Genomic DNA, 72,089 nt, shown 5'->3' with positions numbered 1-72,089 from the left:
AACGACCACAGCACAGACGAACACATACAAACTAAGAATATCAAGCAGCACGAGAATTCCGTGGAAGTAATTTAGTCATGAAGAAAAAATAGTAACAGCACAGGCGAATACAGTGGGTTTACAATGGCGAGACATTTTCAATAATAACAGTAAATGCAGACAGACAACAAAACCTGGACAGCGCAGCAAATATACAAACACATCGAAAGCCAATGGCAGGCGAGCCTACATATAGTGTCACTTGGCTGCTTCCTATGAACAGGGGCTTGAGAGCAGTACGTACCTAAGTCTCGACTGCTACGACCGAATTTCGAAATGCTTTGACTCATGTTTGACGATAAACTGATCGAAACCTCGTCTGTACCTGCCCTTATATAGAGGTCAGTCTTCGACTATAACTAGGAATACGTGTTCGTCTTTCCAACACAAGGGGCACATGTCTTTGAATTCCTGGAATGTCATGTCGGTGTTTACGTGATCGTCATAAGCGTGACGTAAATTAAGTTCGTCCATGCGAAAAAGTACTATGACATTTGCGTTGTCTCGTAGGAGATGTTTTGGAATACGACTGTACGTCTGACACAGGTAAACGCAGTCTACAGTCAGTCTCTGGCTGCGGCGATGAACGGACCGGATAGTCAGACTTGATTAACATAATAGACCAGTATCTAGCTATTCTTGAGAACTCGATGGCATTTTAACCACTATCAACACCGACCTGGATCGAAGGTCTACCTTCATCAGTGCAGAGCCCGATGACAACGTCGTCTACAGCTACACCTACTCTCTCAGCACAGCAGGAGATTTCGACGCATGCAACATCTTCCGCAGAGCAGACCTCAAAGGCTTCTGAAGTTAACATTTCAGCAGTGTTACAATGGTTTTCAACAGTTCCAGTGGCATTGATGAAGGAAGGAGCATCCAACGGTGTTCCATCACCCAACTGTACGTACTGTGAGAAGATCAAAAACTTGAAATTACGGGATTATGTAATACACAATTGTAATAATAACTCTGAACGCATTAAATATTAGTGAAACAGGTGTTTAAGCAAGTTTATACACTGTGGAAGATTAAAACGACACCTCAGGAATTGTGATAGACTGGCTGTACATGCATCAGAATCAAGCTGTATATTTTGTAACAAAACATTAGCAAATATTCAAAGTGCAAAACTACATGAAATATATCACTGTCCTTTTAATGAAATCGATAATTTGTGTTTGTGTGAAAATTGTGGTGTACCAATGTGTCGACCTGATAAACTGAATAGACATTTACAGTCATGTAAAGGACTTACTTCGTACAATAAGAAGACTGTTTGAATCGAGAAATGCTCAAGACTTTAGTAATTTGTCTGTGTTTTTTGAAGTTATACTTATTTAGGCGCGTTATGCAAAAATTATGAGAGTGAAATTTTAAGATGCGCGCGCATCACTGTAACACAAAATTAACAGGTTGAAGCTGCCCGCTAAACCACTCATTAAGTCTAAAAAAAAAGCTACCAACAAAATAGAAATAGAACCTCTATCAGTCGCGCATGTTGGCACGCTCGTCGCCTCTGATTACTGTTTTCATATTTATAATATTTATCCACATGTTTTTAGTTTCTTCATTCACAACACGTGTTTTAGATTCATAAAAGTGCGAATTATATATGTGCTTGTAAATTATATTCAGTAGTGATTTAAATTGAATATTTTGATTAATATTATTTACTATTCGTGACTATTAGTAAAAAAAATTTGCTTATATACTTTTTCAAGTGCTCCAATATAATTGAGGTTAACTATCCGTATGTATTATTTATTGATATAAATTAAAATATTATTATTTAATATAATTACTAGTAAATACTATTAAATTATTAATGTTAATTATTTATTATTAACTAGCCGAACCCGCCCGCTTCGCTGGACGTGAAATAAGGTAACTGCATTGAAGGCAAATAATTAAGTAATGACTGTTATACGCAAGAACCCATTAAAATTAGTATAGTAGTTGTGTAGAACACCGCGTATAAACAGACAGACGGACAGAAAAAGAACTACTGTTTTATTATAGTAAGATAGATAGATTATTCTTACATGTTCGCATCCATGCAGTATATGAAAAAACAGCATGCATAGCCCTATACCTATAACTATACGTAGCTGCTGCCCACGACTTTTTCCACATGGAATTTTGTATTATCTTGCACCATTTAGAAATTTGAACATTATAACATAACAGTTGATACAGTTGTAGTAGTTTTCTTATGTTCACAAATAATAATTTATCTCACCTCCATTTCAGTCTTTGCAATAAAAATATGTTACTACCTAAATTTTGGGTAAATATGTTTCTACTTTCAAATGTAATGTCGGGAAGACACTTCATAAAATTTCTTTGTAAACCACATTTACTGTTTTCCCGTCTTGAGCTAGAATGTAAAGATTGTCTGCATTACTGACCCGCGAGCTAGCCACATACATCTGGCCGTGGGAAAAACAATCAGACCTTAAGTCGACACCAGCTGCCTTAAGGCTCTGACCCTGAGACTTATTTACTGTCATCGCGAAACAAACTGCTATTGGAAACTGTGTGCGCTTGAACCCGAACGGGAAGTTATTCGGGATGATCGGTATGCGTGATATGAAAACAGTTTCACCTGAGCCACATCCAGTGTCGGGTTCCATTGCACAATTTTGGGAGAGTAAGGTTCCTCAGAAGCATTATTGTAACACCGATTTTGAGAACAATTTTGTGAACAGGAAGACCACTTTCAGTGAGAGAACTCAAATACTCAATTGGATAATTAGTGGCGTCGTCCTGATTAAGGACGCTGTTAAACGATGTGTAAACCACTTCAGCCCCATTCAATTCGTTTAAAAATTTTTCATTGATTGCAGCAGCTTGGTCATTTATTGAAGTGAGTATGGCACGTTCACATAACCACGTATGTTCCTAATGTTGTATGTTTGACAGATCCCCGAATACCGAACACATGAGTTCGTCTTCCGAATATACGACTCTGCCAAGTATTTCTGGAAGCGTCACCTGACCGTGTTGCTCAGGGAGGGCACCTTCTCCAACTTTTAATAGAACACCGGAAAATTCTTCCGCATGAGAATTACCACCCAGCTGTGCTCTCATGTTGTTAGTTGCAGTTTTTTTTATTTGATGCCAGAGGTAAGAATTCTTCAGTGAAGCTTTGATTTCATCGGCTCTAGTCCCTCGACTTGCAACTGGTAGAGTTTGCCGAAAATCTCCAGAAAAGAGTAGTGTGACATTCCCCATGGGCCTTTCATTGCGCCTAATGTCCCGTAGTGTCCTGTCCACAGCTTCAACTGCTTTTTTATTCGCCATCGTGCATTCATCCCAAACTATTAGAGAGCAATCTTGTAGCACTTTTGCCATATCACAATTTCTTGTTATCGAACATGTTGGTGATTCATTAGTGTCTTTATGATAGCAGATTTTCATGAAATAAATCATTCAACGATAAAAGCTGTTTATTTAATTTAATTAAGTGGATGGGTTCGCCCCAAGGAGAAAATTGACGTGGCGAGACCTCGTGGACATAGAGAAATGACACCCACTCACTATTTATGTGTCTATGAAACATGATTTTTTTTTCTGCAATTTAAATTGTAATATACAAAAAGGGTATTGAAAATTGAAACATATATGGCGACACTACAAACTGTCAGGGTCTGTATTTTTGTCTTACTCTCTACTTAGTTCCTTACAATAGCAAAACTTAATGGCTTCTTATAATGATTGTATTGTATGTCATAAAATAAGGATTTCTTTTCTTTCCTTGAGCCGATTTTGATGAAATAAAGCTTATATTTCTTTCCCTGCTACTCTCAAGTAAATTTGAAAACCCCATTAAAATTCGTATAGTAGTTTTGTAGAACACCGCGTACAAACAGACAGAAAAAAAACTACTGTTTTATTATAGTATAGATTATTTAATACTTACAAAATAAATAAATAAATTTAATAAAACATTTAATAAAAAAATTATGATAAAAATTAAAATCGAACATCAAATTAAAATATTGATTTTTAATATTTATTATTAAATTGAATAAATGATAATAAGTATTTATAAAAATAAATGAACAAATTTAATGAAAACTTTTTGATAAAAATGAAAAGTGAATATTAAATTATGAAAATAATAAATATTTTAAAAATGAATAAACTTAAATTAAATTTTTGAATTTATATTAAATGTATTTTATATTAAAATATTAAATAATCAATAATAAATACTTAAAAATTAAGAATATTATAATGTTTAGTAAAAATTATGTCATATATATTTATTATTCTCTAAATTGTTTTAATTAATTTTTTAAAATTTAAACAGAACTTTATTGACTGTGTTGACTATCTTTTTCCAGCCCTTTTATTATTTTATTGTAATTAATTATTTGCATGCAATTAAAAACTATTTTTTAATGATGTCAAAGAAGTATAACTTCTCACACGCGTACATAAGTACACGCACCCATTTTTTTTGTGCTTGTAGTAGCATAGAATTTATGTAATACAATTTTTTTTTAAAAGAACTTGTGGTGTTTTTATTTTCTCAAACCCTCACTTTTGTGGTATTTTTTTAAATTAAAGTTGTTTTGTATCGCCCAGGGATCGAACCAAGAATCTATTCAATATGTAAATTAATGAGTGATTTTTTTTCGGTGTATAATGGAATTTTCCCCGAATTTCTAGGTCAATAAATAAAAAATTTCAAGATGGTGGACATAACAGCTTACTGGAGGCTGGTAATAGAGAATTTTAATCCTCTTCAAGAATTTTGAACATGATTTATTGAAATTATTATATTTACATAAAATTACAATTTTTTGCATCGTCCAGGTATCGAACCAAGGACAGGAATCGATCGAATCAATCAGTATATTGAATACAAATTTATTTAATGAATTTTGGAATCTTTCCCGAATCTCTAGCATTCAAATTACGGATTTTCAAAATGGCGGACATGATGTCATGCTAACTGACGATATTTATGCTATGAACAAAGTGGTGGGGGGTCAGTCTGCCGGTAGCCACCATGAGAGAGTATCGGTCACCATTTTTTTTTACCCTCACCGGGTTCGAACCGAGGACTCCGAGCTCCATGTTGTAACTGTATGTTTTTTAAAATATTTTTTTTAAATTGTATTAATTAATTTTTTATTAATTTTTAATTATTTTTCATTAAAATCGAATAATAAATAAAGATTTTAAAGATGGCGGCCGAAATGGAAATTGCAACGGTGACGTCATAGTTCAAAATTTGGGAAAACAAAATGCTGGAATGTTCGAGAAAACAAAATGTCGTCATCCAAGATGGCGGATCCCAGATGGCGGATCCAAAATGGCCGCCGGGGTCAAGGTCAAGGTAAAAGGTCACCCAAAATGGCAGCCGTGACGTCACAATCCAAGATGGCCACCGTGACGTCAGAGGTCGGTCTATTGACCCCGGCTCCAGCTCCTCGCGCCTGCGCCTGTGCCCGGAGCCCCTTTTACATACTACTTCAAACAATATCATGGGGGTGCTTAAGAAGTCCCACATCTTTGATGAAAAATTTCAGTTTTCTAATCGAAGCAGTGCTTGGGTAAGAAGATGGAAGGAAGATTTGAAAAGTTAACCCAAAAAAAAAACTCATAGAATAAAGTCCTTTTTCTGCGCTGTGGCGAGTGCAGGAATAGTTTGCTGGTATCCGGGGATGGGGAAAGGGGTAAAATTTGAAATAATAAATAATAATACACACTCCTTTTTTTTTTGCGTCTGCAACTGTTGATGCACACCTGGACCTATGCACACAATTATTTTAGCTGCCCTGATGTTTCGTAATTCTAGGAGACACTAAATGTTTACGAATTGCTTGATTTTACCTTAACAGACTATTTAACTAAACACTGAAAAAAATCGAATCGTCAGTAATGCGTGTAATTATTTCGATTGGATGGTTTATTTAAAAAAAAAGTTAAAATGGAAAAACAATGTCTACAAAAATTCAAAAATATTTATTTGATCATAACTCATTTGTAGAGACCTGCAAAATTTGCGGTTTCGATGGCCTTCAGGATAGATTGCACATACCCCTGTACACTCGGGCAAATAACGCAAGTTCATTGGCTGCCGACTTGTAAGTCGTCTCAGCTGGTTTGTCCGTGATTCGATCCTTCTTTGGTTGAGGGTTTATAACTGGTTGAGATTCGTCCAGATGAACAGTAAGCCAATAGCAAAATTATTTAAGAGGTATATGTGTTTAAATTCTAGCCTATCACCGAATGAATCCGCGAATTTTGCAGGTCTCTACTCATTTGTAATGAAGAAATCAGTTTTGTATTCATTTAATGAATCAAGCACACCTTTCTAATCATTTAAAACCATTCGGTTTGTATTATAAGTACATATATTAATTTCAACCACTCCTGCTTAATCGAATTTAAAATTAATCACCTTAATTTCAAGTGTTAAAAAATATTTGGAAGTATTTTTAATATTTTACGTTATTAACTCGTGCGTTAACTGATGTCGAATAGTTTCATAATCTGAGATTAAACTTAATAATTGCTCGAAAATGTGAATTTATATCACTTTTTTCGCGCGAACACTACCTATGGGCTGCACAATACAAATTTAAGTAACAATAGCTCATTCACCAGCACTGTTAAATTCACAATCACTATATTTAAAACACAGAACTCTCTTCCCAGACGATAGAAGATACAATACTGACGCAAAAAGAAATATCTTAGTGGAACATCGATTTTTAAACAATGGCAATGACTTCCGGTGTTTAATTTACGCTCATTTTTTTTGCAAACAACTGTATACATATATAAATTATTAATTTTTGTTACATTTGTAAGTTTTAAATTTTAACCCACACCGTTAGAACTAAAATATTGTTCGATAAAACAAAACTAGTCTACAGACGAAGATAGTTACTTCAGAAAAACAATTTACCTTCCAGATTAAAATTCCAACAATTTGTTTTTATAGTCGCTCTGCATCTTTTAATGTCCTGTAGGCAGACTGCGGTAGTTCGACCATTATTATCCTTCGGCTGCAGGTTTAAAATAAAAATGTAAGTCGAAAACATATATGCTATACATATATATTAGATATTACTTATGGACTTAGAGACCTGCGAAATTCGCGGATTTATTTCGTGATATGCTACAATTCAAATAATTATACCTTAGCGCTGCTTCTACCACTGGTTCACTGTTAATCTGGAGGACTGAGGGCCAATTAGAGACCCTCACTCATAGAAGTGTCGAATCACAGACACTCAGTCGAGACGACTCACAAGTCAGCAGCCAATGAACAGGTGGTATTTGCCCGAGTGTGTAGAGTGTAGTAGAGTTTATCCTGGAGGTCACTGAACCCGCGACTTTTTCCGGTCTCTACGATGGTCTAAAGTGCTTACCATGGTTGATTTATCCCTTGAAGTCGAAACTAAAATACCGTCTAATTGTAAATAATAGATGAAGAACATATTTAATATAGAACAATAATCGTCTGGATAATGGTTAGTTAAACAAAGCTTTACAACCATCACGAAACATGTCGCTATCGTAAATGATTTCATTGAAATAATTAGGGTTAGCAAATTTATTTTCTATGTATTTTTGCGGCGTGTTGCGATACCGACACGGGGCAAGATGTGACAGCAGTCACTAAACGGAAGACACCATCTCTACGAAAGAGTCAACTCTATGGGTTGGGATGGGACGAGCTGGCATGACCACAGCCGAATAGTTTCCCAGAGCTCCCACCGAGATAAAGGGGAAAGCGTCTCTGTGTTTTATGAAGTCTTAGTTATACGTATCCGTGGACGGCGCTAATCTGGTCACTGTGTTTGCTCGCCGTCACAAAGCCAGATAAAGCTGTTCCCAGCGCGCTATTTGCGTTGCAGGTGATTCACCGCGCAGCGAAGACACAAGTCACACGTTTTACGTGACTGCGGCAACGTGCCACTTCTGCGTTGCTAGCTGCGCAGAAAAAGCACTGCTGGCTTCGACATTCAACCATAGAATAATGATTACATAGATTGTGTAAAACAACATTGCTATCACAACATTCAACCATAGATTAATGATTACATAGACTGCGCAGAAACAAAACTTCTGGCCACAACATTCGACCATAGATTAATGATTTCATAGACTGCGCAGAAACAAAACTTCTGGCCACAACATTAAACCATAGATTAATGATTACATAGACTGCGCAGAAACAAAACTTCTGGCCACAACATTAAACCATAGATTAATGATTACATAGACTGCGCAGAAACAAAACTTCTGCCCACAACATTCAACCATAGACTAAAAATGATATAGACTAAACATTTAAAAAACAATACTAGGGAAAACATTCAACAATAGAATAATGATTACACAGATTGTACAAAACAGCATTACCATAGACATGTAATTTCATGGACTGCGTAGAAACAACAGTTCTGACCACAAAATTCAACTATAGACGAATGATTTTACGGACTGGGCAGTGATAAATTGTTGGCCAAACTATGAACGGCTTATTAGCCAATAGAACTTTCAAAAACATGCGTTGTGGTAGAAGCTGCTGGCCTATTTTTTAGACTATAAAATTTTGTCGAGTTTATGTGCAGCGAGTGTATGATATTTTGTTATGTTCACATTTAAATAGATGATAAGTCATATAACGATATTTAATAATTTTAACTATATCGCGTGTGTCCTAAACTGCAGGAGTAAGGGAAAATATCGATCATTATTAATATCAGCTGATTCGGCAAACAAATGATGATGGCTCAGGAACAAAAGTCAAGATTGGGTCTCCATCACCACAGATTTTTGTGTTGTCCTCCAGATTAACAGTGAACCATTGGCAGAAGCAGCACTAAGGTATAATTATTTGAACCTTAGCATAACACGAAATGAACCCGCGAATTTTTCAGGTCTCTACCTATTATGTACCTATCTCGTGAATGGTACTAGCCTGGAAAGCTAGAAGAGGTTTGGATAGAACCAGGGCCGCAACTAGGGGGCCCGCAAGCGGGGCATACGCCCCGGGCGCAAAGCTGTGGGGGCGCCGAAATCGCTTGAATTGTAATTCCTACTACAACTGGTAACTGGTAAAAAGTTTTTTATCTTGTATGCCAGGAATGTCTAATCTGATTTACAATATAACGTCTCAACATATTTAATGAACTAGTCTAGTGATTATACGGACTACTTTATGGACATAGTGGGTTCATGCATGGAAAGTACAGTAGCACAGAAACTGTTACATGTAGGTATGGAAAATGCTTAAATAGCACCATTTTTCCGTGGGAGGGCCCCCGAACCCCCCGCTTTATTGGTGTGGTATGTGCAAAAAGAAATGGGGGAGGGGGGGCGCATGAATCCATTCATGCCCCGGGTGCCAGAAACTCTAGTTGCGGCCCTGGATAGAACCTCCAACGGACCACGGGTTCACTGGGTGATTGAAGGGTCCCAGTGAGATGTGGGAGAACGGGGTAGGCGCCAGCAGTGCTGAGTTCGTCTAAGAGCTTAGGACGCAGCCACTTGTCTGGTCAGCTGAGTGAGGCAGGGGGTGAAGCTGGTGTCTAAGCTGGGATGGGTAGCATCAGTCTCTGGACATAGCCGGCTCTAACACTTCTTCTGTTTCGTGTATACGGCGTATCCGTATCCACGCCCGTGGGGGCCCCAGGCCGACAGGGCCTAACGGCTAAGAGGGCTGGGTTACCAAAACAAAAGGGGGAGCAATCCCTTAAACAGTTTACTTTCTGTGTATCTCGTGAATGGTACATTACACAATGTACTGCGTCAGCTTATATTTCTGCATTACACGAGAGGCTAGGGTACTGTGTCGCGCGGCTTTGCTTAGAGACTTATGAGGCCACTCCAGTGGTTTTATACTAATCTTTACTAATATGCATAAGTGTATTGTCTAGGTTTGAACCATAATTTATGCCCGTTTTTGAATAAAGGGGCTTTGATAAGAGCATCGTTGTCTTACATATCAAGCAAGCATCATTTCGATATCTATAATAGTTAATTAGTTATAAGCAAAATGAAAATAGCATTGAATCTTATGAGGTTAACGCGGGTTGCGTAGTGCCCCTGAAACATTGGAGTGGCCTCTTAAGGCGGTGGCACTATGAGCCGACTCGGCAAGCAAATATGGTAATGCCCTAGCGAGGATTGGGCTCGAAGCCGCAACCCTCGCAACATGAGCGCGACATAGTCCAGATGCGCCATAAGAACTCGTGATTAGACATGCCTAGTGTGCCGATGGTCAACATTTTAAAATTATTCGTGTTATTTTAGTGTTGCTAATTTATGTAACTTATGAGCCTATTTTAATTTATGAGATTTATTTCATCTCAATTGTTATTATATATATAATATAAATATATTTTTATCTGGCTGGTGTCGGTGGTCTGCAGCTGAATGTGCGCCTGCGACTGCTAGCCGTGGGGTCGTTGGTTTGAGTCCCGCCTAAAGCGTAGGTGTTTGTAGCAATAAGAAGCGAGTGAGTCTTCTCTCATAAAACCTGCTGTTATAAGGCCGTGTGTCGTTAATATGCCCCTGTCTCTGCAAGCAGTGGTTTCTTAAAGGAAACGCGAAGTGAGAGTAGGCAGTGGAGAATTATTGCATCGTCTAAAAAGTTTCAACTGGTTCCAGGCGCCCCTAGAAGTGAACTATCAACGCCAACTCAAAGTAGTTGGAGTTGCCCACTCCTAGGAATTGCACTGTTACTAAAATAATTCTGTACCTCCAATGTAGAGAACACTATGTCAATTTTTTTTTATTAAATATAGTAATCACCATGTCCATGATGTACATTTTATGCTTTATTTATTGCTATAGAGCACTCACATAGTTAAATCAGAATTGTAATTTTTTGTATACAAAAACCTACAAAATGTTTCCCAATTTTTTTTAAATGAAAACATTAAGCTATTATCTTAAAAATATTATTATGTTGCCTTGAAAAAGAGCCCGAAAATAATGTTTGAAAGTTTCATAAATCAACGTTATAACAGCACAGAGACCTGAAATATAAATAAGGTTGAAACAATTTGAAAACTTGCTCTCCCAGAAAGTTACAATTTTGTGACATGGTTGGTACAGAATGCTACTTTCCTTTAATTTTAGCAAAATTGCGGTATTTTACCATCTAGGTTGCTGCGGAACTTAAGACGAGTGATTTGATTCGAAGCCTTGTTTTAGCTGAAAATATAGAGAATACGTCTCGCGAACTGGGCTAGCTGACCACTAGGGTCTCTATTCGAGTCCTGGTAGCAGGTCCTTAGGAGAGGGGTTAGAGGCGAGTGGTTGGGTTTCGAGATATTTTTTTTAATGTTTGTTTTTACCCTGAGAGTAGGACGGAAATTACACCTCATAGGAAACCTTACAAGTCATGCGAAAATAATAGATCACGTTTAAAGTTATGGCCGGAGTAACTTTTGCAGTCTTTAGACAATTTTTTTTAGATGTGGGATTGTTATGACGGTACAGTAAGCAATGGGGAGGGGGCAGGTCCAGACACTCTACTAGCGGTGGCCAGTTTCTGTTCACTGACATCAACATTTCACAGGTATACCTGCGACTGGTTTCTACAGGTAGCAGTGAAATTCTGTGAAATCGGCTACCTTCAGTGATATCACCAAACAGTGAAAAAAAAATCACGGTTTACCGATTGAAAGCCCCAGCAGAATATCGCGGAAGAAGATTAATTCACTGGTAAGGACATCCACTGCGATCTAGCGGCCGAAAGCTGAAGCTCTTCCGTGTAGGTAGTTCCTTTTACAGCCACCAGGCTACCGCTTCTGCTTGCCAACAGCAATGTTTGTTTGCATCGTGAGATTCCCGCCACTTCTTTAGGCCCCCCACAAGGGTTGGTCCAGGGCCTAGCCACCCGTTTATTTTTAAATGTTTAACTATTATAATTTTTTACAAACTAAAAAAAAAGTGAATATTTTTTCATCCATTGAAATTATAGATTTTACACACATACAGCTAATTTTATTTTTCTGTAACTGTTTTCATTTTTTATCTTAGTGTGTGAAATAAATATATATATACTTGCTGTAGTTATTTTAAAGTAAAATAATTTTATAAAGCAAGCTTATAGTTTGGACTTATAAAATAGTAACCATAATTGTACCCAATATTTTCAGGTTAAATAACATTCTAAAAAGAGTGTAAGTCAGAAATAACCATGCAATTATAATGTAGCGAGTAACTGTAACTATTGTAGGGGGGGGGGGGGGGGAGGTTCCTCCGATCCTGGTTCCAGGGCCCATAATCGAATTGGGGGCCATTCTGCTGAGGTAAAGTCTAGTCGGCAGTGATTTCACCGGACCCCTTCATTTCATCATTCAACGGTGCGAGAAAGCAGTTACGAGCACTAATAGATAGTGATTTCACCGTTCACTATATTTCACCGGAACCTATATTCCACTGGGACCAAGTTCACTGATACTCAAAAGCAACAGGTAAGCCCACAACTTATCTCTACTGATCTCGCTATTGACCAGGTGTGAAGTGCACACAAGAGGAAGAACAAAAACGTTTCCCGCGTACGAAGATTCGCACTGCTAATTAAAATGTTCAACATAAGTACACTGTTAAAAATGTTCACCTTAATTTTACTAAGAAGAATGATTACCAATTATCTAGTGATCTTCGTTAATTTACGGTTATCTTCGTAAATTTACCGACAATGATTTCACTTGCATTGAGGACGAATACACAAGATGTGATGTACTACAAAAACATTCAAAAAAATTGTTAAGTCAACAGCAAGAACGCCCTTCTTCCGTACATTTGCCTGTTTACCCTGTTTACAGCTGAATGTGGAATACGGTGTATTTTTTACGAAGATTCAGCTATCTGAAATTACGAAAGACTCTTTGTTTATTTATGGTGATTTCTTCGCTAAAAAGTCCGTACATTTGCTATATTTTCTAACAGTATAGCTACTCCGGATATATTAACAGCTATAAAACCAGAAAGACAAAATATGAAAAACTTAACAAAAATATTATTAGCAAGTGCTAGAACAAAGAAATAGTTAAATCTGTATTATGTTTTGTGACGTAATTTGTTATTAGTTAACTACCTTGTCCTACTAGAAATTTGTTGTGAAGAAGAATTGAATATTTCAATATTTCAATTCTTACGTAAAACACATTAAGATAATTTAGGCTCCAGAATAAAAAATTCAATTCCAACGGGTAAAAATATGATGATGGATTAACAGTGCAGTACATGTAGAAAAACTTTTAATTATATTTTGTTACAGTGAATCTCGCAAATATCCTGGACACCTGAGCTCAGCGGAGAAGTGTATTTTTAAAAAAAAAAATTTCGTGTAGAACGTTCAGAACGTAAATCAAAATAAAACTGCCAATGTATTGCACGTGAATACACTGCAGTTTTTGTAGAAAATTTTCATATTCACGACTTGCAGCGTATTTTGAGAAGTCAGTAGTTCTTGAAACGTTCTGAACGTGAAAGTAGTTCGCGCCGACGTAGCGCAGAGCTCTTGGAGCCCGGGCTCCCGCAGGGGTTATGTCATAACTTAGAAACACACAAGATAGAATTTTATAAGTCATGCCAGTTCTAAGTTATGACTTTCTTAGTTATGATGATTCTTAGTACTGTTTTTCGGCGTTGTGTTTTTCAAAGTTACGATCGTTCTAACTTAAGAAAGTAGTACGTTATGGCAGTTCAAAGTTGTGTGTTTCTACGTTATGATAGTTCAAAGTTACGACTTTCTATGTTATGATGTTTCCAAGTTATATGTTTCTAAGTTATGATCGTTCTAACTTAAGAAAGTAGTAAGTTATGGCAGTTCAAAGTTGTGTGTTTCTATGCTACGATAGTTCTAAGTTAAGACCTTCTACGTTATTATGTTTCTAAGTTGAGTGTATTATATAAGTTATATGTTTGTAAGTAATGATCGTATTAACTTAAGAAAGTAGTAAGTTATGACAGTTCAAATTTGTATGTTTCTATGTTATGACAGTTATAAGTTACGACAGTATACGTTATGATGTTTCTAAGTTGTGTGTTTCTAAGTTATGATCGTTCTAACTTAAGAAAGTAATAGGTACCTATAGGAGCTTGAAGCAAAATTTTTGTAGAGCTTCCATATTTTTCATTGTGTAAGAGTGGTGAGTATAGTTCACCTTCGTAACCTCATTTTCATACTCCACATCAACATACCACACACCTGAATACCTAATAATGTTGCTTAATTTTTTCAGCATACTTAAAAAAATACACTTGACTTAATGACATTGAAAATCTGTAAAAAAAATCTCAATACATACTAAATATTCATTTCTTAATTTTCAATTAAGTTTAGACACCATCACAGACAGAGACAGCTCTCAACTATGATACTGCATAAAATAGTCCTTTGAAGTAATTACAGAAAGCAAGCACAACATGAATTTGAATTCTATTTGTATCAAATTTTTTTTATCATGTATTTATGTATGACATTTTAATAAAACCAAAATCAAAGGTGAAAAAGGTTGTTTTGTGTTTTTAATGTATCCAAATACTTGTTTTTAAACACTCGAAAAGTATATTTTATTTAATTATATCAGTTATTGTTGATGTTACTGAAATAAATAAGTAGTGATAAAGTGTATGATTAACAACGTGAATATCATGACGATCCTGAAAGAATAATAATTTGATTTAATTCTCCAATTTTGGGAAAGTCCTGTTTTATTATTTGTGTAAATAAAGTAATACACTTGTGAAACCTTTATCATAAAACTGTTAATAAGAAATAAAAGAAACCATAGAAAATTTATGAGACAACATAATCAACACTTTAAAGATTATTTGAAAATAATGTTTTATTTACAAACTTAGCGCTGATATTTTTACATCTGTTAAGCATTAAATCTTTCATCGTGGCCCAGCTCCAATCTGTCAGAGCATCCACAATATCACTGCTCTCCACACACGCCTAGGGCTCTGCAGAACCGGCAATTGTCTCAACTATTGTGTTGCGAGCTAACATGGCTGAGCGCAGGCAGTATTAGTTCCCAGTGGCAGTTGGGGAGGGGGTATGGAAGGGATAAGAGGGCTATATCTTCCCCAAGTTATTAAAAAAATCAGTGGAGACAATATGTTACTGTGTGACAAGCATACAGATTCTTTTCACATATATTTCTGCTTTGGCCTCAGCTGCTAAGTGCTAAGTGCTAAGTTGCATTACTGCTCCGACTGCATTTTTAGTTAGCTTAGAGTTTATCATTAATGTGGATTTAATTTCATAAAATCATTTGTAGTTTCTAGCTTCTTAAATTTCATGTTTCCATAATGATTTTTGAAGAACGGTCCTCTGTATTTTTCCTTTCTACGGAGCATCTTATAACAACTTGTTTTATTTATATTGTACTGTATATTAATTTTTGTTTTGTATTCCAGTTACACGGTGTCCAACAAACTAGAGTTTTTAAATTCTTGGCTTTTTTCTGGTTCATCCTGCATAATTTTTAAATTTTACAGACTACATATTTCCAAGACGATGGTTAGGCCTGATATATACGAGCATAAAAGATGTGGTGGGCGACATGCAACTGGTGATCCACCGAGACATAAAAAAAAAATAGATGGACAAGATACTACGGTGTAAACTTGACGTGCAGAATGCTGTATAAACAACACGGGCCAGTTAGGAAAGGTTGCTTTATGAAAAAATACTTTCACAATGATACATTGTGCATTTAAACCAACCACCATATTACGAGGGGGTTACGCCACTATCAGTAGCCGAGGTGCAAACCACCTGCAGAGAGTCTGTCGCAATGATAATTGCAAACGCCGCACTGTGTCACAAGAGCAGCCGGCGACAGTTCTCAATCCAGGGCAGGGCTCTACAAAACTGCAAGACACTGCAAACGGTGCATTCTACTAGAAGTTTTAAAATAAGCATAACCAGGTCAAGACAGGTGCTTCCTCCTTGGTTGTCGCCTGTCCCCATCGCCCTGAGGTGTGACGTCGAGCCTCGTCACCGCGTATTGGGTCACCGAGCGCAGTCGCTGAACAAGATGGCTTTGCCAGGCATCGAATCCTAGACTGTGACGTGTCGTTCGCAGTTCGTTCGGACATCTCAGCTGCGCTGGCAGGTCTTTACAACGGTGCATGTCGGACAAAAACTCCAACAAGGTTAATACTTAGTAACTCACTGCAGCTCCCTTACCATAACTTGTACAATATATTGTATACTGTCAATCTGTTGTACAATGATATAATAATAATGATAAGTATACCTCATAATTATAAAATAACTACAACATCCATGTTTGGCTCACTCATAACACATCATAAGTAATAAGTATAAACATAAGTAATATGTCTAAATTAAATGAAAACATAACAACCACTACAAGTAATGAAGTGCATAGTTAGTAAATACAATGGCAATTTTTATGAAGCTAACTAGGGATGTACCGATATTGAAAAACCGGTTAGCGATTACGATTAACGATTCACTAAAAAATTCAAATTCAGCCGATGTTCCAAACCGATTAAGAATACCGATTATATTTGCCCGATTATTACATACATTAATTTAAAAAGAAAGCAAAGAGAACATTGTGATTAAAATTGATGTAATGGAGGCATGGACCATAAGTGTACATACATATGTATAGAATGCAGACAAAATCATTTTATTTACATAAATATTTAAGGTTTTGATAAGCTAGCTAAGGCATTGCACATAACATTAATAGCTATAGTTAATAGCTTTTAGATTTTTGTGAAGAAATACAAGCTGATTGACTTTGTGTGACTCCACATATTACTTGTAGTGAAAGACGGTTTGTTTCCATGTACGCCACCACGCGATATTTTTTGAGAACAATATCGTCCGGCCCGGATCCTTAAAAAAAATATTTCCACACAGCACTGCGCTATGCGTACCCATGATTATTATACAACATTAAATAGTGAATGCAATGTATAACAGCTCTTAACAAATATTTATTTTGGTAAATGCCAACAAATAGAAAACTTAGCAAAATATACTCTAATATTTGATCAAAGAATTCGTCACTCCATTTACGTAACGTATGGACGTGCATTTAGTGACTAGAAAACAATAAAACAATCTACAGTCGCCGAGTCGTCTTCACTAACACAGACATTACCAATATTCGAAAAATTAATTTCGGTCGCAAACAGAAATATTCCTACAACCGACCACCAACTATCTCAATCGTGAACTTTTATTCCTGGTTAAATATTTGTTGTTAATATATGGTAAAAATAAAAAGTAAAGAAGACTTTCCCGTTATTAAAGCGACTTCAATCATAATAAAAAAATAATAATAGAAAAAGGTTCACGTATAAAACGGAAATTCCGGTGAAGTGAGATAAGTTGGCCAAATTGTTTTTTTCATCACATGACGTGCGTATAGGGATGCAACATCGCTCTTAAAAACATCGATATCACGAACATCGATGTTCAAACGAAAAAAGCATCGATGTCAAAAAACATCGTTCTGACAACCGATACATCGATGTTTTAACCGATGTTTTTAAATATCAGGAAAAACATGCCAAAATGAATGAAACTATAGTATGTAGCCAAAAACCATACCTACTACAGATTCCTGACCACAATATCCACAACCTAATTACAATCGAGTCTCGTGCAGAACAAAAACATGTATTAAAAGCAAATTCTGCTACCAAAAACTTAAAAATCCGCATGAACTACTTGACCAGCTCTCAGTAAACTTCAAAGAGTTGTGGACAAATTTAAATGACTACAACTTCACAACATTAGCAGAAGTGAAGGTAAACATTAAAGGGCATGTCCATAATGTAAATGTATGTAAAGCTGGCCGTCTGTTCGGGGTTTATGTGTGTCAGCGAGGCGGGTTGATAAGCGCGACGCTCGCTGGTGCTTCCAGCGCGGTGTCTCCTCTGGACTGGCGCGCAGTCTTCTCGTCGTCACATGAGCGGTGACCGTAACATTGTATGGCCGATAAATGAAGATAAAGGTGTACTGCACTGCCCTTAAGTGGTTTCAAGATTCTGTATCGGTTGTTTTATCCCTAATAATTACTCCGAAAACACGCCTTTTAGCCATTTTCACTCTACTAAAAACACATTTTAAAAACTTAATCCGAATTCAAAAGTACCTTTCGGCATTCAGCGAACACTTAAATGCTTTTTGTAAACAGACCCCACTCCGATATCTTGAGTAGTTTTCAAATCACGTTTGTTTTCCTGAAGCTCTGCTCACCATGTGTGCTCCCGGGCAGACTGCAGCCTTAAGACACAGGCTTACTTAAAATAAAATTACCCTAGTTTTTTATGTTTTTAGTTATCATTTCATGAATATATTGTAAATAGTACACATCATGAGAGATCTATTTATCCAAAAACCATTGCAATACGACATTTAGTTTTCAAGAAACTTTTTCTTTAATTTTCGATACTTATAAAACTTACATTTTTAAGTATAAATAAATGTAGGTAAATGCTAAACCATTTTTGTTGGTATCCATATCATTTTTTCCCAGTATTTTAAGAAGTCCAAAATCATTTAAAAAATAACTGTTTTTTTTCACAATATATTTTTAATTAAAAAAATAGGGAAAAAGCATGTAGTGTATGTGCAGGTTTAAAATATAACATTAATTTAATCGATAGAGCTAGCGAGACCGTATCAGTACCAGTGGCGTAGCCAGGATTTGTGTATGGGGGGTGTTAGAAGCATGGCCTCCCCCCCCCCCCGTATTAAAGCGGGTGGTCCGGGGGTCCTCCCCCGGGAAAATTAGGATTTTAAGGTGTAAAATAGTGCTATTTTAGCAGTTTTCGGTTCTTAAATTTAAATATTGTAATGGTAAAATTTTTATTAATTTTAATATGAAATTTGTTTGAGTGATGAATAAGAAATTAATTAAAGATTTGGTGCTAAGGGATGGGGGGGGGGGGGGCGGGTTGAACCCCTACCTCCCCCCCTGGCTACGCCCCTGATGAGTACCAATCAATAGCTTGTATTTACAACAAGCTATGAAATTGTCCATAAAGTCTCGCTGCTTTTTCCCTATATTTTTCAAAATTTTAAAGAAAATTCTTATGTAAATAAATTTTTTTAACGGTATTCATTTTTTCCAAATGATTTTACACATCTTAAAGTACTGGGAAAAATTTATACTGAAATCAACTAAATAGTTCAGTATTTACAACATTTATGATACCTACCTACTTAAAAATGTATAGAAAGTATAGACAGTTAAAAAAATTGTATCTTAAAAACTAAATGTCGTATCGTAATGTTTTTTTTATATATTCAATAAATATTCATGAAATTATAGCCAAAATATTATAAAAAACTAAGGCAATTTTAATGATGAACGATGTTGATGTTTTTGGACTTTTTCGTCGATGCATCGGCGATGTATCGCTCTTCAAAACATCGATGCTAACATCGATGTTTCATGAACGATACATCGATGTTTTCAAAACATCGATGTATCGTTTGCATCCCTACGTGCGTAACCTAAACGTAAAATGGAGATCTTGTGATGATGCTGTTCAAATATTATTATCGTGTTTTATACTGTTTTGTGTGTTGTATTTTATTACAAGCGGCACTCAAACCAGTTGGAGCTAACAATAATGGAAATACTAGCCATACATGCTAGAAAAAAATCGTCAATAGAATAAAATATGAGTTCTATATTTAATTTATTAGACAACGAAGTTTCTGAAACTTTCAGCGCGTGTGTCTTAACGGTGTTTCATGAATTAAACTTAAAAGAGTTTACTATTTACCGTTAAACGAATGTATTAGCATCATTGTCATGTTTTTCTTATAATGCTAAGAGATAACTATGATAAATATATAATGAGAAAATGTTAACAATTTTGTCTAAATAATCGGTTGAAATATCGCCGATTAAGATTAATTACCGATTCTCTATTACCGGGCGATTACAGTTAATCGGGATTCGAATCGGTACATCCCTAAAGCTAACACATCCAATGATTGCTTGGAACATATACGTAGTTATTAATGGTTTACATTAGATTTTTGTAAAAATTCATTTCTTAGCTTGTGTTACTCTAATTTTTTAAATATTCTATTGCGGTTTATTTTAAAGATTAAATAAATTAGGACACAATTAAACAGCACAATGATTATTTATTTGAATTCATATGACCCCTTAAACTATGAAATAATCCTGAATGACACTCATGCCTATAGCATATTTAACAGTGCATATAACTTGTATGCGGCGGGTAAACCGCTAGTGTATTTTTGCTAAAGGTTTCTATACACACATGTTCAACATGGCCTGCCACGTTCCACCCGACTGACAACACCATCATCACACGTGCAGGTAAAGCACTCAATTTACTTTGGCAGTCTCCAACTGCATAACATGGGTCCAGCATGGAACCCGCCGTGTGTCGCTCGCCATGTTTAATGCTTGTCCATTAGCGGGCTTAGTCCCCTCGTGGCATATGCAAAGTTGAGACTTATCAGGTCACCAAACAAAAACAAAAAAATATTCTTAGTTTGTTTACCTAATTTAAATAATTGCATAGCTCTTTATTCTTTAAGAAACTACACCGCCATCATCGCTGGTGATGTGTCACATTACTGGTTCCACGCAATTGTCACAGTGGCCAAGTACAGCCTTGCTTCTCAAAGGGTCAACATGTGTGCAAGGAAAGAGAAAAGTTGTCATCGTGCAGGCTGATGCTATGTTTTATACATTAACACATTTATATTCTTTTAATACAAAATGTTTAGAAATCCTCAAATGAAATCGTGAAATGAAATCCCCAAATACCACCAAATCTTTAGTATTTGAAGAATTCAATATTAGAGGAAAAAGGTTTTGAAGAAAAATATTACAAAAAATAAAGTAAATTAACAAATTCAACATTGATAACATCTGAATTTTTTAAGGTAAACTGTTTTCTTCATACCAATTTTGTTACTATTACTATTCCCCCAAGATATTTTACTTTAAACATGTAATTTTATAAATAAAATTACAGAATGTATTGATTCTGGAAACTTAGTTTGTGAAACAAACATTTAATGGGTTGAATTTTACACACCATAGTTACTATTTTTAATTTCTTGTACATTATTTTTTGACGCATCTTACATGCAATAGCAGTAAGTGATGATTACACTGTAGGTACTATATTGTGTACATGTTGTGTTTTCACACAAGCCAAGGAGGGTTGTTTTGTCCACCACTTGCTATGACCATGGAAAAAAAGAGCTGCTCCCATCAGGTGGAAACTTAAGACAGCTCAGGGAAACTTGAGGTGCACGTTGCACAAAACAACTAAATCTGATAAACAACTAAATCTGATAAACAACTCATGTAAACATTACCGTATGTCAAGCTACAATTAATTGAAGAAAAAAAAAATGCATTTTCTTTCATGAAGCCACACATAAAATCCATTCCATGTGTAAAACTTTATGAAAGGCAAAATTATTCAACATGGTCTGATAAACACAACAAAACTAAACATTTTACTTGTGTGCAAATATGTACAATTATCTGGATCTATGAAAACATAAAAAAATGTAAATGTGCATTAGGTGTAACCCAAGTGATACTATTAATTTTAAATCAACATAGTCACTCGAGCTAGGATTTATGTTGCGAGGTTTGAAAAGATAGAGAGTTGTTATGTCAATCATGGATGAGCCACAAGCAACATTGGTAGCCTTGATAATGATTTTTGAATTGATATACCGTATTTACCTAAATGCAAGACGACTATTTTTTCTCCCGGCAACGGTAAAAAATTTCACATTCGTCTTGCATTTGAAAATCTTTATTTTTGATGGTAGTTTGTCCCACATTTTTAGGCTAATACAATGTGAAATTACTTTTATGGGTACAGGCAATAAATAACTATTAACATTATAATCATTTAATGAAAAATACAGTACAATTTAAAGCTAATTTGTACGCAAAAAGATTATAAAAAACATCTACGGTACTAGTCGCCATGCTTTGTTTATTTGCGCTCACGCCATAGATAAAGTATGCACGAAATAAGACGTGAAACCTAGACTTGGGAGTTGGTAAACCAGGTCATTTCTCATGCTGAATTTTGTAGTACATGATATATCCACTATGTTGCGAGCGCTGTAACAATTTTAGTAACCCAAAGTGTTGTATACGTTTTAACAATGTTATTCTATGTAAACGAAATTGTTTATTTTCGTTAATAAACAAATGCGGTAAATTGCTGGAACCTAAAATGGATAGTGTTGAAAGGCGAGGAACATAAAGTTCTTTTATAAAGAAAGGCTCTCGAACATATCACAAGCAAATTTTAAGCTCATTGTGGTAAAATATGCAGAAGAAAACAACAGTGCTGCATCAAGACGTTTTGGCATATCCGAAGCAAACGTGCGACGGTGGCGGTTAAATGTTTATTTATAGCTTGTTATATACTATTTTCTGGTTTATAAAGGTTAAAAAGTTGACCTCGTCTTGCATTCAAGTCATCTTGCAATCGGGTAAATACGGTACTTTTATTTATGTTGTAAAAGGACAAAACCGACCGGATAGACTTCTTGTAATCATTCACCAGTAATTAGACACCTGCGAGTACTCGAAATTCGAGTTTCGAGTCGAGTTTTTTAGTAATACTCGAACTCGAGCTCGTGGCTTTTCAACAACTCGAAATTCGAGCGAGCTTTTCTTGCACTGTACCTATAGAAAAAAAACTCTCATTATATCGGAATAAAAGTCTTACAACACTATTATCCTTTACTTTATAATGTAACATGATCGACCGTATACATGAACACATCATTTTTACGTACCCGGGATTTACGAATTTCCGTGATTAATTTTTTTTACTTCTATAATTTTCCGCATAGCATTAATGTATCACTTTCCTCCTTTATGCGGAAGTATTTCCCGCCTTATGCGGAAACATTTCCCGCATTTTACTATAAAAAGCATTTAAATTGTCCGGGGTCTCATCATTTACACCATTAAATGTGTGATATAAAGTCCCGTTTAACATTTTTATGAAAATTCCTGCCAGTAATGGCGCACGTAAATATAAATATGAAGAAAATACAAATGAACAACAACTTACGAAGAAATATGGATGATGTACCATAACTACAGTACAATTCCAATAGTTATCTTAAGATAATTACCATAAAAAGAACTAAAGATTCTTTGTAGATACCATAACTACTGCAGAAGCATGATAGTTACCACATTTGCACTATAGTTGCCGTAATAACCGAGATGTGTATTTACCGTGATGGTAATGTATTTATTTAGGACATATTAAAATTAAAGAACATTATTGAAAAAAAAAAGGATGTTAAATCTTGATATGTACGGTTGGCACATGTTGCTAAGAAATAATGTGATCTGAAAGAATGTAGTACTACTACGAAAAGTGAAAAGGGTACTCGTGGATTTTTAGGTTATGGCAGTCTCTTTCGTTTTTCAGTAATATCGGTCGAAAATTAACAAGAGTATTGGAAGTTGGCAGAAATGCCGATTCAACTAAATATTGGCAAAATCGGCTTCTTCAGTACAGCTCTACATTTGATGACATGAGTAAACATATTTCAGACTACAGGACATTGAAAAAGACTTTAATTTCCAAGTAGGTTTATTGTGCGTAAGTTTTTTTTGCAAGTGTAAATTGAATTAAGTAAAATGCTTCTATTTTTATTACTTTAAATTGATTAAACTTAATGACAAGTTACAGATATTTGACACTAATTTTGAGGTTAAACAATTTGGTAAATATGTAGAGTAACGGTATATGCGAGAAAAAAAATGCTAAAAATCTGAAAATACTTTTATTCTATGCTCTTTCACTTCCTCTTTTCAAATCAACCGGCGGAGATAAGAAATTCCAAATACTTTAGGAATATCGAATTTTTTAATTTAGTAGGCTAACAATGATAATGGTTTCTTTTTTTATTTCCATATTTTTCTCAAAAGTTCTCACATTTTATTACTCCATCACAGTAAATTTATGTGCAATAAACTTAAAAAAAAAACTCGAACTCGACTCGATACTCGCGAGTATTTTAGCAAACTCGCTCGAGCTCGACTCGAAGTGAAAATCTTCTGCTCGCAGACGCCTACCAGTAATCTGATGTGCTAACCTAAACAAACCAACTGCCCTACAACGTATATTCACAGAATTTGGGTTTACTTTAATAATTAAAATTATCCTCATAGTTACACAGAATATTTATAAAAAAAAACCTTTTTTCGACCCCTCATGGTTACCAAAAATAGGATCATAAAGAGACGGGGTCCTAATAAGAATTTTGACAGAGTGAGCCACTACCAACCCCTGTATGTCAACATATCCATTTTAGCACCAAGTCCAAGTTCAGTCGTCACTGGCACAAAATCAACAAGTTTTAAAATTTAAATATAAATTTATTTTAAAAGCAAACGTATTCCAAAAACAAAATATACCCAAGAAAAGCAAATTGGATCATCAACTGTAACTAAAACTAGCATAATCACAGCATAATTGTCTCTTTCAATGAGTGCCAAGTACATTTGACCCTGATTTCATAAGGAAAATGAAATAAACTTTCATTACAATGCTAAGTATATAAGAAAGGGGCTGGAGTGGAACGCAGGTTAGGACGGTAGGCAGCCAGCGTGCAGTGTATGCAGCGCTAGGTAAAAGTGGCAAAATTTTTCTGCACTATAAAGTGACATTTTTTTTTGTTAACCCACAGGGAAAGTAACCCATGGAGGAAAGATCATTGCCTGAGCTCATAGGATTAAGTATTGCCAGCAGAAGTTAAAATGGTAAGGTGGAAGGAACTTGCCTGCATACACATTTTTTTCTGTTGCATCACATCCTACATTCCGCACTGCTGCGCTAGTGTGATTCCAGCAACGTGCGTTCGCACACAAAGACGGTTACTGTTGGCCTGGTCACGTGGAATAGCAAACAAAATTAAATTAAATGGCTAATTCTCGACCATCTTGAAGAGGAAAGCATTACCAACAAAGCAAAACATTCCAGGTTTAACTAGAAATCACTGTTTTTCCCAGTTGGTTCCTGGTCAAGTCAAATCCTCGCCATTATCCCAGTTTTCACGGTTGGTAGACACCCTGAGTAAAAACTAATAATGACAGTCGATAAACTGGTAAAATTGCTAATTCGGCATGGCCATGGTACCAAACATTCCAGATCAAAGACTTTCACTGTATGATCTTAAGTACCTAATATATAAGAAATTACATAGGTACCCAAACATTAAATATATGGGACAGATTGTAGAATGAATCCCAGGTAACAAATAACCTAAGTTACAAAATTAAAAAAAATATATACTCAATGTCTTGTTTAAGCAATATTATTTATAAAAACTTTTTCACTAGTGTAAAACTATGCTAAAATTTATAAACGTGTGTTTGTTTTCTATCTCTTCTCAATTTATTTATATTTGTAACACATGTTTTCACATTTTCAAGAGACTTTCAATTAAAATCAACACTTTACATAGGTAGGAATTCATCCTTTATAGCATGTTGTGGCAAATATATTTTTGTTTAAATTTGTATAAGAATCAATGTGTGTACCATAAAAGAACTTATTTTTAAAAAAACTAAACATATTCACAACAAAAAAACACATTTTTTAATGCAAAAATTAAGATGAAAGACAAGGCTTCAAAAATGACACAAAATTAGTAATGGCAGCCCTGCTTTCAGATATTATTATCGTAACTGATCACTTCTCCGACTACTAGTATTTAATTTTTAGTGACTTGGTTGGTTCACTCACTGATAAACCTCAGATAGTGACCAAGATATTTTTTCAGTTGAAACACCAAAATGTTTAGAAAAAATATTGTTTACATACCATACTGCAAATATTTCATGTACTGCCAACCAGTGCAATAAATAAAAATGCAAATGCTCAAAATGTTAATGCTGCACAAATAAAAAAAAAGGTAAACAGAAATGTACTAAAACACGTACTTACTATTATGCTTCATTAACAAAAAATTGAAAAGAGAAATAAATAATTTTATTATCATTTTGTCAAAAATACATACGTTGGTGAAGAGGATTTTTAAATTTTATCACAAAATGAATTGAATTTTTCATTTCTACAGCTTGCAATCCAATGTTTATCCTCAGATATGAAAATAGTTTAAATAAAAAATAAATATTTCTACAGGTACAATACATCACACAAAGTAAATATTTTGAATAACTAAGCAGTCTTGATAGATAACACTATGCATATAGTTGAAATAATAATTTTTTTTTATATACAAATGGCAAGCAAAAATATGGAAACATTTGTTCCTGTAAATGATAAGTTGAATAAAACACAACACAGGTAGCCGAGAGGCCAACTGCCAATACTTAAATAGGAAAAGTGTTCACTTGTCCTAGTGACATTCGGTGTAGGTGGTGACAGTGTTACCCACACGCTCGGTTCGCGTGTAGCAGGTCTGGCCACGCTTCTGCCGCTCAGAGTGGTGACTCGAGTGGACGCTGGAGAACTGGCTGCCCGCATGCGCGTTCGCGTGGCCTCCCTGTGAGAAGTGGCTTCCGAAGAACGAGCTGCCGTCTCCGAAGGTGTGCTCGTCTTGCCCAAAGAAGTTCATGAAAGGATCCTCCTGCATCAAAACCATCACTGCATCATCAGTTTATGTAAACACAAAAAAATGTACAGTAAACCACCATCTTGGACTAGGCAAATTTTTGTTGTCAAACATTTTTTGGCATAGCTATCCTAATGATTGGGTGTAACTAACTAGGTTCCAACATGGAGGAAATAATTGAATATGTCATACAAACAGGACATGTCACAACAGTTAGACTAGGCCATGGTTGTCAACTTCTACAAGTGTCTATAGCTAGCTCAAGTGGTTTGTTGTGTAAGGTGTACCATCTCGTGGCCCACGCTACCTAAGTAAAGTATATAAATATCTATATATTTACATGTATATTTTTTATTTATTTTTTAATTGTTAATCATAATGCGTTAAATCAATAAATTGATGCGTTTGTGAAGTATGGTTGCCTGAAGAACATATGACGCATCAAGCAAGCAAATAAATGCCTAGATATCGGAATTTTGATCCCGCAGAAGAAAAGCATAAATATTTGAAGTTGGTGTACCTTGTAAAATAATTGTAATTTGTTTAAAGTGACAAGTAATGAAAAAGATCGGTTAGCTTTGAAAGTTTAACATTTTTTTTTTTGCCATAATTAATCTGTTTTCAACATGATAACTTTTGAACCCTTTGTAGTCATTATTTAACGTGCCTTTAAATAATTTGCGATCGTCACTGGTAATGGAGGAGCAGAGTTTAGGTAATTTATAAATTTAACGTAAGTTAGATTAAAAGTAAAATATAGGTTGTCGGGTATCTATTTAAAGCTTATCTATTTTGGTACATTTTTGTTCTCTTAGTAAATTTCTGTAACTTCCGCGGTTTTAGACATATTTAATGTGGAATTTCTTTTTGAATTTCAGCAATCTGGGACGAAGGTTCTAGTAGTCGCGACAGGCTGGCACCGGTGCATCCGGTCAGCGTTTCTTAGAATTGTGTGGCGACACGGCTCGTATAACTGTTTCGGCGTGCTCGTCGCTGGTTGGCTGTGGAGGTTTGTGAGAAGGGGAAGGGAGAATTTTGTTTGTTAGTGACTCCGCGACAAAGCCTCGAGGGGAGGCTTTTTGAAAATAGGGATTTTTTGAATAAGAGGAGCAGGTGATTGGTGGCAATCACCGTCCGATATGGCAGAGTGATTTAGGTGTAATTTACTACTCAGTGCGCCTAGCATAATCGTGTATTTAAAGGAGAATTTTGCGAAGGGTTCAAAAGTAGTGCGTTTGTCTTGGTGCGCGAGGGTGGAAGTTGGGTAGAAAATGGAGGATGGCGAAAGAGACTGGCACGGATTCGACGAGGTCTCCTCTTTGTTTTTTTTTTAACCGTGGCTCGTAATATCGGGACGCCCTCTAACGGAGTATCATCTGAAGTTGGCGGTAGAGATATTTATTTCAGTTTCGCGTGATGTAAAACAGAAACAATCAAAGCTGACTGATCGAGCGTGGTGCCTACTTGAAAGTGAAAGCTTCCTGAATAAAATAAAATAATGCCAGTAACAACATTATTTTATTTAAATATCTAGTTCCTTTTATTTATTTTCCGCGGCACGAACCCCACGAGAACCCTGAGATAAGAAAGTCGACTCAATGCCGCGAGCAGCAACAAGAACCTTCAAAGTGTTTTCATGATGTAATGAAACCTGAGAGTGCATAATAAATTAGGGCAGCGTTACAGTTGAGTAATAACACTAAGGCCTAAATCTGTACTGCAAACTGCAAATGATGGGATAAGCTCCCTACATACAGAAGTCAGGTAGTTTTTAAAAGAAAGAACTTGATGCAGCAGACAAATACTACACGCTTGTACAATAACTCCCACTAATGTTCTGTATATAATTTTTAATAACATGGAATCCCACAAAAAAAAATTTTTACATCACGTAAAAAATAACTAGGAAAATAAACTGTAATTATGTAGTGTAATGGTTTATGGTAAATAAGACAAATAATGCTGAATTTAAAGGTTAGGTCAGGTCAGCTGCAATAATTATACGTAAAATGTTTGTTTGGAAAGTTTAACTTTTAAGTAAAACAAAAAAAAAAAGCAGCTAATCTAATCCAACCAAAATTTCACTTCAGTTTTCATTCACTTTATCATCCAGATAAAGCTACTCTATGTATTTATACAGAAAATATTAGCGAAACACAAAGTACAGTAAAATCTGATCCATTCTACAAAAAACATAAAATCCTTTTTAAAATTTTATATTCACAAAATAGTGATTAACTAGGTTCATATTTATATATTTTCGTTATTCACGCATTCCCGTTGTTAACTGCAGCCAGGTAAACTGTATTTTGTTTTAAGAATATTACAAACTAATTTTCTTTGGTATCTGGAACTAATATTTACGTTTGTTTATTTTATTTTTGAGTCCGCATCTTTTTTAACATTGATACATACAGCAAGTAAACTGTCACGGTGTCACATGGTGGTAGATTGTGACTAGGGTTAGGAGTTTTCCGCGATTCCGCGATCACGGAATATTTCGCAGAATTACAAGAGGCCCGCATAATCGCAGAATCACCGATTTTGCTGTACCTTTTTTGTCCATTTTGAGTGCAGTAATAATGTGTGCAAGGGTTATGTTCTACCAAATAATATCTTAATTATTATGGGCAGATTGAATAATTTCCAAACATTGTATAAAACATACGTTTTCATATAATTAATGCGGCAATGCCGTTAAAAATACAAGTTTGAATTACCAAAATATTAGTACGGCAAAATAAATTTCGCTTGCAGAGAATCCAAAGATAAGATTATAAGATGAGTTGCACATTGAGCGCGCAATCCTACCGGAGTTTATGAAACGACAGTAGTCACAGTCGATGGAAATATGTGCGCATCAATCGACTAATTGATCGATACAAGGCTTTGAATACGAAAGAATGACCTTATGGCCATTGGCGCAAAATGTAGGCCACACAGCATATTAAAAAATATAAATATATAGATATATCCTTATCCACTAAAGTAAATGAAAATGTCTGAGTAAATACGTTTTTAAAGAAGCCAGCGGGGGTAAAACAGCTATTCAAAATTGTTTTTGTTAGCTCGTTGGAAAAACTGGCTTCTTTAGGTTGTATATACATGTTTCAAACGTGATAAACTATTTTTAATAAATTGCAGAACTTTACATTTCTTATCGCAGAATTTGTATTTCACTATCGCAGAATTTTGGCCTTTGGTGTGCAGAAAACTCCTAACCTTAATTGTGATTGACCTTGATTTATATGCCATTGCAAATGTTGTGTTCACTTCCTTTAATGGCCATCACAAATGAGCATCCTTGTTTTGTGTTGTAATTCATGGTTGTTGACATTTATTTACTTTTTCCCACTACAGGCATACATGACAAAACTAATACAAATAAAAGTTTTCCAAGTTTGAAATGTCACAAATAGTGTTTTTAATCATACATGCAATTTTTTACATTACTGCTTTCTGAGACAGTAGGGAGATAAGTTTTGATACTTATTGCATGTTTAAATTGTTAATGTTTTTTAATATGTGGTCCAATAAAAACATCTCAACTGTACAAATGACTTTACCACAACAGTGAACTTTGGTATGAATCACTAGACATGCCATGTCAAATATCCATAACCAACTGAATACAGCAGAACTCTTCTTATAATGTTTTCCTGCTTATAAAGTCATATTTTCAGAGTCCCAACATTTTCGCCATAAGGACAATGTATTTATTTCCTGAATGCAACATTTCAAGAATAATGCATTTCCTGCTTTTAATGTTTGCTTTATAAAATTCAATAAAAGTTAAAACAAATTTTTAAAAACCTAACTATTCAATCACTTATCCCATCTGTTAAGTTTAACATGTTAAACCATTTACATTATACTTTATGTGAATTTTTGTTTACAATCACTACTGTACCATAGATGAAGATTGTTAAAATTGGATTCTGTGGAAAAACAAAATGAAAGTGTGCCAAAACACTTGAGCTTCACATTGGTGCTACCTAAAGCTGTGTATCCAATACATTTACGGTATATAATGTTCACAGTTCCGTGTCTGTTGAAATCCTTGACCTGAAGAACAAAAAAAGTATAAATCCTTCCATCCTTAGTCATTCTAATGTTTTCAGGTGTACGTATGTAGTCATACAATATTTTAGTTTGCCAACTATTCCGCAATGACAAGAATAAAAAACAAAGTGTTTTTTTATTGCTGATAAAAAGAGTTTAATTTATTTCATCACCACCACGAGTCGTGAATCGTTTTATAGAAATGTGGCAGTATGTCTTTAAAGACAAATAAAACAGGACCCGAAAGCATAATGAAATTGAAAAATTGTTGGCTTGGTTAAGCAAATTCGAGCATAGAGAGCATCCGTCAAACGTTTAAAATTTAAATTTGTTTATAAAGCTTGATGAGTCGATTGGTAAAAAGGTTCAAACACTGACGCGTGCTAAACTGACAATTCCTGTTTATTAAACAACTTCCTGCTTATGTTTTTTTTTTTCCATACGCCCCCTTAAACATTATAGCAGGGTTCTACTGTACTCATTATTTTGATGGATAGTAAACTACCTATTTGTATTTGTAAACTGAAATATTCACACATGCCTAGTCCTCAGTGAAGCTGAGGTGCTTCACTCCAGCCAGCATCATGGTTTCAATTCCATACATGATTCAAAGTGCACTAAAATCTTAGAGATACCATCAATGTAATGTAACACAAACAACCTTAATTTTTTGCACTCAACTCCATACCAAAAACTGTCACAACTATTTAAAATTCCAACATGTTTATGTCAGCCGGGGCTTCGCCCCATAAGCCTGGTGCAACTCCACTGTCCCGTTCCCTACCTACGTGGCATTTGTATCGCCGACGTACATAGACGTGCGTGTATTTGAATTGCGCGCCACGGACTAACTACTGCAAGAGGGAGCTTACAGGCAGTGGACGTCCCCCATACATCAATAACAATAATTATTGTAAACCTTTTTTAATGAGTCCCAAGTGCTATGTGTTCCAGCAGACCTAATAAGTGCTGTATGTAATAAGTATTTAGGTTATTAGGTTAAGTTAACAAGGACGTTGCCGGGCGGACCCAAGCGGACTCGAACTCGGCCGAAGCTAGACCTGATTTAAATGTTATATAAAAAGTAGGTGATGTTTTAAGGTTTTGAGCCCAGATGAGGGATAGCAGAAATTATAAGTGTGTTTTGTGTTTTTCTTAAAGTAACCCTTGGCACTGGATCGCAGAATCGAGTAATGGTTTTGGTCGGGCGGGAAGCTGCCTGCTGTCCGTGCGCAGAGCGCTGCTCGCCCCAATTCCTCTTCGTCGTCGGCCAAGACCAGACGTGCACGGAGACACCGGAGACGTGTGGCCACGTGTGCGGACCGCCATGAAACTAAATCGATCCGTGCCTCAGGCCCTGAACTGTTTTATAAGGCATGTCATGTAGTGAGCGGCAGAAGTAATAAAGGAATCGTGTGAGTAACAACCCGTGTGTGTTTCTGACTACGTGACGCTAACCCTCGTAGTCCTCGTGTGTGTTAATCAGTGTGGCGTGTCTGATGCCTACAGCAGGCCGGGTCTCATTTAACAAGCTTAGTCAATTAGAGGGCTAATATCTCACCCCACACGGGCCATGTAACGCCCTGACAGAGAGTCTCAGCTGGGTCCACGTGCCAACTCAACGTGGTGGCGCCCACTATAAACAGCTTCGTGTGAGCAGCTATGCCCTCAGTGTGATGCACAGAACACACAGGAAAACTTATAACATACACATTACTTCAACATCTCGCTTCAGAGAAGGGACTAGACATTACTAAAACCTGAAATCTTTACCCATTGTCACCACCTATTGACCACATTGCACCTATTTATGTTTTTTTATGTATTTTCCATTAAATTTTTCAACATTCAGTAATATATTGTAAAATTATTACTTATTTTTTGATTAAAAAATAACCACACAAATTATGTCAGCATTTGTGATTTCACATGCTATAAAATATGTAGCCATTGACCTCTATGCTTACATTTTACAAAAAAAAAAAAAAAACAATCTTAACTGCTGATAAAATGTTATTTTTATTTATGTGTGATAAGTAAAATAAATTCCTGTCAAAGGAAAATTGTTAACACATTAAACAATTTTTTTTTATTTTAAGTTTTATTCAATTAGTTAAAGGTTAGTGTTTGGTTTAGTGTGTATATTATTTATTATTTCACAAATTTAGGAACCGTAATTTTTTTTCTCACTCTCCCCAGTTTTACATATAAAGCCTGTTGGCTAGTAAGGCCTCAGTACCCAAAATCATATTTTAAATGACGCTCATATTCAACTGTCACGCACACATACGAATTACATACAGTTGAATCACCTCAGTGTCACAAATGTGCGATCCCCCACTCCCCGTCGCCAGTGTTTAGCCGGATTTCGTGCGGAGAAGCCGCATTGCACGAATAATAAAAATCAATGGCAAACAATCTTAAGTATTTTTACAGCTAATAATGTACACCTCTGCTCTACTTACTTACAAATGCACGTTCTTTTAACGCTTAGTTTGAATTTAGTACTGCAGTCTAAATATTGTTTGTTTTTCTTATTTAATTAAGTGGCTGATGGATATTAAGGCCTATCAGATTTGGTCACAGGCCTTATTGCCATCTATTTATTTTGCAATTATAATACATTTTAAAAGCTAAAATGCATTACCAATGTAAATAATGAATAAGTTATTTATTTTTGTGCTTTATTTTGTTACTTTTTGCTTTATGTTGTTTCATTTTACTTTGTTTTCTGTTTCAACAATCATAATGCCTCCCAAACAGGCATTATGGTCTGAAGAAACTTGGTCTCAGCTGTAATAGCAGTACAAAGGGGTATCCTAAGCACATAAAAAGCTGCAGGGAGGTGCAATGTCCCTAGTAGAAGAACCATAATAAACCATCGCTAGAGTGGCAGCTTAAAAAAATCTAGGTCGAAAAGCAATCCTGAACAAAGAACAGGAAATTGATCTTGTGAAAAGGTTAATCAGGTTTGCTGAAATAGGAGTAACAGGCGATTTGCCTAACGGCAGTTTGCCTAAACATGAATTCGTTACTGCGATTTGACTAAAGTCATTTCGCCTAAAGGCGTTTTGCCTAACGGAGTTCTGCCTGACAGCGATTTGCCTAACGGCATTTTGCCTAACGGCGATTTGCCTAACTGCTTTTTGCCTAAAATGTTACTATGATAACAAAACCTCGTTTTGCCTAACGTCGAATTGCCTAACGGCATTTTGCTAATGGAGATTTGCCTAACAGCGTTTTGCCATCCTAACCTAACCTAAGCTAACCTTACCTAAGCTAACGGCGTTTTGCCTATCAGCGGTTTGACTAACGGCAATTTGCCTAACGGCGTTTTGCCTAACGGCGTTTTGCCTAACTGTGTTTTGCCTAAACAGCGTTTTACCTAAAATTAGGCAAAATGACACATTCCCCTGAAATAGGACTGCCTGTGTGTGACACCAAGAATTCTCTGTCCCTTGGTGTACAGATTTTGTGAGCAAAATACTGTCAAGCATAATTTCAATGAAACCACTAAGCTAGCAGGCAAAGACTGATTTGAAGAATTTATGAAGAGAAAACCTCTAATTTCTAAAAGAAAATCAGAGTTTTTAAATCCTGCTAGAGCTCATAAGCTCATTGAGTTCATTGTTGACGATCGTTTTAAAAAAATAAGAGCATTCTATTATGACCTGGAACTCCACAATCATCCTCAAAAAATATACAACATGGATGAGGGTTGCCGCCTCACAATCCACCACCAACCAACTGTTTTGGCTCAAAAAGGAGCCAAACGAGTGCATTTACAGAGATCAGAACACACAGAACGTGAGTTGCGGGATGTGTAAATGCATTCAGCATTGCTATATTTCCCTTGCTCATATTTAAAGGTAAACTATTGAAGCCAAAGTGCCAGAGCGCAAGAGCAGGATGGCTGACATGAGGCAATGCAGAAAATGTGCCAAATGGTAGGTATCACGAGAAGTGTGTTGGTTTATCAGAGGAAGATGCTAATGCTTTTGAGTGCCCTGATGGCTGTTAGGCGAAGAAATTTATAGATTGTTATAAGTATTGCATGTGAAATAACTGCATTTACATTATTACTAGGGATGGGGCGACCGAATCCAATATCCGCCGAATCCTAGGGATTCGAGGGTTCGGCGGGTCTGATATAGGATTCGTCAAAGGATTCGGTTTTTTACTATTTACGGGGAAAAAATAAAGTAAAACTCGCTTACGAGGTCCCGCATGGTAGGTTTTTCCGTATAAAGCGTTTAAATTGCCCGAGGTCTCATCATTTACGCCATTAAATGTGTGATATAATGTCCGTTAAAATTTTTTCTGAAACTTCCTGTCTCAAATAATGGCCCACGTAAATATGAAGAAAAGACAAATGAACAACATACGAAGAAATATGGATGATGTACCATAACTACAGTACAAATCCAACAGTTATTTTAAGATAATTACCATAAAAAGAACAAAATATTCTTTGTAGAATACCATAATTACTACAGAAGCATGATAGCTACCATATTTGCACTATAGTTACCGTAACAACTGAGATGTATATTTACTGTGATAGTAATGTATTATTTATTTATGACATATTAAATTAAAGAACATTGTTGGAAAAAAAAAGGATGTTAAACTTTGATATGTACGGTTGGCACATGTTGCTAAGAAATAATGCGATCTGAAAGAATGCAGTACTACTACGAAAAGTGAAAATGGTACTCGTGGATTTTTAGGTTATGGCAGTCTTTTTCGTTTTTCAGTAATATCGGCCGAAAATTAACGAGCGTACTGTATCGGAAGTCGGCAGAAATGCCGATTCAACTAAATATTGGCAAAATCGGCTTCTTCAATACAGCTCTACATTTAATGACATGAGTAAACATATTTCAGACTTCAGGATATTGAAAAAGACTTTAATTTCCATGTAGGTTTATTGTGTGTATGTTTTTTTGCAAGTGTAAATTGAATGAAGTAAAATGCTTTTATTTTTATTACTTTCAATTGATTAAACTTTAATGACCAGTTACAGATATTTATGACACTAATTTTGAGGTTAAGCAATTTTACTAAAGCATTCCAGCCAAGCAGGTTGCCAGCGAGAGACGCTTCTCTTTTGCTGGAAACATTATCTCCAATTGTAGAGCTAATTCAACTCGAACGTGCAGAACAAATTATTGTTCTGCATGATAGATTAAAGAACAGAATTTAATACTCTGTGACAATCTCTCTCAGAATTATTGTGCTGAAAAGTGGAAATGTTGAAACAACATGATTTTTGGTGCTAAGTTTGTTGAAGATCAGTAAGGACTCCAGAAAAATTGACAAAGATGAAATTTTTCCAAAGATATGTTACATTTACACAAACATATACTTGGTTAAGTTAGTTGGATGATATCAGTTACTAATTAACCAATGGAAACAGGTAAGATTCAATGGGGAAAAAATGTTATTTTTTTATGGCAGTGCAAAATGTAAACACACTCTGTAAATAGTTACCCAAAATTAATAAGCCCACTTCGTTTTAATACTTTATTCAAACATTATACTAAGTTTAAGATAAAAATAATTTCCCAAAAGTGTAACTGTACACAAAAGCTCGAGCTAGGCTCGAAGTAAAATTCTTAGGCTCGTAGACCTCTAGCTTATTTATAGAAAAAATCCTAACCGCTAATCTGTACTAAAACTGAAATTTCTCAAGAAAAATTTTTTGTCTTTATATACACTTATACCAGAAATGTACCAAACTACATGTGATAAAGTCAAGGGACTTTAAGTGCAAGCAGAATACATCTCACTTACATTAGATATGTGGACATCATCTATTAAAAGATTCGGGTTCGGGTTCGAGATTCGGCAATTCCAGTCAAGGATTTGAGTTAGGATTCGGATTCGAGGAAATCAGGATTCGCCCCATCCCTAATTATTACTGATCTCAAGTAAAAGATTTAGCATAGAATTTGATTATTTTGTCAGTTAAAGGCATATGCCTCATTATCATGGCATAGTAAAATAAGGCACCCTGGCACAGTTATTTAAAAGGTTTATTTTTGATTTTTTTTATGGCAGAAGATGCCATTTAAAATTTAAACGATGTTCCAAATATTCTGTAAGACTGATTCGTAAAAAAACATGTTGATTTACTATCATATTTTTCATTTTATTTTAAATCTCCCTTAGCTAGGCCTTATTACCTGCCGGTACCTTACTTATAACAACATTAATTTATCACAATTTACAAAAGTCCTTTGTATTTAGCACAGCTGAATATTTTCAATAATAAATTGGGTAGAGAAGTGAGTAATTTTATATTTGGAACTACTAATGTTCAAACAATAAAATCAACAATAATCTATTGGAAAAACCGCAATTTCAGAGTACCCAATGATGTTAACATTTTTCCATATACCAACCATGAAGATATCTTCGAAAACAAATCCATGGCCTTGAGCATGCCTGTGTTGTCCGTGGAAGTCGCCATGCCCATGTCCTCCAAAATGGAAAGTATTCCCCATTGTCTCTTCAAAGCTGTGATACATGTTGTCATGGTTAAAATGGTGCGACCCACCAGCCCCATTGGCGCCTCCAAACATTCCGCTACCTAGCTGATCGTAGGTTCTTCGCTTGGCTGGATCCGAAAGCACTTCATATGCTGCAAAAAAGATTGTAATGTGTGAGGAGCAACAATGGCTGGAATAACATTAAATACATGTCTTCAGTGAATAATAAAACAATTTCCAACAAGTGTGAGTGAGCTCTTCGGTGAACAGTGTGTCCACACACAGTGTGATGGCCACTACCGCCTGTTGCCCTTATGTGTGATATTAACACACACGCCTTAATTTAAATCTAATTTTAAAGTAACAACATCAAATAATCATCAACATATGTTAGTGCATAATATAATTTTACCTATAAAATTTAAAGGAGAAGCTGCCAAATTACCAATATTCACCTAAGAAATAAATTGCCAAATGGCTGCAATATTATTTGGAAGAATTAAGATTTCAAGGGTATGGCAATGTCCAAACTGCTGCCAACTATAGGCTGCAAAAAGGTATTCTTCATCAGCATAGCAACGTAAAAATAAATTTTTCTCTAAATTAAAACTGTTACAATTATTTTCAGAGGAAAGTTTAACATTTTAAATGTACATATTTTCCAATTAAAAAAAAACTAAAATTTCTATCTCTTGTTGATCCACTGTCTGTTATACAGTTCACCAGAATTCATTTACTAAGGTGATGCTGAGGTTTAAAGAGCAAACATTCCAACCTGAAGATATATGAATCAGTGTTTGCACTGATTTCACTTGAAACTAATCATTAGTTTAGTTAAAGATTGCAAAAACATGCATAACTATTCAGTTACCTTGCCATAATTTCCTAATAACTTAGGGGAGGGGAGAAATATTCCAGTTCTCATTGCCATTTTAAAATAAACACGACAAAGAGCATCTGTCCTTTCTGAGAGATTGTGGTGAGTTTAAGTTCATGAAGGATGAAAGTAAAAGTGTGAAGGAATATCTGTGTTAGAGGTAACATCAGTAACCACCAGGAAAATTAATATGAAATATTGAAAATTACCAATAATTGGTTATCTGAAAACAAATACTAATTTCAAATCAATCACGGCTGGAAGGGGAGACAGTAGGGGAGAGGTAGCAATGACGCAGCAGTGAAGCTACGGAATTCTTGTAATGCTGCTTGTGTTTGTCTACTCTTCAGTTTTCATAACGGCTGAAGATTGACGCAACCGTAATATTTTATTTAAAGTGTCTACAAATTATTTTTGTGGAAAAGAGTTATTGATTTGTGCAATTAATTTTTTAAGTATCATTCATTTTCATGTGAATAGTGTGACTGAAAATGTAAAAAAAGACTTATATTAAAAGAGTAATTTATTTTTGGTTTTTGAACACTGCGATTTGAAATATCAAAACAACTTGTTCGACGGGAGTGCCGTTTTGCTCTTTCATTTAATTTGGTTGGATATTGTGATTTAACGTCATGCGTAAAAATAATAAAAAGGCAAAAGCAGATATGAGGTATTATCAAAAACAACGTGGGAACAAAGAAAACACAAAAAGAGGCGTCAAAAAGTGTCAGTGAACGGATGAGAGAGTTCAGGGCGCGGAAAGGAGAATTATCTTTTTTTTTCATTTGAGATCATACCCGCATCATTACTATCCTCTATTATTATCTCTTGTTCTATAAAAAAGTACTAATAAATTATATCTATCTAATAAGCAATAAATTTCACTTCTGTTGTGCGTGGATTCCACGCACACATTCTTTAATGATTTAAACTGCTTATCTCCCTCACCACTATTGAGTATTTCAAAATCCAATACAAATTTAAAAATACAATTTTCTGAATTTTTTTCACGAAAAAGCCACGACTCGACACAATTACCTCAGAGTATGTACTATAAACTACAAGCAAAAAAACCAGTACATTACCACCAACCTTCTGCAATTTCTGTGAACTTGTTTTCAGCTCCCTTCTGTTTGTTCTTATCGGGGTGATACTTAACTGCCAACTTTCTAAACGCCCGCTTTATGTCTCTATCCGTTGCAGTCTTCTTAATGCCGAGCACATCATAGTAGTTCTTCTTCCCCTTCTCGGCAGTTGAGGTAAAGTTGAAAACAGCAAAGAAGATCAGGGAGAAAAGGCAGAGCTGAGAAATTTTCATATTTTATTCTTTCCTAAAACAAACATATTTATGATGAACAGGTAGGCCAGTAGTTCTACAGAGTAGCGGCTCAAGGTAAAAAGTGAACAACTTAACTGAAAGGCTAGTTATGTTAGGACAGCTACATTCGTAATATGTATTCTTATATATTATTATGTATTGAATATGTACTATTAATGTACCTCCCCTCATCCAACCAACCTTTTACTTTGGTTATTATTTGATTTTCCAGAATTAGCTACTCTGCAGAATTACCAGCAACACTAGTAAAGACTAACATTAAAATCCACTGGAACTAATGTGCAATATGTTATAAGATAAATAACAGTATTTAAGCTAGTACAGATACTTATATCGGTAAATATGTAGTTTAGCGGTATTTGCGAAAAAAAATGTTAAAAATCCGAAAATAATTTTATTATATGCGCTTTAACTTCCTCTTTTCATTAAACCCGGCGGAGATAAGAAATTCCAAATACTTTAGGAGATATCAAATTTTTTAATTTTTATTGTTGGGCGATGTGTGTTAAAAAAAATTTTTAAATTCCGAAAATACTTTTATTCTATGCTCTTTAACTTCCTCTTTTCATTAAACCCTGCGGAGATAAGAAATTCCAAATACTTTAGGAGATATCGAATTTTTTGATTTTCATCACAATACCTGTGCATTCATGCGGCATTGACCATTGTTTCTTGTTTACGAGTATGAATTTTTTTTTCACGGCGTAGGTAAACGACTACATAATTTTCTTCTAATGGCAAAGGAATTGTACCCGCCTCTAACTTAGGTGAGTTTTTAACGTTTAAAATTTTAATGTTTTATTTGTTATTTGGATATTGTTGCGCAAGTAATAAGTAAAAAAAAAAATACTTGAGCTCCTACTGTTCATCCTTTGTCCCGGTTTGTTTGGTCAGGTCAGTTACATTATAAATACTTTAAAACTAAACAACCATTAAAATTAATTCATTTTATTTTTAATGTCCGCTTAGTTTGAAAGTATTTATAATGTAACTGACCTGACCTAATCGACCATTTTAATTAATTAGGCATTCACGAACACACAGCAAAATAAAAAAATTGCGGCGGTCGAATGATAGCACAGGTCTTGTATGTATTGCAAAATAAGAACGGCGATATCTCCTAAAATATTTGGAATTTCTTATCTCCGCCGGGTTTAATGAAAAGAGGAAGTGAAAGAGCATATAATAAAAGTATTTTCGGATTATTAACATTTTTTTTTTCGCATTACAGCTAAACTACATATTTACCCTTATATCATTACTTAAGTAAGAAATGGTACCTCAAGTACTGGTAATGCTACATGAAGATTTACCAACACTTGTTTCTCTATTTTGGATTCCTCGCTACTATATGCAAGGCTTAGAAAACAAGCACCATTGCTTAGTGTTTTATCAAGTATGTCTCCAATTGTGGATTCCACCCTCAAGGTAACAGTTAAGTTCATAGAAATGGATATTAGTCGACTAACACTAGATTTTACACTTATGATAGCTTACTGACTTGCTTTTGATAACTTTGAAATTAAAATACATACGGAAATAAAAGTTAATCCTGTATTAGTGTTTATTAATTTTAATGTTGCTAACCTTACATAGGTAACCAACCATTTACACCATTATGCAATATTTTCAATACATCTAACCTCACTTAACCTAACCATATATCCACACTATCTACAGTATTTTAAGTGTATCTATCCTTACCTAACCAACAGTTCAAGCAATTATAAAGTATTTTTAATGCAGGACTACATTCACAACATTATAGACAAAATACACACTCACTGAAGTTGGATGTGCTCAAATAGATAAAAAATGCTACATTGAAAAATATCACATGCACAGAAAAAATAGCACATAAATAGATGTCCAAACATCTTAAAATTTTTCTTATGTGGTGTACAAATTTCTGTTCACTGCAAATTAGCATATGTCAGCAGCATAGACTAGCAAATGATGGTTTTTATATGTGAATTTCAAATATAAAAAGGTGAAACTAATTTCAATGTGGTATTTTTTGAGGAAAAGCTTTGTAGTTAATCATTCATAGCGTTAAAAACAAAATGACAATTCAATATTTGTTTCTGGATAAAAAAACTGCTTCTTTGCTGACCAGATTCAAACATGTGAAAATGAAAATTCCAACGAAAGTAAATCAGGGAAATAAACAGCTATAATGTTTCAAACCACTGTGTTTGTACTATTATAGCTTCTTATTATGTAATATGCTTTGTTCGACTGTGTAATTTCAATGCTATTTGTGTGCTACCGCTAACATAGCCTAGTAACAAATGAACTGCTCAAAAAAAGGGTTAACAGATAATCCTAGTTTATCCCTTGATCCTGATGGCATGATCCTGAATATATTTATCAAGTGGTACATAAGGCTTGCTGTTTTAATTTAGAACATTGAAAGATCCTGGACATAACCAAAACTAAATATCACAATACAAACAAGTTATGTTAGGTATTTTTAGTTTTGTATAGGGCCTACATCATAATTCGTTTTTATATAAGTTTTTTGGTTCAAGAGCTTTAGACGTTCAAACTTAAAATAGAAAGCATCGTGTACCACCCAATCAATGTATACAGTATCATGCCATAAGGATCAACGGATATACTTCAATATATGATATGGATATGGATATGGATATGGATAGATGCAATCTTTATAGATTTTGAAAAGGCGTTTGATAAGGTCCCCCATAGGAGGTTAATGGAAAAGGTTGAGTTGCTGGTGAGGGATGGAAGGGTGATAAACTGGGTGGGTGATTTCCTGAGGAATAGAAGACAAAGAGTGAGAGTGGGTGAGGAAAGCTCCGAGGAGGGGGAAGTGACGTCGGGGGTGCCACAGGGGAGTGTGCTGGGGCCTCTGTTGTTCACAATTATGATAAACGATCTGGGGGAGGGCATGAAAGCCAGATGGAGGCTATTTGCAGATGACTGTGTAGTGTATGAGGTTGTGGGGGAAGGGGGATGTTTAACAGAGGACTTGATAAGGTTGGAGCAATGGACGGAGAAAAATGGAATGTCCTTGAATGTTGGTAAGACAAAAGTTGTCAGATTTACAAAGAGGAGGAAAGTCACACGAAATGTATATTACTGGAAGGGGCAGGAGATAAGAGAGGCAGCAGGATATAAGTACCTGGGGGTGACACTGAAAAATGACCTAGGATGGGCGGAGCACATAGAGGGGGTGGTCAGGAGGGGAAGGCAGGCGCTGGGGTTGCTTGGTAGGACCCTGCAGGGAGCTGGGAGGAGGACAAAGGAGAAGGCATACTCCACATTGGTCAGGCCAATGTTGGAGTATGCGGCGGCGGTCTGGGACCCCTACCTGGTGACTGAGGTGAAGGAGCTGGAAGGGGTGCAGCGCAGAGCGGCTAGGTGGGTGATGGGAATGTGGAGAAGGAGGGAGGGGCAGGATGGGAAACTGCATAGCCCAACGGAAATGATTAAGGAGTTGGGGTGGGAAACGTTACAGAGGAGAAGAAGAGTGGAAAGGTTGGTCAGGATGTTCAAGGTGCTGAAGGGGGAAGGGGGATGGGGGCAATTGGGAAGCAAAGTACATAGAGGGGAGTACAGAGGACGAAGAGACCACAGATGTAAGCTCCAGAGGGTGTGGAGGCGGACAGAGAGAGGGCGGAACACCTTCCTGGTGAGGACGGGGAGGGAGTGGAATGGGCTGGGGGAGGAAATGGTGGAGGTCAGGGATGGGAGGGAGCTGAGGAGAAAGCTGATGGAGGGGGGGGGGGGAGAGGGGAGTGAGTGGGAGTTCTTGCCACCGGGTGAAAGCCCAATTGCAGGTTAAGTAATAATAATAATTAGCAAAAACACTACTTACAAGTTTGGAAGTAAAGTATGTTTTGATCAGAATTAAAAAGAGTTTTGTTATGTAGAAAGTAAAAAGGTTGTTTTTTATTATGACCTTGGCTAATGTTATTGGAATGGTTGTTATAACTGTTATTTTGATAGTACCTCGGACTTGCAACTTACTTGCGCAAAGGCAAATGTTGCTGTAACAAACTATTTTAACAAGCAGTGAAGAAGCCCACGTTAAACTTTACTATAATACAAATACATGGTTTACGCTGCTTTAAATATACTTGATAAAAAAAAAGAACTTAAAGACTTAAAAAACGCAATTACCCTAGTCATCCAAATTAACAGTAAAATAAATCAACAAACTTACAACAAAATGAAGGTAACTAACTTGAAAATTTTAAATATCCTTGTTTTCCTGTAAGGATTTCGGTGGTAACTTTTTCAAAAACCCGTAACAACAATATGTGAGTACAGCACATTTTCGATTGACTTTCACACAACTGATAAAATGTAGGTACACGAAAAACTACGTAATTGGTTCAACTTATTGTAAATAACCATAGAAGTATAGCTAACGACGGCACGCTTGTGTCTCGTTTCACATGACGTATCTCGGCAGCCTAGTAAAGCTCGTGTCGGCATGTCAACTAACAGCGCTAGTAGTAGTTCAGTCCATTATTTACACTGTTTTAAAAGGGCACTTGGTTTTTAAATATAATATTACTAATAATTCCGTCTCAATTTTTGAAATTCTTTTTCAGATATGTAATTTTTCATTCCTTTTGGTGCTTGGTAAGTCACTAATCGATGCAAATGCCTTAAGATTTCTCTGCTTCTGTCAGTTCAGCTGAAGTGATGATAGAGAATGCCTTGCTCTCGTATTATGCCTTGTTATAATTAACGATTAGAAAATATAAAGGTTATAGGTTACAGCTTAAAACCGTCAAGGTTTTCGTTTTTCTACATGTATGTATTTGAACATTATAAATAAAATTATTAACACTCTTAAAAGTAAAAAAAAAAAAATGTTGTTTTGATGCCATCCCCGCTGCCTGATTCCTGAATTAATGAATTTAGAATGTGGAATTTTAACTCGAGGGCGGGGTTTGTTGCCTCGTGGCTGCAGGCAGGGACGCGTCGACAAAGGACCCCCCGGGCTGTTTAGGCCACACAGGACACCATGATAATTAAGAGAAAACACTTGAGTACAACTGAATTTATTAACATGTCACATGGTACATGGCGCTGTCATGCAACTGCCTGTATCATCGTCTACCTTTTAATCTCAGCACACGCAGCCCTCGAATGGCGGCACTGATTAACATTTTGTGGAAAGTAGCGAAATACCCAGCAATGGTTTGCAGGCTGTCCTGAGACTAGCAATACGAAAGATGGCGGCGTGTGACGCGTCGGGAGGCTAATGTTAAGAACTAGCCTGACGGCCGAGTAGTTGAATACACAAGACTAAATAATTAAAATGCCTATAAGTTAACATAGAGAATTATGGAGTTGCAAAGTACACGTGGTGGATGCTTCCACACTTAACACACCCTTAGCACAGGCAGACAATGCATGCGGCTGATGGCCCAAACTTACACTAGAATTACACCGTATGACTAAAGCCTGACATGGAAGCGTTCTGAGGAGCAAAGTAAATCTGTTAAAGAAGTATAGTTCAGGTTGAATTGGAAATAGTTACCAGAGTTCCGTCCTCGCCGTAGGTCGTCCCAATGGACTTTGGCTGGATGGCCGCTCCGGCTGCGGACGGTGTAGGTGGAGGGCCCAGTCTTCCAGAGAACCTGTCGAGGCGGTGACCACTTGGGGGCCAACCCGGCTCAGAAATTCCGAGCCCCTGCGGAGAGGTGGTGCTGGCACACATAAACCTACTGCCATTAGGTGAGTGGGGTTGGTGCTTGTGTGGTTTGTGGTGTTTTGTTCGTGAGTAACTGAGCCTGTTTCGTGCGCGCCTGCTCTCGCATGGCCTTGATTTGCGGACGTAGCTCATGCCCCCATAGATCCTCCGTGGTTGTGTTTGCTACTCGACACTCCCCTGGAAGTGCCATGTTCTGTCCTTGCAAGAGCTCCTTGGGGGAGTGTCCGGTAACGTTGTTTGTGCGCCGCCGCAGGCAGTAGAGGATTTTGGGCAGGTGGACATCTCACTTGGTGTGGTCGTCCCCCAGACGCAGCCGGAGTTGGGCCTTGATCTCTTGGTTCCGTCTTTCTGTGGGATTTTCGCGGGGGTGGTACGTGGGCATGTTGTGGTGGGTGATGCCACAGTGATGGCAGTCAGCTCGCCACCGACTCCCCATAAATTGGCTTCTGTTGTCTGTTAGAAGGACCTTCGGGAATCCGTAGCGTGAATATATTTCCCCTTCCAGCAAGCTGGTGATTGTCCCGGTCCGGATATTGGACACTGGAAAGGCTTTCACCCAGCGTGTGAAGAGGCCGGTGACGACCACGAGAAAGCACTTTCCCTTGGGTGTCCGTGGGTAGGGCCCCATGATGTCCAGGGCCAGGGTATGAAAGGGCTTGTGTGGTATGCGGGGTTGTTGTTCTACTCCGTCAACCTTCCGGGCCTTGCACTGCTGGCACGACTGGCACCCCCTCATGTATTCTCGTACATCGCGAGCTATGCCTGGCCAGTGAAAAGTGTGGTGCAGTGCCTCCTGTATCTGCTCCACCACCGGGTGTCCGGCCAGGTCGTGGTCGTAGAAGAAGTATAACACGGCCGGATGGGCGGCGTCGGGAACGTGTGTCTGCCAGGTCTCCATATCACCTGGAGCTCGTGTCTGTAATTCCCCCTCCAGACACTACTGAAATGAACGGTGCTCTGTCCTGCACGCAGCCATATTCACGAGCACCACTGCGTCCGCCTGCTGCATGTGATGCACGACCTGGACGAGACTGGTCAGGGTGTCCGGCCTGTCGGCCTCAGGCCTCGTGACGGGTTGAGTGGCGTACAGGGTGGCGGGTCCCCCCCCCCCTTCGACGTTATCGGGGGGGGGGGGGTTCCCTGGTGGTGGCAACAGCTCCTCCCAAGTGCCATCGTCGTCAAATTCTGTGTCCGGGTCAGGGTGACTCGACAGCTCGTCTGCCAGCTGGTTTTCCCGACCCGGCATGTGTTCTACTTGGAAGTCAAATGTTTGTAGGGTGAGTGCCCATCGGGTGAATTTGGACTTGCGCCCCTGCACCAAGTCCAACCACTTGAGACACTGGCTGTCTGTCCTGAGGGTGAATGACCTGCCCTCCAGGTGGTGCCGGTATCTCCCCATGGCCCACACGACCGCCAGACACTCCTGTTTGTTCCATGGTAGCGGTGTGCCGCTGGCCCAAACTTGTCACTGGCATATTTCATGACGTGCCACTCCCCGTCGGGCCCCAGCTGTAAACAGAACCGCGCCCATGCCCTCCTGGCTGGCATCGGTCTAGAGGTAGATATGCTCTGCTGGCTGCAGGCGGGCAAGGGTGTGGCATTCCCTAAACAGGCACTTGATGGTGTCTAGGCATGGTCGGCCTCGGGGGTCCACCGGAACCTGAACTTCGGTGACAGGAGTTCCGTGATGGGTGTAGTGACGATGGCAAAGTTAGTAATGAAACTCGAAGCCAATTGAGCAGACCCACCAACTGTTGCAGCTGTTTCCGGGTGCGTGGGGGAGGTTTGGCCCCGATCAGGTCGAGTTGGGATGTCAGGGGGCGGCACCCGTCTGCGCTCATCATGTGCCCCAGGTAAGCTAGCTCCACCGTGCCGACATGGCACTTGTGGGGCGCGCAGGTCAGGCCATGGTGGGCCAGCCATTCGAGGACCATGGCAAGGTGGTGCACATGTTCCTCCCACATTCGCGACCAGATGATGACATCGTCCAGGTAGGCCGTGGCAAACTTGCTCACGAACCCGTCCAGGACGCGCACCATCATGGCTTGGAAGGTCGCGGGGCATCCATCAGCCTGGATGGCATGGTGCAGAACTGGAACCTGCGGCATTCGGGCACAGTGAAAGCTGTCTTCGGCTGGTCCTTGGGGCAGATGTGCACCTGCCAATATTCCGACCTCAACCTGGCCAGGGTGTCAGTAATGTTGATGAGGGAGGTAGGTGCGGAGATAGTGAATGTGTTGATGGGTTTGAAATTCACGCAGAACCTCAGTGAGCCGTCCCTTTTCTTGGCCATTACCACCAGGCAATTGTAGAGCGACTCACACGGCTCAATGACCCCATCACGCAGCATCTCTGCGATCTGGACTTGGATCGCCTCCCGCTCTCTGGGCCCAAAGCCGAAGGGCTTGACAAAGCGGGGCTCGTGTCGTGATAGTGTGCTGTGTCACTGTGGGCGGCACAGCCTGTCCGCGGCTGCGAACACCTGTGGTTGCTGGGTCAAAACCTCATTGAACAGGCTCATAAACTCTGGGGAACCTTGTTACGTAGGTCGGCTAGGGTGATGGCAGGGGTCAGCGGTGGTGCCCCTCCCTGACCGATGCTGTATAGCATTCTCCATCCCTGGCGCCCGACATGCAGCCTGCCCTCACTTACATATATGGCAGCGTCATCCTGGGCGAGCCACTGCAGGCCCAGGATGAGGTCGTCCCTCAGCTCCGGCATCACCAGGGCTGTTGTCTGACTGCACATGTACCTGATGGTGATTCTTACCCAGGCGTGCCAAACATGAGTACGCAAGCCCCTCGGGTGGCTAGCTAAACCACTTCCTCTCCCTGCTCCAGGTCCGCCTCGGGCACTAAGTGGGCCACGACGTAAGTGTGGCTCGCTGCGGTGTCCACCAGGGTGTGGACTGGGTGGCCGTTGAGAAGAACAGGTACCCGCATCAGCATTCCCGCGTCGTCACCCGCTCGCCCCAACCACAGTGGTGCCCTGTCAGGCCCCGCAGGTGGTGCCAGGGGCGTCGGAGGCACTGGTGACTCGGCATCACATGCCAACGACCTGGTGCGGGGTTTTGACGGGTGGTGCATGGTACCACCGCCTGGTCTGGCAGGTGGCGGTGGTGTGCAGCTGGCCTTACGGATTATGCTGATGCTGTAACCCAGGAGCAGTAGCCCGCTGGTATCCTGCTCCCTAGTTGGCATTTCCCGATGGCGGCCGGCCCGGCCAGCGGTTCTGCCACAGCGCGGGCCAGGTGGGACAGACGTCATGCCAGTGATATGTCTCTTCTTGGCAGTACCTGCACCACGGAGCCCTGTCCCTCTGTCCGTCCATGTGTGGATTGGAGCGCTCGCTCCTTTGGATGGCGGCATTGGCCTGACTCGAAGTGGATTGTGTCGTGGCTTCGCGATCCCGCATCTCGCCCCCCAAGGGTGGTGCTGGGTGGGGAGGGGAGTTCACGCAGGGCACCACTGCCCAGGCTTCCTCCGGTGCCACCGTTTGAGGGCGCGGTGACAGGTGCAAGTCCCTCTCTATCTTCTTTGCCAGCTGCACGAAGTCTTCGAGCTCCCTGTCAACAGATCCTCTTAAGTGCAGGCGCAGCTCCCCTCTCATCAGCTCTACCGCGATGCCCAGCGCAGTGTTGGCCTGTCCGCCTGTGTCCAGGCACCGGTGCAGTCGCACTTTGGACCTGATGAATGCCTTTACATCCTCCTCTGCTCTTTGTGGCTCGCAGAGCAGTGAGTGCTGGCATTGGGCCCACGTGCGGCAGCGTTGAAGCGGCCTTCAAGGTGGGGCGCAAAGTCATTCCATTCCAAGTCATATTCACCGTTCATGGCCCACCAGTCCATAGCGGATCACCTGAATTGCTTGCTGACGTGCTCTGTCCACTCCTCCATCGGGATGCCATACCTGGCCAGGCGGTCTCGGCGAGTAACATAATAGTAACATCGTTGTTAGCATTATTTTCAAAAGAATAGATTTGTTTCATGTATGGCTTTTTATGTGTATATTTTATAGTGTTTTTAATACAAAACCACTTTCTCGCCAGGATGTTAGCTGAATGAAGCAATCCACAAGTATCTGCATATTATCCCAGCAGCTTTACAATCCAAATCAAATAATGTTCATGTAATGCCAAAAGTGTTATTGGAAAATAACACTCAAATAGTCAAATGTCTAAAAAAAATTTGTACTTTTTCCAAGTAAAATCCTTGGAAACCCAGTTACCAACGATATCACAAGTAATACTGCAGGTCAGAGTTCTTTTAAAATTGACACTGGTACAAAGCTCTGCCTTTGCAAATTTACAAATGATATTGTTTGCAACTGAGTTTCCAAGGACTATCTTTGTGAAAGTATGAAATATTTTTTTTAGAGTGTGCAGATTGTTGAATTCATATATCCACCTTTTCCGGATTCCCTTGGTGAGCTGAGGTCAGCCAACATGGTATAATGTAGTTTCTTTATAATAGTATAAGTTATAGTATACTTAACTATTGTAAAAAAATTCATTTTTTATAAACAAAAATACTAGAAAGGTTGGAATTCTATTTTCCTACACAATACCAAGATAAACATAATTACACATTGCATTATATATTCTCTATCCCGGGTATGGCGAACCTTTATTGCTAAAGGTGTCATTTTTTATGAAAAAAATAATGTCGCTTTGACGTGCAATCAAATAATCTTGACTTACGTGATAATAATAATGGAAAAAGTTAAAACTAGATGCTATTAACTTAAAATATATTTATTTGCAAATCGAAATTGTGTACAGCAATCGAAATGTTTACTATTTTATGTTGATTTTAATAAAATAAAAGGTTAGTGTTATTTCTGTTGCAAATTATATGCTTAATATCTTTTTTTTTTCTTTCCAAAAATACTTTATTGAATGAGGATAGTCTACAGAGGCTGTGGCCAAGAGAACATACAAGAGGAATAGTAATAATAAAAATAACAATAACAATGAAAAGGAATCAGCACAAACCTTGTGTAGCACCTACAAACAGCAATACCAAACTATAAAGTCTCTTCTTGCCAAATGAAAATTAGATTCATGAACAGGGAAAAAGACACAAGCAAAAAATCACACTATACAGGAACAGAGACACTAGGGAAAAAATAGAGTAAAAACCCCCCAAACAATGCGAATTTATTTACAATGAATTAGAACACACAAAAAAAGCATAGGTACAACTAAAGCACATGCGCGAGGAATGTGGACAGGGATGCACAAGTGCCCACAGTAAGAGCGCAGTGGGCATGCAGGGACGCAGGCGGCCAGCACAAAGCGCGGATGCAGATTGGCCGGGACGGGAAGGGAGGCGCGATGAGCCCGCACCTGGCAAGGAGTGGGCACTGGATGTACAGCCCGCACACCTCAGGAAGGAAGCGCTGCGACACGGACGGAAGCAGAGGGAAGGACACGTGAGACCGGGAATCATATAGGATTAGGGAGGGTGGTGGGCACAGTAGTCAAGGAGGCGGCGGTGAGGGTAAGTAGCGGACCGGTCATATAGCGCAAGGGAAGAGACAGAGGGATACCGGGAACGACGGAGAGATGAAAAGAACCGGTCCGCCCGGGAGTGAACTAGTTGGAGGATGGGCAGAAGGGATGCCTCGGCGAGTAGTTCAGGGATAGGAGTCCAGCGAGGCTTCCCCAGCAGAAAACGAAGGGCGGAGTGAAAGAAACCATGTAGAGAACGGAAGGTGGTCGGGGAGGCGTGCGCCCAGATCGGAGAGCAGTAAAGGAGAATCGAGAGGACATAGAGCCGGAGCAAGTTAACACGGACAGGAACAGGGAGAGGACACACCCGGCGGAGGAGAGGGGCCAACGCGTGGAGGGCACGCAGGGCCGAGGCAATAGACTCGGTTAGGTGAGCCCCCACCGCAGGCCAGAATCGAGAAAGACGCCCAGGTAGGTCACCCCCAGAGACCAGGGATGTGGAACACCATGGGACACAACGGGGGCGGGGGGCGGGGGAAGCGGCGGGTGAAAAGTGCCACCTGCGATTTGCCGGTTTTCACAAGGATCCCCCAAGAATGATAATATGTGGTGATGGATGCCACCGCCGCCACAAGGCGGACAGGGACGTCCGTGACATGACAGGAAGATGTGACAATGGCGGTGTCATCGGCATACAGGGTGAGGGAACAATGGGGAGGAGTAGGGTTGTCAGAGATGAAGAGGGAGAACAAGAGGGGCGACAGAATAGCACCCTGAGGGACGCCGGCAGGAATGTCGCGGGACTGCGAAGTGACATGAGAGACACAGACACGAAATGAACAATGTGAAAGAAAATTGTAAAGAATGTGAATGAGGACAGGAGGGAAGCCCTGATATGCCAACTTGATGAGGAGCGCATGATGATTGACAGTATCGAAGGCCTTCAAAAGATCGAGTAGGATGATCCCAGAGCGTTGAAAAGAGGTGAAACCGGCAGTGATCTGGTCCACGACGCGCGCCACTTCGTGCTGAGCCGACAGCCCGAGCCGAAACCCGAATTGAAATGATGTAAGGGGACCGAGAGGGGTGAGATGAAGCTCCAGCCGGTGGAGGATGACTCTCTCGGCCACTTTGGACGGGACAGACAAGAGACTGATGGGCCGGTATCCCAAGGAAGATGAGCATCGGCATGCGGCTTCGGAATAGGGACGACGATCGCAGCCCCCCACGCGGTAGGGAAATGGCCAGTGAGGAGAATGCCGTTAACAAGCTTTGTGAGATACATGGTCGCCTTCCGGGACAGGGAGAAGACGAGCCATGGATGAATGGCATCTGGCCCAGGAGCCGTGGTGACTTTGAGGTGCGTGATGATGGAATGAATTTCCCCCGGGGTGGACAAACGGATGTCACCGGATGCGGGTGGAGGAAGCGGGGTGTAATGAGTGGGGAGGAGGGAGACCACCCCAGGGGGAATATGAGGGGTGAAAGAGGAGTGAAATGAATCCACTAGCAGCTCCACCATCTGGGTAGGGGACTCGCAAAGGCCCTGCAGCCCCCCACCCAGGGGCAGGATGATGGATGGAGTGGCACGAAGATTCTGCGCATACAGAAATATGGACCCCGACTGGAAGGAGAGGGAAGACACCTTGCGGACCCGCTCCACCGCGAGCCACTCCCCAGTGAGCGCCCGGCACCGCACCCGAAGGTGCACATAGTCAAGCCAACGAGCAACGGTGCGAGACGACTGCCACCGCCGCCACATGGCATTGTGGGCCGCGACAAAGTGTCGAAGATAGGGAGGAAAGGGAGTGCCACGAGTGACAGTGGAGCGGAGAGGAATGGCGGCGCCTGCAGCCGCGATCACCGCATCACTGAAAACCTGCACATGCTCGTCGAGCTACAGCGGGGAAGCGATGTGGAAGTGCAGATTGAGGTGGCTGTCCAGATGAGACCTGTAGGCACCCCAATCTGCACGGCAGAAGTCGAACTATGGGCGTGGTCCATGGAGAGGGAGATAATTGGTACGAACGAAACCGACAACATGGGTGTGATCAGAAGTGAGCTCGGCCCGGGCCGAGAGCCCCGACACAACCACCTGTCCAACAGAAAGGAGGAGGTCCAGGACACTCGGCCGCTGCCGGACGTGACACGGAATGAAAGTGAATGAAGGGGGGCATGAAGGGCATGACAGGGGAACCCTGAACGAGGTGCTGAAGCTGGGTGCCCCGAGTGCTCGTGAACACACAGCCCCACACGCGATGCCGGCAATTGAAATCTCCACCCACAACCATTTGTGCATCCAGATGGAAGAGCGAGCGCAAGTAGTCGGCCGGGAAGGGACCATGCTCAGGGAGGTAGAGCACACAGTAAGAGGAAGAGGGGCCAGATGGAGATCCGCTGCCACTGCCTCGGCGTTACGGAGGGGGGCACCGCGCGCTGATGGTGCGGAATGTCAGACAGGATGAGGAGAGCGACACCACCCCCACGGGTGACCCGGTCCCAGCGGTAGATGACATACCTAGGCACAGTGAAGAGGAGCTCGGGCTTGAGCCACGTTTCCGTGATGAGGACAAGGGCAGGTCGTTCGGTGCACAGGAAGTGCTGGAAGTTCCCCAGCTTCGATCGAATGCCCCCGGCATTCCAGATGACAATCTTAAGCTGCTGGGAGCACAGTCCGGATGAAGTGGAAAATAGACTGGAAATAGATATCGGCCTGTGGAGAGGGGTCGGGGGCTGGGAGATGTGTAAAATGGCATCAGCAAAGAACTGCAGCCAGAGGAGGAGATTCAGATGGGCGAGCCAATTGAATGTCTCGAAGAAGACTGCAAAGGGAGCTGAGGCAGGGAACATGGGCAGGAGGCGCACGGCCGGCAGCAGAGAAGAAACGGTAGTGGGGACGGGTGCTGAGGGGCAGTCCGAAGGGGCAGGAAAAGAGGATAGCACATAAGGAGCCACACCGATAGAGGAGAGAGCCGCGGAAGGGCAAGGACAGGAGGAAGGAATGGGAGGCATAAGCGAAGGGGGTAAGGGAGGGGCCACAGAGGGGGCCGTAGAATGGTCTGGCAAGGGAGCCGGAGCAGGAGCAGGAGCTGCAGCAAGTTAGGAAGCAGGGGGCAGCGGCACCGCCCGCGAGCCCCCCTCAGCCCACGAGTCCAAAGGCACCCGCGACACCGGGGGACACACCGGCTGCACCAGGCTGGGTGGAGCGAGAGAAGGTGAAACACCCGCAACAGTGGCAGGAGCAGGAGGAGGAGCAGGCAACCAGACGGGTGAAGTGGCAGCAGGAGGAGGACCAGGCACCGGGAAAAAGAGAGAGGAGGGCTGTGGCGCAGGGGGAACCGGGGCCAAAGGCGGATACGGGGAAGGCACCACAGGTGGGCCGGCAACCAGCCCCGCAGCAGCCTGAGAGGAGGGAAAAGAACATGGATGAAGTGGTAGGAACATGTCCTCGTGCGGCCGGTGCTGGCGCTGAAGCTGAGGATGGGGCTGCCGAAGAGATGCTGCAGTGGCGTTCTGGCCCGGCGGTCGAGGCTGCGGACCCTGGCGACGCAGCTTCCCCTCGATGAACTGCACATATGATGGGCAGATCCAAGCATTCGCTGGGTGAGGCCCCAAGCAGTTCACGCACTGCAGGGGCATGTCCGGCAGCTTCGGACAGGACCCACGGACATGTCCCTGGGTGCAGCAGAGACAGCGGAATGGATTGCCGCAGTCCGCCGTGTGGTGTGCCCACAGCTGACACTGATGACACTGGAGAGGCCACGCTGTGCCCCGAAACTCTTCCCATTAGATGGCGAGGCCTGCCAGATGCTGGACTGCCCGAGCCTTGGCGACCTGCGAGGCATCAGAGAGGGCCACCAGAAAGCGAATGAATCCCCGGTGGGGCTCGCGCTCCGACGTGAGGGGCCGGAGAGACTCGGGGTGCCCCCCGACAGCATGCAGCTCCTCCAGGACCGAGTCCTGCGAAGTCTCAGAGGGGAGACCCACCAGGAAAATTCTGGGTGAAGACTTCTTGCCCACTGGAAATGTGTGGCACGGAATGTCATGGTCACGAAAATACTTGAGAAGTGCCTCCCTGTCGTGCAGGCTAGTGGCATGATAGCAGGGGTAACCCCGAAGATAATCAACTGTGAAGTTGCCCTGCAGCTGCTGCCGCAGCGACCGTTTGCCACGAATGGCATCAACATTTAATTTGGTGTTCACCACGATTGGCGTAATGTGACGCGGAGCAGGATCACCACCCGGCGCCAACCGAGGTGGGCGAGTGGTCACAGCAGGCACTGTCGTCGAAGGCAAATCACACTGGGCCGGCAGAACGAGATGGTCGGCCGCCGCTGGGACACCCGGCACAGACACAGGGCTAGAGGCAGCCCCGGGACGACCACGGGGGATGTTGATGGCCTGGCTGGGCACGCCAGGGTCCGCCACTGAAGACTGGTGCTGTCCCCGGGACAGGGAGCTCGTAGTCGCCTGCGCCGAAGTCATGGCGACACCGACGTCACCAGTTGACGTCCCCGGACAACTGGAAAGAGGCTCACCGACAGAAGAGCCAGGCAAGGGCCCACCTGCAGCGAAGCTGAGCCAGGTTTCCTCAACGTGGTGGAGCAAATGGATGTCGGGGAGTGAGCCCCGGTGCCGGGGGCTCGTGTCAGAGCAGTCGGAGTCGATCCGATGCCAGTCTTCAGGCCAGGACGGCACCCGCGAAGTGGAGGCGGCAGGAGCGTATCCCCGGGCCACAGCGTCAATCGTGGCGTCAACATTGGAGGCAGCATGGCGCTTCTGCACCAAGGTGGTGTCCTGCTTGGTACGCCGGGATTTGTGCAGATCGGCCCGGGCAAGGGCGCGAGAAGAGAGCGTGCTACCGCCGTCGTCGTTCGGACGCTGAGAAGCGAACCAGTTGCGAGACACGATCGCCTTCACTGCTTCCTTAGTGATCTTGGAAGACTTCTTTTTAAGGTGGCAACGAGCAGGCGAAGTGTCGTCAGAATCTGAACATGAAGAAATAGCGTGCGCAGAACTCTGGCCAGGTGTCGCCCAGAATTTTGGCGTGCTTTGGGCGCGATGTGGAAGGGGCGAGAGTGGTGGCTGCCCCAAAGGAAATGATAAAGAGTCCAAGTCGGCCATCTTGAATGCAGGTGTAGGCAGTGGGCGGAATAATCGATATGCTTACACTCGCGATCGATGTATCATTGGCCAGGCAGTGTGTTTACATCGCACAACGAAATTAGAAACACAGATTAAAACGAAAGTAGGCAAGGCCCCGACTCACAAACACTTGTTCAGGTGCCCCGATACTTGTAGACGACGAAAATCAGTACTTCGAAGCACAAAACACCACCGAACACAATAAACAGCAACCAAAACATGAGCCACAAGATATAGGCTGTACTTAGGTCCGCAACCTACGAGAAAGATAATATCTTATATTAGGCTCATACTTTGTTACTTATAGCAGAATGTAAGCTGAACTGGAGTCATCTGACAATATGTTTCGATGAAAGTTTTTACTGTTATTCATTTCTGAAAATAATGGCTTGTAAGCATATGTAATTAGATGAAAATATTGTTAAGATAGCAAAAGCCATCTCCTTCAGACATTTAGATATGTCTGGAATTGAATTTAAAGTTGCCATAATTTTGGTATCGACATTTTTTCTCATATTGCCCGATAGTCATTTTATTTCGTCTAATTCAAACTCTTTCTTTAATTCGATACATTTTTGAATCAATATTGAGCTAGACTTGAAGTCAAACAGCTGCTTTCAATTTCTTCAATCTCCAACCAATCAAACTTAGACATGTTTAATTTATCTACTGAAGTCACATTTGCATACATAATAAATTTGAATGTTTTCGATAATTCTTTGTACTGACAAAATCATGCTGAAAGTTCTTCGATTGATGAGTGAGTTACAGAATTAAACACTTTAGTGACATTTTCTACGTCTGGTTATTTTCAAGTTTTGAAAATACTTGTAGTTTTTGGTAGCAATATCGTTACTGTAAACTTCAATATAGCCTCAAAAGCACGAATGAGATCTATCATGATGATAAACGTTTTATTTTGACCTTGAAGCTTTATGTTCAATTCATTGAACTGCTGGCACAAGTCTGTAAAAAAAAACATTAATTCTGAAATCCATATAACATCCATTAATTGAGGGCATTGTTCAATTGTTCCCTCAATTTGCAAAAAAAAAAAAAGTCTGATCTTTTTTCCAAACAATCAACAATCTTTGAAGTATGTTACCGAAACTCAACCAGCATACATTATTGTACATCAGTTATTCATTATACACTGAGTTAACTTCATCGAACAAAGAATATTTTTTTTTAAAGCCAGCGACGATATGACAGCTACTTTGTGACTACTGCCATTATATTTTCAAGGGAGGCAAAAACCACCCTTAGAACACAAGGCTTGTTGATGAATGATGCAGTGGAATTCAAGAATTCAATGTCCTATGTGTGTCTGAAATGTACTGATTGATGAAACCATTTTTTGTCCACTATACTTGGAGCAGCATCAGTCGTTATCGCAAAAATTTTACTCAAATCAATTTCTTTCTCAGCAAGTGATTTTTTAACAGCCATAAAAATATCTGTACCTTAAGTAGTGTTTGAAAACGATGTTAACGCAATTAATTCTTCTTTGACGTCGTTAGCTAAGCAATATCGAGCAAAAACCGCTAATCGAGCAGATTTAGTTGCATCATTACTTTCGTCGAGCTATAGCGAAATAAAAGGAGAGGTTTGATGTCATGTTATTTGTTTTTAATTTACATTTTGTCAATTTTATGAGTCTGTCTTTTATTGTGTTTCTAGATAAGGGAATATCTTTGATACGCTGAATTACCTATCTTTATATTCAAAATCATAAAAAAGTGAATGGGTGCAATCTAACCAAGCTTATTTCAAAAATTCACCCTAATTAAAAGGTTCACTATATTGTGCAAAGTTATTTGCAGCCCAGAGACTTGCGCCACTTGTATGACAATCCTTACAAACATATTTAATCATAGACATCGCCTGTCTATTTCTCTCTTTCAAAGCACATGCAATGAATTCCTTTTGCTCTGATTCGCTTTTTTGTCAAAGAGATTTGTGATTTGATTCATAATGCCATTTTACAGACGATGTTATACTATACATACAACTGTTCCAGAACATAAAACACGCACTGCTTTATCATCTTGACTAATCAAGTCATATTTCTCAGTCCACCAAAATTGAAAGTATCTTTTGACACTTATCTTGCATTTTTTTTTTTTTTTTTGGAAAATTTGCCATGTCGAAGGATACGATTTAAAAACGTTGAAAACTTTGAAAAAACGTTATTGCAGTCAACGAAGTACCAACGAAAACAAATGCAGACGAAGACAAATGCAGTGCGCGCTCAATGTTACCGTTATGACACCGATACAAAGTCACATGACGTCCAATATAAACAGAATTTTTATTTTTCGTTCCAGTACTACATAGAGTTATTAAATATTGGCGTGCCCGAATTAATTATTGGCGTGCCCGGATTACTTTGCCGTGTGCTACCACTGTTAAGCATGTCACTGGGTCACCATCCATGTTCTACCCACTCTCGTATTTAAAGCAATACAACATACTACTTTCCAATCAAAACTAATTTTTTAATTTTTTATCCACCCAAAACTTTTTTTTAAACTGTTGCCCCGTAAAAATCTAAATAAACTAAAACCATAGACGCAACTACACCATCTTTGATCTACGGTGGGTACAAACTAAATAACATTGCGTCACAATGTTCGCTGTTTCTCGTATTATTCTACTTTTGTTGTAGGCTATTACGAAAATTTACCAATTCAGTTTGCCTTAAACATTTCTGCACTACTCATACAAATTCTAAACACAAATTATAAAGTACTGTCCTAACCTACCTTCATTGATATTCATATGAAATTTGTCATTGACCTACAATAAAAATAAATCCTTTATATTTACTGTTCCTATACAGGATTCCTATTACATCATGACATACCTCTATAGCACACTCATTCCATTATCTTTCCATTCGTCAATATTCATTCACAAACCTTACAAACATTTTAATTTATTTCAATTATCTATTTTTGTAATGTTTTTTTTCTTAGTTTGCTACAACTTGTCAATGCTCTGCACTTTAACTTCCACAGAATATTTTAACTTCCATAATAAGTAAACAACATTACTCTCCCTTTTATTAATATTAGTATATAGACAGTAGATACATTATTAGAACCATCCCGATTTCAATTGTTTGACTTCCATGACAGTGGTTTTTAATTTAGTGATAAAATACGAGGGCTGATTTATTTTAACCTCCTATATGCTATGAAAAAGTACATATTTACATAAAATTATAATTTTACCGCCAAAAGTACAGCAAAGTCTTACTTATTTTTTCTACTTAATTGCCATAACGATCGAGGCATTTGTCATCTCGTAACACAAGCTTCTCGATGCCTTCTTCGAAGAAGTTAGCCGCCAGTGAAGGGAGATACAGGGCCAGCGCCTGGAGTGCCCTCTCCCTCACGACACTGCTGTGAGGCGGGTGGACTAATCGCGCGGCGCACTGACTCCCGTGTCAAGACTTACCGCAAGATTTGCGAATAGTGCGGCACAATGCGCCGCACTATTAGTCCACCCGCCTCACAGTGGTGTCGTGAGGGAAAGGGAACTCTAGGCGCTGGCCCTGTATCTCCCTTTACTGGCGGCTAACTTCTTCGAGAAGGCATCGAGAAGCTTGTGTTACGATATGACAAATGCCTCGATCGTTTTGGCGAATATACAGAAAAATAAGCAAGAACCTGCTGAAATTTTGTCAGTAAAATTATAATGTTATGTAAATATGTACTTTTTCATAGCATATAGGTGGTTAAAAAAAAACAGCCGTCGTATTTTCATACCTACAAATTTTATACAGCTGAAGCCGCAAAAGCTATAGGTTTTCTCTTTTGTCAGTTTATAAACTTATGCTAAAAAATTAGGTATATAAATCAGAAAATATGTTCTTCATTGATAATAACTTTTCCATTTATTTACAAGATATCTAATGTATTAGATCACTTAAGTTATTGACTTTCAAAGGTAAAAAAATTGTTGAGCATATAGTTAATTAAACTGTAATATATATTTACAATGTTGTGTAAGGTAACCTCTCTTCAGGCCAAACCACAAGAAAGATTAGCTTAATTAAAATTAAGTTTACATACACGCAAATTATTAAATGCCTCTGGATCGGTTATGGCTAAAGATCGTAGAGAGCATTCCAAACAAAATTTAATAATTACCTTAAAGCAGGCAATGAATTGAAATCATACAAACAAATTCATATACACCATTATTCACCATACAAACCATAAACACAAACTTAATGCTTAGCTTCTCTAAATATTGTCCAATGGCTATAGTCACAAGCTGTAAGATGCCATAATTTTGAATACCCAGAGTCAAACCCTTTAAACGCTTTTCCAAATGTTTAAACAGCAAAGACGAATTATGTTGGAGCTGCATCACTCGAAACAGCGGGTCTGTATTGTGAATCGTTCCTACCAGTTCTCCCCACATTAGCTCGTAAAAATACAATTGTAAGACTGGTGAAGTATTGGACCAAAAAAGTGTCCGTGCTAGCTTAATCTCGAATGATTAGTCGGATCTTACTCGAAAGTGTGAGTCTCTTGCAGAAGAGAGGGTGATGTCGATCCTTGGTGACCACCTGCAGTCGCGGTGGGCCTGGTTCGCAGCGCGGAAACATCGAGCGCCCCACTCGGGGCAGTCCGCAGTCAGCAGCGCGCGCACCTCCATGGCGATCACGCGAAACACAATTCCTATGGCATTTACTTACGGTTTTATGGTACACCTGAGCACACTTGAAGTGTGTTCCATATTAGTCCAGCAATAAAACATATGGTACACCAAGTGAGTTACAGTACACTGTGGATAAGAGCATAAATTATATAACTCAAAATCGTAACAAGCAGAAATTGTTAACCAAAACTTAAATAACGAATAAATTAAACTTAAAGTGATAAATCACCATTATTAATATGCCTACAAACAGCCAATCAAACTGCAATCCAGAAATAAATGCCAGATATTCACATGTTGCAGAGTCGTGAAACAAATTTAGGCGGGATCAAACGCCTCAATAAATAAATATATAAATATATATATTTTTTTATTAAAAAATTATTTAATTAAAAGATTAAATAAACATTAACTGATCTATTTATTTCAAATTTTGTTGTTTTTTCTTTCTCTCCACAAAAATTCAAACTTCGGTTCACTCATACTTTTGGCGAGTAGGTACCCTAAATCTAATTCTGTAATACATTATAAAATAAATGAGGTATTTCCAAATTAATTAATTTCTCTGAAAGCTAATGGCTTGCTAAAGATTTTTTCAAACAAGTAAAGATTTTTTTCTGTCGCTGTTCCTGTAAACAGACACTTGGTGAAGTTTGCACAGATTAAATAAAATACTTTCTCTATGTAATGACTTTATAAGAGTACGGTTTCATTTGGTATACAAATTCCACAATGACACCATACATGAATATGAAAAGAATTTGCTAATATTTATTATTAAAGAAAATAAAATATTATTTAGACAGACAATAGACCACTCCAACACCATCCAAAAAAATAAAATGATGAACAGAGAAAAAAAAAACTATTCAAAGTTGCCAGATATTTTGGACACAAACCCCACAAATGTCACTGTTGTTTTCAGTAACATTGTAACCGTTTTTCAAATAATTAAATTTTGACGTGACAACATCTAATAAATCGATGAACGCTGGCTTCACGCACGAAAAAGTGTCCCGTTACGCACATTGTCCCGTTACGCACACTGTCCCATTACGCTGTGACCCGTTACGCTCATCGTACGCTTGCGCCGCATCTATCTCACTTCCACTCGATTGGAACAACCAACGATTTGACTTTTTCGAGGCACATTAAACTTGAAACACTCCCATTCGTTTCCTACTTTTCCTATCATCGTCCTATCCTTAACAGAATAACACCGATTGGAAGAAAGTTAAATAGCAAACATGTATAAAAGTTATAGTTAAGTAATAAACATATTTGAATTAATGAATGCAAATAAAAGTAAATTTATCAATTGAATTGTAGATTTCATTTCACTCCTTCTTTGTGTCCATACAAAATATTTATAATTCAATAAAAATGATTCAATTTTATTCATAAAAGTATGCAATCATTTCATCAGTGTTTTGTTATGACGTTGTCACGTTAAACTATTGTCCGTATACCGACTTTACAGACAACCAATTTTTTATTTCTCAGGGTATATTTTAAAATTGTAATTCGGCCACTTCAGAGCGATAAAGAAATAAAATACAGTTACTTAGTAGCTCTGAACTTAGCTGTCTCATCTGACAGTTTAGCTAGCGTTGTTTAAAACCAGGCCGTGGAAAACAACGGAAAAGCGTGTAATTAAACAGTTTCATGTCTAGGCTTCACAAAATATAGTTTTCACACACACACACTGCTATGAAAAGTGCCTGAAAACTGCGTGGCGTCACTGAAATGTGTCATAACGATTTCTCAATGTGGACTACAGGATACCTGGATCATATGCACTTTCACACACAGTTAATTTGCGCGAATCAAGTGGAACTTTAACGTGCACTCTGCCACATACCTACCAGGAGGTCCTGACGGGAAACTGTATTTCACAAGCCGGATCAAAACGTTCCATTTCCCAGCATCCCTGGAGCCAAGCGCTCATTTTGAGGCGTCGCCAAAGCCTCAGCCAATCACAGGGCACTGTCCAGGAAATCAAAGGAAACGAAAATTAACGAAAAATAAATAAACAAATAAACAGTTAATAAACAATTTGTCACTTCTCAACGTCTGTAAATGTGCCTGGCATAGTGTTCAAAACTTAAAGCAGTTTAATAAAGATTGTTTTCATACTTGTAAGCAAATCAAAATGTTACGTCAGGTATCGTAGCAACGGCAATAAAAATGCAAACAAAATTTTAAACGTAAAGTATCAGCGCTCTGTACTACTGTTATAGTACAACATGGCTTTAACTATTATTATAAACGTCGGGTTCTATCGTTCTGTGTACGGAGCGTTTTGAACACAGACGTGTGGTGACTGCTTCCTTGCAAACCGACGGCCTGTCCGAATTCGCCTCAAGCATTGGAGAAGGGAGGGTAAGATGACGAAGCCATAATTTTTTCTCCTGGACAACATAATGCAGCACAGTAGTAGGTGCAAAAGCGAGCCCTACTATACGCTTTGTGAAATGTGTTTTGGCGCTCCATAAACTATAACCTGTGGAGCTGTGGAATCAAAAGATTGTTTTGTGAGTTGGCAATGTCAGATTTCGGCCAAAGAAAACAAGGATTGAGAGCGGCAAGTCTAATAACTGTTAAAAGCCATATTTTTTCTTGTGATTAGGAAACATCTTTACATGCAATCTCTGTTTAATAAGTTGAAAGATTATATTTGTTTTGTTTTTTTGTACACACAATTATAAAAAATCATGGCTATGTGGGTCAAGATGAAGAACTGATAAAAGGGGCATCATGTCAAATTCGCCAACTTGTCCCATTCTACGTAAATATTTTGTTTTTAATTATTTGTTCGTTTCTGTTTGATTACAGGTGTACCAACATGCCCGGAAAATATTAAGCGACTATAAAAGAAAAAAAATCGACAAAGCTGGTAGAAAGATAGCATGAAAAATATATGGATTCATAGTCTGAAACCATAATTACCATCAAATATGTGTCATCGTTTTGCTCAGCTTACAACAAAATTGCCTAAGTACGGGTCGCTGTGAATGCGTTCGGAGCAATAAGGATCGAACCACTCACCGATAACATCTTTACAGATTAAGATTTGGAAGCTTCCAACAACTACAGACATGCCCCAATCCAACACGGCTGATCTACCAATCACATCGATCAGCACTACTTTAGGAACACAGGACTCACCAGTGATGGCTACTTTAGGACCACAGGACTCACCAGTGATGGCTACGGTAGGACCATGGGACTTACCAGTGATGGCTACTGTAGGACCACAGGACTCACCAGTGATGGCTACTTTAGGACCACAGGACTCACCAGTGATGGCTACTGTAGGACCACAGGACTCACCAGTGATGGCTACTGTAGGACCATGGGACTTACCAGTGATGGCTACTGTAGGACCACAGGACTCACCAGTGATGGCTACTGTAGAACCCCAGGACTCACCAGTGATGGCTACTGTAGGACCAGGGGACTTTCCAGTGATGGCTACTTTAGGACCACAGGACTCACCAGTGATGGCTACTGTAGGACCACAGGACTCACCAGTGATGGCTACTGTAGGACCAGGGGACTTTCCATTGATGGCTACTGTAGGACCACAGGACTCACAAGTGATGGCTACTTTAGGACCACAAGACTCACCAGTGATGGCTACTGTAGGACCAGGGGACTTACCAGTGATGGCTACTGTAGGACCACAGGACTCACCAGTGATGGCTACTTTAGGACCAGGGGACTTACCAGTGATAGCTACTGTAGGACCACAGAACTCACCAGTGATGGCTACTTTAGGACCACAGGACTCACCAGTGATGGCTACTTTAGGACCACAGGACTCACCAGTGATGGCTACTTTAGGACCAGGGGACTTACCAGTGATGGCTACTGTAGGACCACAGGACTCACCAGTGATGGCTACTTTAGGACCACAGGACTCACCAGTGATGGCTACTGTAGGACCACAGGACTCACCAGTGATGGCTACTGTAGGACCAGGGGACTTTCCATTGATGGCTACTGTAGGACCACAGGACTCACCAGTGATGGCTACTTTAGGACCACAGGACTCACCAGTGATGGCTACTGTAGGACCAGGGGACTTACCAGTGATGGCTACTGTAGGACCACAGGACTCACCAGTGATGGCTACTTTAGGACCAGGGGACTTACCAGTGATGGCTACTGTAGGACCACAGGACTCACCAGTGATGACTACTTTAGGACCACAGGACTCACCAGTGATGGCTACTTTAGGACCACAGGACTCACCAGTGATGGCTACTGTAGGACCAGGGGACTTACCAGTGATGGCTACTGTAGGACCACAGGACTCACCAGTGATGGCTACTTTAGGACCACAGGACTCACCAGTGATGGCTAATTTAGGACCACAGGACTCACCAGTGATGGCTACTTTAGGACCACAGGACTCACCAGTGATGGCTACTTTAGGACCACAGGACTCACCAGTGATGGCTACTTTAGGACCACAGGACTCACCAGTGATGGCTACTTTAGGACCAGGGGACTTACCAGTGATGGCCAAAAACTACACGTACAGATAGACACCCAGAGTCAACAGCACCTGATATAGAAGAGACATTGCATACTCCGGAATGTTCTTCCTGTTGCAGACTTTACACCTATGAAAACTCTCTTTATTGGTGATATCCAGTTCATCAGTCAAGCGATAATTAAAGCAAATCAAAGCTGTTAAAGAAGGAACTGCAATGAAGAAAAAATAACGTCTAAAAAAACAAGACATCTCCAAGGAACCGATTATCAACAAAAGCAGAAGGAACTAGTCAGTCAAATGAATGCCTGAAAACCTCTGACACTGAGAGTGCTGTCTACATTGGAACACCCCTCGTGCCTCAAAATTGAATTATTTTGAATTAATTAAAAGGAGCCTTGGAAACTTGCTGGATAAATAAAATAAGTTAAATAAATAGATTTACCAGAGGCGACACGAGGTGGGGAACAAACAAAATTTAGGAACTTCCTGTAACAAGCAAGGAGGAAGTTGGGGGATCGTTAAAATCAATAAATAAAAACTACACGATTAACTTGATCTATAGTTTCCCTGTTTTATTTGCCCTGATGAATTATCTTGTTTCCATTATTTTACATACAAAAAGTTTTAACAAGTTTCAAAGATTAACAAAAAGAGAAACGAAAATGGGCCGGCCCGCGATTATTTAAAACAATTTACATTCTTAGTTTGAAATATAAACATTTGCATTATAAGTTTCACACCCAAAATTGGATGGATCCGATGATTACATTGATAATTATTACTATTCATTCTACATGTCCTTGAGGAAAACACTGGTCGCTGGTGGGTTGGTCATCCGCTTAAGATAGTTCGTAGCTAGGTGAAGGGGAAATGTTGAAATTACATTACCACCCGGGGTCTTCAAACGATCACGTCGGGTAGTAGAAAAGTTTCTTCTAATGTGACCCACGGAACAGGAAGGGGGGGGGGGGCACGAGATGGGAGCAATCAGTCCCTCCCCGTCATCGACCCTGTCTGCAACAGTCCAAATCAAAACTGATTAGAACTTGTATACAGGCAGTCTATGGGGCAGAAAATGCCCAAAAAAAATTTAAGGGAAAAAAAAGGGGGGGGGGAGGGTCGCGAATTATCACTCACCAAAACAGGGGAGTTGCCCAGCACGCTGCCAGTCGTGGAGTCAGCCAGGGTCTGGAGCTCGCGGATTGTGCGGCAGGACGCGGATGATTTCTTCATTTCAAAAAAAAAATTAAAAGCTAAAAAAAAATAACTATTACATTTTATACTACGCAGACGGACTAAACTACTGGAAAAAAATTATAGGGATAGCATCCCTCATTTAGGCGACTACATCGTCGGTTGCGGCCGGATGGAAGTTTTGCAGAGTCTCGTCGACTCGCCGATAATCAAACGGTCCGTCTGCAGTCGCGGCGCGAAGTGTCCCACGGAGAAAAGCGTCTCGTAATTAAAAGTGCCCGCCGGCTCTTACTTGTGGGGGGGGGGGGGGGGGTTCTGGGCCGCCGAAAGATTCCGAACTTGCCCGAATGCGTGCGGAAAAAATAACTCTCGCAGTAGTTTTGAAGTTGGCATCACTGGGCGACAGTAGAGAGCTCTTACAGGGGGGGGGGGCCTGAGTTGAAAACAATCGACTCGCCACTGGCGTCCATATAACTCAAGGGAGAGCAGGTGCTGCTCTCTGGCGCCTTAGAGGGTAGGCTAGCGGAGAAGTTCGCGACTTGGTCGCTAGGTAGCGCTTGTGCTCAGTTTTAGCGCGCACGTTTTTTTGAAGAGACCTTTGGAACGGTAACTGGTGCCCAGGGGGTTACGACCGGCATTGGTCTTACTTGGAACTGAGAAGGGGGGGGAGGGTAAAAGTGCAACGCTGCTGGGAATCTACGCCCCGTCGTGGCTGCAGAGGGGCGAACATAACACTAATACGTGATGAAAAAGGCCAATCTCAGCTCGTCTCTGAGAACTGGTCGCCTGCAAGCTACAGGCTTGTCTATGCAGTTAGGGTCACGAAGAGAAATGATATTACAGGCTTGAGGCGTGACTGAAGGCGGGGGAAAAGGTACGCTGTCTGCCAGTCAGGGATTAGGCCAGCAAAATATCCGATACGCCGATGGGAAAGGTGCTTCAGAGCACTGAGACAAAGTTTAACTCAGCGGAGTACACCCGACTAACAAATTAAAATTACACTATAGTAGAGCAAATAAAATTTCCACACAAAAAAAATTTAAAATCATAATAAAAATTTAAAATATATCGTGTCGAAATTACTAATTAACGGCACATACTTCCCCCCTGAAAGACGGAGTCAGGGTGGCCCACTTGAGCCACCAAAAACCTGGGTTCCAGAAACTTACCCTGTACCAGGATCTACTGTAGTAAACTACTTACAATGGCTAACAATTCTTACGTGTTTAACTAAAGCCTAAAACTTACAGATAACTTATTGAATTAGGGGCGCCGCTTTAAACTAGACAACTTAGTGTAACACTTCTTAACCTAAATTTCTTATAAACTTGTACCATGGATTTTTTATATTACTTAAAATTATGACCTAGGTTTTTTTTATATCAACACGTTGGTTGAGTATGGCATGCCATAGTAGGAACGCTGTTCCTTGTATAAAGAAACACAGTGAAGAGTGCCCTTACTTTAGGTTCGGGTGCACTTTTTTCAGCTGAGATATGTGCGCGCGCGCGCGGTATTCGCCGGAGCTGGGGTCGGCTAACGCGACCGTGACTGGCGTGAGGTATCGCTGGATCTGCCAGGGGCCATTCCAACGATATGAAAGCTTGGCTGACCTCTTGTCGATCGCCTTGCTGAGTGTGTGTGCTCTGCACAACACTAAATCTCCTACTCTGTAGGGATTGGGATAGCTTTTTTTGTTATATTTTTGCCTGCTTGCCTCGTGGGCCAAGTTCAGGTTTTTACGAGCTCTACTCCAGACTTCCTTAATGTTCCTGGGGTCGTCTGGCAGTAACTCTTTTAACGTCCATTGATTAGAGAGTGGGGTGTTGGGCTGGTATGTAAACATGAGTTCAAACGGTGTTGTTTTGTGACTTTCATGTCTGGCGGAATTGAAAGCCATTTGCAACCACACGAGATTGGAATCCCACCTATCCTGCGAGTTCGCATGGAATGCTATTAAGGCAGACCGGAGGTTTCGGTTGAAACGCTCCGCATGCGAAGGCTGGGGGTAGTAGGGAGTCGTGGTCACGTGCTGAATCCCGTGTGAAAAAACACATGTTTTTGAACTGAGTCGATTTAAAGTTTGTGGCATTATCGGAAACAATAATGGAAGGTACCCCGGATATTTTGAAAATATAATTTTGGAGGGCTCGAATGGTGATTTCGGCCGTGGCTCTTCTAACAGGGATTAGCCACACAAATTTTGAAAATGCATCTACGCATACTAGAAGCATTGAATTTCCGTCTTTTGACCTTGGGAAGGGTCCCACAAAATCTATGAAAAGCTTTTGCATGGGCCTTTCGGCCACGTCAGAACTTAAATATCCGAATTGTGTTTTCTGGGCAGGTTTGCTCAAATTGCACAACTTGCATAATTTGACCCTCTGGGTTATGTCTTTATGCATTCCGTCCCAGATGAAATGCTTGCGGATGTTTTCAATAGTTTTGAAAATGCCCAAATGTGCGCCTAAAGGTGATGAGTGATAATATTGAAAAATCATGTCCCTGAGATTTTGAGGTAAGGCTATTTTAAAATTCTTACATTGCTGAGTTCTTCGATAAAGAATTCCCTTAGATAGTTTGTGGTATTTTGGGGGTGAACCTGAGTTTATTTGCGCAATTATGTCAGACAGTTGCGGGTCCAAATTTTGGTGGGATCGTAAATCCGAAAAGGCTAGCGGAAAATCTGTGAGCAATGCGTGGCAGGCCATAGGATTGTTTTCCTGAATCTCGGAGTTGGAAGGATTCTCGAACATTCGAGAAAGGGTGTCTGCCACGATGTTTTGTGAACCACGAATATGTTGGATGCTGAATTTGAGAGAAGCAATTTTTACAATCCACCGACCTAATTTGCCTAGTTGCTTCGGATGGGCTAGAAGCCAAGCAAGGGCCTGGTTGTCGGTTTCTAGTAGGAATTCTTTGTGTTCCAAATAGGGCCGGAACTTATCTATGCCGAAAACTACGGCAAGGCACTCAAGTTCGTATACCGAGGAGGCTTTCCTCTCCTGGTGTGTTAGGGTGCGGGAGGCGAAAGCTATAGGTTGCCTGCAGCCATCGAATTCTTGTGACAACACGGCCCCAATGGCCACACTGGATGCATCGGTTTGCAAAATAAAAGGTTTACTGAAATCAGCCATTCTAAGTACTGGAGGGCTCGCTATTGCATGTTTTAGAAAATCAAAAGCTTTGTCCTGTTCTGGACCCCAATTGAAAACGGAATTTTTTTTACGTAGAGCATTCAGTGGTGCTGCATGCTCAGCAAAATTAGGTATGAATTTGGCGTAAAAATTTGCCATGCCAATAAACCTGGAAATGCCCTTAGCATCTTTAGGGGGTTGGAAATCCTTTATCGCTTGTGTGCGATTAGGGTCAATGGTCACTCCTCGACTTGAAATCAGGTGTCCGAGGAAATAAATTTCCTGCACTGCAAATTTCACCTTCTTTGTATTAACAGTGAGGCCGGATTTACGTAGTCGCTTAAGGACTTCTTGCAAATGAGCCATATGCTCTTCAAAAGATTCTGAATAAACAACGACATCATCAAGATAATTAAAAACAAATTTGAATTTCAGGTCGCCGAAAATTTGGTCTAGAAGGCGTGTTAACACTTGGGCGCCTGTGGCTAGGCCAAAGGGTACTACCTTGTATTGATACAGATTCCACGGAACGCAGAAACTTGTGACGTGTTTTGACTCTGGGGTTAGTGGTATTTGGTGGTAAGCCGAATTAAGGTCAAACACACTGAAAAATTTGGCTTTACTGAACCAGTGACATGCTGAATTTAGATCTGGTAATGGCGTCATCTCTACTTCAATTTGCCGATTTACGCGGCGGAAATCGACCACCATGCGGTGACCTTGGCCTTGGTCCTTGGGTACTAAAAATGCCGGGGAGGCGAAACTGGAAGTGGAAGGTTCGATAACATCTTTGTCCAATAAACTTTGTATGTGATCCCGCATTATCTGCATTTTAGGTCCTAATAATTGGTAAGGGTGACACCTAACTGGGGTTTTGTCCAAAAGCTTAATCTCATATTGGGTGAGATGGGTGCGCCCTAATTTTTCACTCAAAACGTCGGGAAAGTTACTGCATAACTTCTCTATTTCTTGTTTCTGTTCAAAGTTAAGATGGGTTAGTGAAATGTTATTATCACCTTTAGCCTCTGTGTGAATGGCATTTACTTTGCTCTGACATTTTGCGTCAGGTGACACAAAAGAAACAAAAACTTGGTTGTTAAATTTAAAGTGAACTCTTCGTGCTTTCAAATCAATTATCATGCCTGTTTTTGCAATAAAATCGGAACCAAAAATTAAATCTGTGGCCAAATCATCTGCTACCAAGAATGGGAAAGACCAAGAAAACAAATCGATTTTTACTTTAACAAAAACAATACGATTTACCTTCAAAGGCTGTTCAGCAGCTGTAAAACACTTTATTTTTATTGGCTCTACCTTTTGAGTCAAACGGTCTTGTTGTAATTTTCTGAAGAACTTGCCCGACACGAACGAGCACACTGATCCCGTGTCAATTAGTCCTGGGATTTCTTGTTTTCCTACGGTTGTGTTGGCATAGGGTAGAACTGTCGGTAGATTAGCTAAAATATTATGACACGTTCTTTTGTCCGTGGTTCGCGGACAATTACATCTTTTGCACATAGGCCTAACAGTGTTGCAATGTTCCATTTGATTGACTTGACGAGCTTTGTTTTTCTTAGCTCGCCTTTGTTTTTGTTTTCTTAGTTTATTTTTTTCTCTGTGTGGGGAAGCTGTGTTTTGTTGAAGTTTTTGGTCGAATTTTGCATTAGGGCCGGTGTGAAGGGAAACATTTCTAACTGTTGTTTGGGCGGCTGGCTCAGAAAGAATTTTTTCTGGCCAGCGATTTACACGTTTGTTTGAGTCTCGCGAATTTTGATAGTTTGGGCGATAGTTTTTTGCACGACACTGTTCAATGTAGTGCCCGGGTTTTTTGCAGTACCTGCAGACAGGTATCCGTTCATCTTTATTTTGAGGCTTAGCGACTTGTTCATTGCTGTTTTTTTGTTGCGAATTTTTGTTATAATACTGCTGTTTAGTTTCTGTTATTCTGGTATTGTTGTGGGCGTAGACATTAGCTTCTCGATTTCGCTGGTGGTCTGCGTATTCTACATTTGTGTTGGAGATGCACAAGCGATCAAGCTCGGCAAAAGTTTGTGGTCGGGCCTGAAAAACTGCCCGCGATCTTTCTTGAGGGTTAATTCCATCAAGTATGTTAGAGACTATCTCACTCTCAGACACTCGCAACCGAAGAATTTGAGCGGCTAGTTTGATGTCTGCTATGTAATTAGGTAAGGCTTCATTTATTTGTTGTAGCCTGTTGTACCATTCCAACCTGATGTTGGTCATCAAACGGGCTGGAATAAAATAATTTAGTATATCTTCGTGAAATTGATCAAAATAATAATTTTGCTCAATGGCGAGCGTCACTCGCTCGCTCAAGGGTGGTTGTGTAAAGGGGAAAATAACTTCTAGGAGTTCCCTGTCTGGAAGGTTTGCCTTTTGTTTGATTTTGAACAAGTTCTTTAGGAAGTCGATTAGGCTCCTGGGCTCCAACCCTGTGGTTTCCTTAAAATTAGCCAGCAGTCTTTCGACGGGATTTGGTATCTTAGCGTAAAAACTACCTCCAGTTGTCTGATTGAAGGTAGGAACCACAGGTACTGGGTTCGGTGCTAGATTAGAGGCGTGAGGTGTGACTGGTGGAGGTTGAGTTTGGTTTTGAAGTTGGTATACCTGCGGGCCCAATGGCAGGTATGTGGTGGCGGGGCTGGGGTAAGGAAGTTGTGATTCTATCCTGCCACCAGGGTGCACAGGGGCTGGTTGTGGTAGCGTAGCTGCCAGGGTGGAAGGAAAGGCTATCAGTGGCGAAACTGACCTTCCACTGGCCGAGGAGGTGGGAAGGGCTTCCGGAGAGGTATGGAGGGATGAGAAGGCTGACCGGAATTCA

The 72,089-nt window shown here is 39.9% G+C and overlaps 1 protein-coding gene and 1 long non-coding RNA gene across 3 annotated transcripts; one reads left to right on the top strand and one right to left on the bottom strand.

Moving 5' to 3' along the window:
* Window positions 1–26,069: 26,069 nt before the first annotated feature.
* On the bottom strand, window positions 26,070–43,850 carry LOC134529074 (dnaJ homolog subfamily B member 9-like). 2 transcript variants are annotated; one of them, XM_063362784.1, is made up of 4 exons: window positions 43,660–43,850; window positions 39,203–39,441; window positions 37,147–37,385; window positions 26,070–26,692 (listed from the first exon to the last, which is right to left on the bottom strand). In XM_063362784.1, the coding sequence occupies exons 2-4, from the start codon at window positions 39,426–39,428 to the stop codon at window positions 26,462–26,464; spliced, it is 696 nt and encodes a 231-aa protein (XP_063218854.1). In that variant the 5' UTR covers window positions 39,429–39,441; window positions 43,660–43,850; the 3' UTR covers window positions 26,070–26,461. The 2 variants fall into 2 exon arrangements, with proteins under 2 accessions (XP_063218854.1, XP_063218853.1); XM_063362783.1 differs by having other exon boundaries at window positions 43,639–43,819.
* On the top strand, window positions 26,520–32,165 carry LOC134529075 (uncharacterized). The gene is made up of 2 exons (XR_010074453.1): window positions 26,520–26,726; window positions 31,901–32,165. It is a non-coding gene; the product is annotated as an uncharacterized LOC134529075 (long non-coding RNA).
* Window positions 43,851–72,089: the final 28,239 nt, after the last annotated feature.

The sequence above is a fragment of the Bacillus rossius genome, chromosome 2, assembly GCF_032445375.1.
Source record: "Bacillus rossius redtenbacheri isolate Brsri chromosome 2, Brsri_v3, whole genome shotgun sequence".
Taxonomy (NCBI): domain Eukaryota; kingdom Metazoa; phylum Arthropoda; class Insecta; order Phasmatodea; family Bacillidae; genus Bacillus; species Bacillus rossius.
Note: the sequence above shows the minus strand (reverse complement) of the source record. Positions and strands in the feature narration are given on the sequence as shown.

Bases quoted from the DNA above. Each gene is read 5' to 3' on its own strand.
- LOC134529074 (XM_063362784.1), bottom strand. From the start codon at position 39,428: ATGAAAATTTCTCAGCTCTGCCTTTTCTCCCTGATCTTCTTTGCTGTT. The intron at 37,386-39,202 runs GTTGGTGGTAAT...TCTTTTTTGCAG, and splicing joins GTTCACAGAAATTGCAGAAG to CATATGAAGTGCTTTCGGAT. The intron at 26,693-37,146 runs GTTGGTATATGG...GTTTTGATGCAG, and splicing joins TTTTCGAAGATATCTTCATG to GAGGATCCTTTCATGAACTT.